Source organism: Tetrao urogallus (genome assembly GCF_951394365.1).
Source record: "Tetrao urogallus genome assembly, chromosome: 18".
In the NCBI taxonomy this organism is placed as follows: domain Eukaryota; kingdom Metazoa; phylum Chordata; class Aves; order Galliformes; family Phasianidae; genus Tetrao; species Tetrao urogallus.
In genome coordinates, this window is record NC_136831.1 from 10,396,783 (window position 1) to 10,458,806 (window position 62,024).

Genomic DNA, 62,024 nt, shown 5'->3' on the forward strand with positions numbered 1-62,024 from the left:
GAGAAGGGAGATACTGTATAAAAGCAAACCATAATTAATCTTTTAAAGCCACTTCTACTTCTATAAATTCCAAGTATATTTCTCTTCAGGACAAAAATTCCTGTTTGGCATACTACTATTTTGTCACCTCACTTGTTTGCTTTTACACACTGTTTCTGAGCATGTTGAAAAGTACAGACTGATAACAAATATCTGCAGGATTCTACTACTGAGATACTTTTATTACAAGAGTTTTTACCCATATGAGGATCTTTTCTTTCTCTATAGGTGTTCACAGCAGGATACAGTCCTATCTTCAGGCTAGGCAGGGACAGCCTGGACAGACAGAGATATGAACAAACGGAATCAGTGCAACCAGATAATGCACCCAAGAAGAAAAAATCTATACAGAATGAAGTGACATTATCCATATTACTTAGCAATTGGACCAGGTCCCACCTTCATAGCTATTCTATAGGCCTGTGTGCCTATTCCTCCCACACAGAGCATATGACCACCCTAAAACACCAAGACAGAGTCTATATACTGCATGCAAAGAAACTGTCCCTGAAGTATTCATTCTAATAGCAGACCTTCTACTGCACCTCAGTTTGCAGTTCTCACTGATCCAAATGATGCTACTGTTGTATCTGTGCCATACTGCTGTGTTTATACCTTCCCTATATTTTATTCAGAGTAGGACTAGATAAGGTTTCATCAGCAGCATGAATCTGAATGTAGGATAGACCTCCCCCTTAGACTCTGGGATCTCTACCATTTAATTACAGAAACTCAGGCTGATAGGTCAGGTCCATTGTATCAACCCAACATGGCAACTCATCCAGGAGTGGGAGTATGTGCACCTGCTGGCAGCAGCACATAGTGCCACTCCTCTGGGACAAAACCCACCTCATCACTATGGTGTGGTCCAAGCACTGTGCAGCACAGTTACAACAAACTTCCTCTGACTTGTCACAGGTCTTACGTACACTTCAACTGTGCCTGACAGGCTGAATATGAGTAGGCAAATCCTAAGAGAATAGGCTGGGTAATAGGTTTCCCCCTCCTTCCACACCGTGAGAATACCGAAAGCAGTGCTACCAAGGATCAATGAGTCTCTATACCCACATCATCCCAGTTCTGCCTTCTCTGTAACAGAGCTAGTCATAGGGAGATACTGTCTTAATATTACCTGAAGTGATTCCAGTATTGTGCTATGCCCGTTGCAAAGCCATGACATACTGCAACAAAGTATTAAAACACAGTGGCAATAAGGAAATACACCTCTGGTCTGATTAAACATTTCTGGCAACAAACATGGATCGGGTTGGAAGGGATCTTAAAGGTCATCCAGTTCCAATCTCCTGCCATGGGTAGTTGCCACTCATCAGCTTAGGTTGCCCAGGGCCCCATCCAGCCCCATCCAGCCTTGGCCTTGGGCACTTCCAAGGGACACTAGAGTACTCTGAGAGGGCTTAGAGGTACAAATGTAATCCTTACTTTCCTTAAAAATATTTTGTGCTTTTTTGCCCTTTCCCTACCTCCTTTATTTCTACACATTCTATTATAGTTCTTTATTTGGCATGAAAATTGTAGCTGTAAGTACTGTAAATGCTGGTATAATATACATGCAAATACTGCCAATAATGTACACAGTATAGCTATGTAATTCCCATACACTGTGAAAGTATGTTTTGTGTGTGTGTGCCTGCTGGGATACATCTGCAGCCTTTTTACTTTTTGTACCAAAGGGTGTGGAGCTCTATCAGCCTTAGCTGTGTTGGGCTACTGGATCCAGCATGTTAGTGGTCTTGCTGAATTGCTGTCAGAAAAGCATGCAGGAGCTCCTTCAAATGAATTCTGCTGAGACTAAGAAAGGAGCTAGAAAAAGAGCAAGATCTTTACTGTAAAAAACATAGGAAAAGGCCAGTAGAATAGAGAGCACAGTCCTTTTCAATAAAACAGATTCACAGGGGATGGAAGGGATCTCTGGAGATCATCCTGTCCAGCCCTCTGGCTAAAGATGCTCCCCCTTGTGACCTCAGTCCCACTCCCACCCCAATTCCCATTGCCTCCCAATCCAATTTGCCCCAGCACTGCCCTGTCCCAGACCAGGTATTCAGGTGCCACCTGGACGCCCTATGCCGGCAGAAGAGCACAGTGCCCTGCTTTGTCTGGCTCTGCATAGAGGTTGTTGAGCAGAAGAGGTAGGAGCTCATGGTGGCCCTGAAGCCCACTCCAGCTATCACAGATCCACTCACCATGATTCACCCACTCATTGTTCCCAGGCATGGAAGATGATGGGATCTATCAAATCAGTGGTTTGTAGATGACCAGGATGAGGGGACAAGGCGACACAAGATGGAGATGTGACATCAGGGCTGTGTTGGAGCACAGGCCTAGGGATGGGAGGAAGGTGGCTGTGATACCTGCTCCATCCCCACACAGCGAGCCACAACCTCAGATGGTTACCACATCTTCCACCAGCAGCTGTGCCAAGGTCATCTGGAACAGTGGAGCAGGCTGGCCCTGTACTGTCATGTACTGACTGAGCCCCTTGTTCACCCCAGACAAGAAGCTCAGCCTGTCAGACCTGAGTGGAGCAACATCCACAGGTTGATCAGTGCCCTCAAGCTCCTCCTCTGGGAAGAGCTCCTCTGATCCCTTCATTGAAGCCATCAGTAAGTACCTCTCTGCAGCACCCCTAGGCTATTGAATCTGTGGTCTGTGTGATCACTGCAGCTTCTCCAGAGCTGCCAGGCTCTCAGGAACAGGTGCAGCAGGTGGCTGAGCTGCTGCAGAGCCTGCCCCTCAATTACAGTCAGCACTAAAGAGATGGGGCTCAGGGTTGCCCTGCAGAGGATCAGGGTATGAGATATCTGAGGGGTTATGTGATATGGATCATCCTTGACAGGGGCTGTCCTACCTGTCCTTGGGGCAGCCCTGAGGAAATATGCAGCAGTCCTGGTACATGGGGTGGTTGGGGGCATTAGAACACAGCACCCCTTGCCTGACAGGAAGATGGAGCCTTGATACATGATCCCCATAGACAGTGGAGTGGGGAGAGCCTGATGGGTTGTATGAGTAATCATCCATCCCTGTGCATCCCCAGGGTGATGGAGAAGCTGGACATCAATGGTACACAGTATTTCTCAAGCAGAGTATTCTTGAAAAATAACTAATGCCACTGTTTTAAATATCGATCTTCCAAAGCATGGGCAATAATAAGGCAAAAAAGAAAAGCAATCTTGCCTGTGTGGGCTGTCAGAAGGCCACTTCTCCACTACATCATTACTGCTTACTTTGAATAAGAAAGAGCTCAAGTGATACACAGTGTTGATGTCCCAAATGTAGAAGATATTTTATCAAAACTGGTGGAGTTCTTGGCACTATGCAAGATACTTTTGACACTCTGCTGTCATTCCTGACTCACTTGCACATTTACATAGAAAACCCTGAGTTGGAAGGGACCTACAAGAACCATTGAGTCCTGGTTCCACACAGTACCACCCAAACCCTACAGCTGAGAGTGATGTCCCAGATCTCCCTGAGCTCTAGCATCAGGGCTGTGCCCACTGCCCTGGGCACACTGCTCCATGCCTACCACCCTCTGGGGCAGAACTTTTCCTGACCCCCCCGACCATACCCTGACGCAGCTCCATCTCGTTTCTCAGCTCCTGTCACTGTCACCAGAGAGCAAAGATCAGCACCTGCTCCTCTACAGTACATTAATATCTTAAAATAATGATTGCTGTTTCATAATCTAGCAGGCTCTAACAGGGAATGATAGCAAGGGTATAAGGGCGTTACTTAGGAATGGTGTGAAGTTAATTACATAGGGAATGTGAGGCCACAAGGCCTGCTGAGATACCTTGGGAGGGCTGTGCTGGGCTCTAATGCAGCCCCATCTGTACAGCCTATAAATAGAGCTGCTGGAGTGATCTTTCCTTCAAGCTGCTCCTGGGATTTGCTTCAGATCAAGCCACTTTGGACACTCAGAGACCATGCTCAGGGACGCTCATATTTCTGCAGTGATGGTTATCTGTCTATCCTCTTCCAGATCACTTCTCAGAACTATCATATAACAACACGGACTCACACTTAGCTCTGGTAAGAAAGGTGACGTACATTCTCACATGTCCTTTAGATATTCATTAGGAAAGTACCAGCTGTTTCTCTCCAGTCCACATATTTTTAATTCTCCCATATGCTGGTGGGATATGACTCTCATTCACAACACCTTTTTTCTCAGTGTACAGAATTTACCATTACCAGCTCCTATTGTTTTCCCAGTGCAACCACTACATGTACAGGACCACCTTTCCTTGAAACACTTCTTAAAAACTGGCATTCTGCTAGACAACACCCATACCTCCAATAGCACAGTAGTTTTAGTAATAGCTCACACAGTTCATAGTGAACAGAGGACGGACTCTTTAACAAGGGGTGTTGTGCTAGGACAAGGGGAAATGGTTTCAAACTAAAAGAGGGGAGATTTAGGTTGGATATAAGGAAGAAGTTTTTCACACTAAGGGTGGTGAGGCACTGGCACACGTTGCCCAGAGCGGTGGGGGTGCCCCATCCCCACAGACACCCAAGGTCAGCCCGTATGAGGCTCTGAGCAGTGATGGAGCTGTGGGTGTCTATTCATTGCAGGGGAGTTGCACTAAATGACATTTAGGGGTCCTTTCCAACTGAAACAATTCTCTGAGTCTCTGAAGTGTTTTCTAATTAGGCTGACTCAGGGAAGGCAGAAGGTGAAATAAGGCATTCAAGGTGAAATAGCCCCACGGCCCACAGGGTAATATTTAATTCCCGTCAGTAACTTACACAGAATATGGATGGCTGCCAACCTCACAACTGTAGAAACAACCTGAAGACATGATCATATCACTGCTTTAGGCTGGAAAAAGAATGATAAATTTAGGATAGAGCTCACCTTTCAGCCCAAGTACACAATGTATATCACTGACCATTTTGCAGTGCTCAGCAGTTAGCTGAAAGACATCTTCAGTGCCCATCCTCCATGAGTACAACAGAAGCTCCTTTCAGCTCCTTGACAGCTGTGAAAAAAGAAGCTAGCAAATATTTTTAAGATAGGAATCTCTCGGTGACTATAATTAATTCTACTGGCCTTGATGCGGTGTCAGACACTCAGTGGCACAGAAAATCTGCGTTTCAGTTTCACACACTTTTGAGAAGTTTACATTACCTTTAGCATTTACCTCTTAGCATAAATGATAATTTTTTAAAAGTGTCGTTGAAAGTCAGGCTGATGAAATATACTTTGAGTACATATTTTCAAGGTTCAGCAGATGGGTTTCTCTTAAGTGCAGGAACACTTGATGAGTTCAGAAATGTATCAGATGCACCTTTCCATTAATATACATTTACTCTGCCATCAATGGTCCTTTGAACTGAAAAATAGATGTCCAATATGTAAAAAATCTGTGAAGGGCTATGGAGGAATTTTCACTTATTTGCCCATGGAGTGGGGGATTTTTTATTTTTTGCCAAAAAGCTTCAATAAACAGAATGTTATGAAATGAAACTACAGAGTTACCACGGCATTAAGTTACAGTGAGAATCACATGCAAGTTCAGTATCCTGTGGAGGGAAATTGTTTTCCTCCTTTTCTCCAGAACCGGTCCCACTCAACTTTGCAATGTGCTTTACAATGCACAGAACAGGGTTTATTCCATAACCAACACTAATAATGTATATAATAGAGTCTTCTCTGTGGCTTTTAGAGTCTTTCATGAACAATTGCAGATACAATCCAAGTTTACTGAACTTGTATGGAATTTAAAAATAAGATATTTATGCTGGAGATTAACTACTGTAAAGACCAGGCAACTTTTCATCACTGAAGATGTAGCAGAAGAATGTGAAAGGTAATACAACAGAATATTGTATTTTTGGAAGCTGTATATATAAGGATGGGAGACAACAAGGAGTTAGTTGCCTCTCTTCCCCATTCATTCCTCCAGGTGTAGTGCAATAACATCAATGTGGTGACCTGTTAATATGCAGTGAGAAAAGGACAGGACAGTGGACAGTATGAAGAACAAGTATCTACACGCAGCTCTAGAAAAAGAGATTTTATGAAAGCTTAGAATATCTACCCTAGGTAAGACAAAATGTCTATCTAAACCATTGATGCCAGCTGCAGGTATATAAAGTTATTAAGTGTTCTGGGGACTTAGTATGGACAGCACAGGACTGCTTGCTCTAGGAAAAGTATATTTTCATGAGCCCAGTGGAACAGAAACTGTGTAACTGCAATATGATCAAATATATTTAGTTCTATGAACAGATGTGTCATGTGTCAACCTGCACTAACTGCAGAAAACAAACACACATCAAGAAAGAGTAAAACATTTCTAGGATAACAAAATGCACAAATTGTACAGGTTGTGGCTCACATAGCTAACCTGCCTGCAATGATGAGTAGCTTACATTTAAATCTTGCATACTGCTTGACAAAGCAAGAATGAGGAAAACTCATACAGATGCTGCTTGCTTGATGATGACTTGATTGATGAGCCCATGTAAGTAGCAAAATTTACAGAATTCTCAAAATAGTAGAATTTACAGTAACTGATGAATGAGCTGATACAGCACATACTGAAGAACTGTTGCAATAAATGTGTTCCATTTTTCTTGACAATTATATTGCATGAAACACTCCAGCCCTACTTACCCTTTCAACTTCTCATACAATGGGAAGTAAAGTAGACATCTATACCTCTGAATTATTTAGCTCCTCAGTGCCTTACAGGGGTGTTCCAAAAGGTCAGAATGCTCAAAATGCACACAGATAGCATTTCCATGTCATATATATATTCTCATTCCTTTGACACAATATCCCACAATCACCTGTTTGACAGTTATAAGTGGGGAATGTTCTCCTTTGTGGGTAGCACTGGTGTCAGTGTATAATTAGGAGGTGGGGAGCTCTCTTAAAGGACAATGATGTCTCATAAAACAAAAAGAAGCACCCTTCATGGGGCACACCCCATGCTATTCCTTTGCTGAACCTTGCAGTGCTACTCTCCAACTACTGCAGCCCACAGTGCCTCCAGACTACAGCTTACATTTTGTGGCCATTTTGTACAAATGGATTTGTCTAGCCTCTGCATTCTGGCTTCTTTATTTTTGCAGGATTCTTCTGGTTGACTGATTCTGGTTTCCTCACACAGATTTTCAGAGAAGACAATACCTGAGGCAAAGACAGAGGAGATGCAATGTGCCTTGAAGAGAATACAAACCCTTCCAGCCATTCCAATTTGTTGTTACCAATTCTTTATTTTCAGTGCTCCAGAAGCATAATAAACAGTGTGCAGGGGTACAGAGCTGCTTTTCGTATATTCACTACCTATAGAAAAATTGGAAATTAATGGTTTTTAAACCCAAGAGGCTCTGATTACAAGTTCCTTTTATCTGCCGTCAATAAGCAGATCTGGGATTGTCATCACCCACAAGTCTTGTTTCTTTTGGCTGTGGGAGATAAGCACAGTATGGGAGATGGTTAGGTAGTATTCCTAAAGTTCTTGCATACCTTTGTTTTTCATACATCCAAGTCCTCCTCTAGTAACTGACGAATTCCCAGCTGTGCTAGAGGATGATCCTTATTATTTCTCCTTCATTCTGTAGGTCTGCCTTTGAGATAATCATTGCAATTGGCCCGTGCTGTCAGACAGCCTGCACAGCTGAAACCCATCATGGCCTGTGCCAAAGAATCACACCTTTTCTGTTTTGTACCACCATCCTTCTTTTTTCTTTTGCTATTCTTGCATTAAAGAGACATTGAAGACCTTCCCTCTGTCTCCTCCTCTCTGGGCCGAACAAATAAAGGGATTCCAGCTGCTTCCCATAATTATTCCTTTCTAGATCCTTCACCACCTTTGTTGCCCTCCTTTGGACACTCTCTGATAGTTTCATGTTCTTTTTGTACTGTGGTGACAACAGTACTCAAGGTGAGGCCATAGGAATACAGTGCAGAGAAGGACAATCCCTTTCCTTGACCTGCTAGCAATGCTGTGCTTGATGCACCCCAGGGTTAAAAATGGTTCCATACATGCACAGTCACCAGTAGCTGACTGTGCATTCAGAAAGAATTGGTTCTTAGCCATATAATATTTTAACTAAAACATTACCCAGGAGAAAAGGCAAAATCATTTTCATTGCATAATAAATTGATAAGTAAGATATGAAAGAAAAGATGACGTCAGAGAGATAGTAATTTTTATTCCATTATTTCTATAGTTAAACCAAAGATACACACAATTAAAGTGCAAATGTATATGCACATAGCAAATCATAAAGAATGTTAGCTGGGAATACAGGTCAGAGAGGATCAAAACCAGACTTCAGACTGCTAAATGCAAAAAGTGTGTGTAATTTTGATGCTGCAAGAAGCACGGCTAATTTGAATCTAGCCCAAATTTGATATATAGCAATCAGTCATAGAAAAACACAGTAGTATTATTTTCACATCAGAGTATTATCACCATCATTTCATGCAGTGTTCATGCTTGTGCTTCAGGACAGATTTTGACAGACTGGAGAGAATTTTCATTATTAAAAAAAAAATACCAATGTAGTAAAAGTATTTAAAAGAATACTAACAACTCAAGAAATAAGAAAAAAATGTTAAAGAGAATACTTCCCAACTCTGCATGTTGCAATCCCAGACTTGAAGGAATTCCCTGTATTTTTTCTGTAGCAGTATCCAATTGGCCTTTCCTTCCTATTCAGTGACCCTAAATAGTAGGTATCTTGAACATGATCCAAAGCAAACAGCTAATGAGAACAGTGTAAATGCACCGAGGACATTCTCTAGATATTCCCTAGATGAAATGATGGCAATAATGCATCTGAAAATCCATTTCTTTCTGGATAGAGACATGAGCAACTTCTACAAAGACGTGATAAATGTCATGGTTAAAGTAAAATCCTTCTCTGACAAATGCTTTTTTTCCTTCTTTTTAAATTACAGACAAGATGAGATAATGTTGATAAATCTAGTTTGTCACTTCATCTCCTGTACAAAATAGTCTAATGGTAAGAGCATTTACCCAAGCTATGAGAGACCTGAAGTCAACAAATCAACTCCCGCTAACACTTCAAGAACTGAGATCCCCAGCTCTCATGCCCACAGTACATGGCTTTCAGCAAACTCACAGTGTGCACATGCCTATGTGGGAATGGATATGCGTTCTCAACTTTCCTTCTGAAGTTCTGCTGTCTGCCTGTGGGGAAAACGGACTACAAGATCAGTTGGAACACAAGGAGGAAAGAAGGGATTTCTTCCTAACCTAAGAGTTAAGAAATTCACCTGCAGAGGGAAGCTGTATATGCTAATCATTATCCTAGGCCTCTTGGTATGTGCCACCATCTAGAACATCTCCTCACTGCTGATCCTGCAGAACTCTGTATCTCTCTTATTTGTTCTAATTCAGAATAATTTGCTCTTTTTTTCTTTGTAAAAGATGAGTTTCAAAGGAAATGCTGGTGAGTTTCATTCTTTAATTTCATCATTTGACTATATTGTAACTGAGTGATTAAGATGCAGATGAAATTAATGTAGATAAATTTTATGCCCCCTAAAACAATGAAACCAGTGTTTACAAACGAAAGACAAATTCTAAGATGACCATCACCACTCAGTAGAGATCACTAAGATACAGTCATTATGTCTCAGAAAACGCCTGCTTTAGTGCTTGGAAAGGGGTTGTTTCTTTATTTATGTTTTGTACATGCTATCAGGATAAGAATAGAGCACCAAGAGAAAGTATTACATAACATGATTCCTAGAGTAATCTAGGGTAATAAAAATTTTAGATTAATTTGGACTGCAGACTGGAAACTACATAATGTTCGGAACATGAGGAACAACTGGGGTGGTATATGGACTTGAATACTTTGTCTAAAGGATAGGTTAGGGTGAAGTACCAGGGAAAACTAGAGACAGACTTCTACTAGGGAGCATGCAGGGACTAGAGGTGGACAAGGGCAGGGAGGTGAACAAAGAATGAGGCTGGAGATAGGTATGTGCAGCAGAATCCCCACCACGTCAGGGGAAATGTTCATTCACGACTGGAGAAGATAAAAAGCAGAGTGGAGAAGGACTCCATTCTTCCATAATATTCCACCTCTACATCTTTAAATAAATCAGTGTTGTTTTTATGATAAGTACTGCTGTGTGATACTTCTTTGTTTCCCCAGTTCACAGTATGTTATCACTGTCACCATTTCCTTCGTGATATGAGTTGGCTCTGCTGTTGTTACTCTGCTTCAGTCTGATTTGTCTCAGTGACATCCAATGATAGCACAATGGGTGCAAGCTGAAACATAGGAGGTTCCACATAAATATGAGAAAAAAACTTGGTGAGGGTGACAGAGCACTGGAACAGGCTGCCCAGAGCACTTGTGGGCTCTCCTTCTCTGGAGACACTCAAAACCAACCTGCACATGTTCCTGTATGACGTAATCTGGGTGTTCCTGCTCCAGAAGGCGGATTGGACTAGATGATCTTTCAAGGTCCCCTCCCGTCCCTGACATTCTTTGACTCTGTGATTCTGTGATTGTTTATTATATGCCTTATTAATCAGAATCATAGAGTCATAGAATTATAGAATGGCTAGGCTTGGAAAGTATCTTAAAGATCCTTCAGTTCCAAGCCCTTGCCTTGGACAGGATTGCCACCCCTTAGATCAAGATGACTGTGGCCCCATCCAGCCTGGACTTGAACATCTCCAGAGATGGGGCATCCACAGCTTCTCTAGACAGCCTCTGCCAGAGCCTCACCAACTTCTGAGAAAAAAAATTCCTTCTCATATTTAAGCTAAATCTCCTCTCTTTTAGTTTAAAACCATTCTCCCTTGTCCTCCCACTATCAGACCATGTAAAAAGTCGGTCTCTCTCCAGTTTTTTAAGCTATTTTTTTTTTAAGTTTTACATATTGGAAGTCCAAAATAAGGCATCCCTGAAGTCTTCTCTTCTCCAGGCTGAACAAACACAGCTCCCTCAACCTTTCTTCATAGTAGAGGTGCTCAAGCCTTCTGTGCATCTTTGCGGCCCTCCTCGGGACCCACTAAACAGCTTCACATATTCCTTGTGCTGCAGGCCCCAAGCCTTAACAGTGCTCCAGATGGGGTGTCACAAGGGCAGAGCAGAGGGGGGGAAATCATCTCCCTTCCCCCATCACCCTTCTGTTGATGCAGCCCAGGATACAGCTGGCTTTCTGGGCTGCACTTCTGGCTCATGTCCAGCTTTTCATCCACTAGAAAACCCAGGTACTTTTGTGGGACTGCCTCAACTCAAGTGCAACACTTTGCACTTGGCCTTGTTGAATCTCATTATGTTCCCGTAGGACAATTTTTCAAGTTTCTCCAGATCTTTCTGGATGACATCCCTTTCTTCTGTTGTATCAACATTCAATTTAGAGTCATCAGCAAAGTTGCTGAGGGTGCATTGAGTTCAACTGTCCAGGTCACTGATATAGTTGTTTAAGAGCACCTGTTCAAAGAAAGACCTCAGGGGAATGCCACTTGTCACTGGCCTTCACCTGCAAAAGCAATCCAGACTGTCCACATATCTTTGCAGGGCCTTTCTTCCCACCCAAGGCATATCAACACTTCCCTCCAACCTGGCATCATCTGCAAACTTAACTGAGGGTGCATTCAAGTCCCAAAGATATTAAACATGGGCCCCAATACCAACCCTTGGGGAATACCACTTCTGACTGACTGCAGCTGGATTTTACTCCATTCACTACTATTCTCTGGGCCCAGTGACCCAGATGGTTTTCTACCCAATGAAGAGTACATCTGTCCCAGCTGTGGGCTGCCAGCTTCTCCAGTAGAATGCTGAGGCACTCAGAATCAAAGGCTTTACTAAAGTCTAGGTAGACTGCATTCACAGTCTTTTCCTCATCAACCAGGGGGTCACTTGGTCGTAGAAGGAGATAAGGTTGGACAACCACGATCTGCCTTTCATGAACAGACCATGGCTTGGTCTGATCCCCCAGTTGTCCCACACATGACATATGATCACACTCAAGACAATCTACCCCATGACATTCCCTAGTACAGAGGTCAGGCTGACAAGCTTATAGTTTCCTGGATCCTCCTTCTGATTCGTCTTGTAGATGGGTTTTGCATTAGCAAATCTCCAGTTCTCTGGGACCTTCCTGTTTGATCAGAACAGCTGATAAATGGTATGAAGCAGCTTAGGAATCACTTCCACCAGTTCCCTCATACCCTCAAGAGGACCCCATCTGACCCCGTGGATTTGTGGCAGTCGAGATGGAGCAGCAGGTCACTAACTGCTTCCTCCTAAATTGTGGGAGGTTTATTTCTGTTGCCTATCCCTGTCTTCCAGCTCAGGGAACTGAGTAACCCATGGATAACTGTCCTGATTGTTAAAGACAGAAGTAAAGAAGGCACTTAGAATCTCAGTCTTGTCCTTGGTGATAATGCTCCTCACCACATCCAATAAAGGTGAGAGATTCTCCTTGGCCCTCCTCTTAGTCTTAATACATTTGTAAAAACATTTTAGATTATCTTTAACAATGGTGTCCAAATTAAATTCTTGCTGGGCTTTTGCCTTTCTCATTTCGCCTCTGCATACCCTACTGATATCCTTGCACTTTTCCTGAGTTGCCTGACTCTACTTCCAAAGACTGTAAACTCTCTTCTTTTTCTGGAGTCTCAGCAAAACCTCCCTGTTTGGCCAGGCCACTCTTCTTCCATGCTGGCTCATCTTATAGCACCAGGGGACAGCCTGTTCCTCTACTTTTAATATTTCCTTCTTGTATCCAATGGAGTTGCAGTAATGCCTTTTATTCCCCACACCTTCTCCCAAAACTACTGGACCTCTGCAATGAAGCAAGTCAAAAATATTCTGTTTCTGTGTTCAGCCTGCTCCATAACATCCTCTACATGGTAAGCCAATAGCACAGAAGCTTTCTTCCTACAGGTTGAGCTCTGAACCACACCTGCAAGCCTCAGATATTGTAAACCTACAGGTAAGGACTGCAAATCTTTCTTGTAGTCCATAAAATGTCTGTACACTGTCACAGAATCACAGAATCACAGAATCACAGAATCACCCGGGTTGGAAGGGACCTCAAGGATCATGTAGCTCCAACCCCCCTGCCTAGCAGGGCCACCGAACATACACATTTAGACCAGGTTGCCCAGGACCCCGTCCAACCTGGCCTTGAACACGTCCAAGGACGGGGCATCCACAACCTCCCTGGGCAACCCGTTCCAGGGCCTAACCACTCTCCTTGTAAAGAACTTCCCCCTAACGTCCAACCTAAATCTTCCCTCCTTCAACTTGGATCCATAGTCCCAAGATCAACTTGGATCCAACTGTCCCAAGTTTACACTGGCCTCAGACTTGCCAGCACTCTACACAGTGCTTTAAACAAAAATAATGAGAGAAAAAAGCAATCTTAGCAAATCTTCCCCCTTCTCTACCAGCATGTGCAGATAGATACAGAGGTGGATGGGATGGGATCTATTAAAATTTAATGTTGTTAAGAAATAATTATGCACAGTTAAAAAAGAAGAAAAAGAATTCTTGTAGTTTGTTTAAGTGTTAAAACTCCTGAAGTCAGAAACCAAGGGTTGCCTTATTTGGCATTATTAGTGCTATTTCTGAGTTCCCTAATCCTCCACCTTGGCATGGATCAACACGAAAAAAAGAAGGTCAGTGCAGCTGACTCCATACAACCTTCAGTCAATCCTGCCTCTAAGTAATTAGGAGACAGATCACAGCTTCAACACATTTGCAACTAGAGAGTAAATTATAATTGACCAAAAATAGAGCACTCAATTGCTGCGTGGGCAGGAAGTTGCATATAAAGAGCCACAGCTGAAGGTGGCTTTATTCCTTGTTACCTCCACATCTCACGGTAAGTCCCATCTCCTTGCTTCATGCTCTGACCATGACATCTCCACAACTACGGAAAGAACTGGAATATGTAGGTGCATGGTTTTTTTAGTCATCACTTCTACCATTCTCATTCATGTTTTACAAGCAGTGACAAGGTTAAATAATCCAACCCAGTCCAGTGTGGTGGCACAAGGAAAAGCAGAGAGCAGTTGTATGCTATTTCTTGAAGAGCCTTCTATTAACTTCGGTATCTCCAAGCCCTGTGAGAGGCACAAGAAAACCAACAACTCTGAAGGCAACTGAAACTGATTGAGATAATATGCAAAAATTGCTTAGTTTTTCCTGGACATGATATATGTTTCCAGCAGATCACAGCAATGTGGAGAGAAACACATCTTTCTCTGGGATTTGGCCCTACTTTAACAATTATAAGACTACACAAGAAATGTGAACATGTTTCATAGAGCATACGCTCTAGGCATATTGATTAAAAGCTAACAAATAACTCTTTTATTTAACTCTCTGTCCTTTCTTTAACCATTCTATACAGATACCGAAAGCAGATTTCCTCCTTGGCTCTCTGAAGGTAAGGGTTTAACAAACAATCTTCGTTGATCAGTTGAGTGGAGCTCATCTAAACAATGGCAAAGAATTGTTTTTTAGAACCGTTTTCACTGCAAAAGTTATATTTTGATCATTATGACCATATTCATAAGTCTTAGTAAGAAACACTCCAGTTATGGAGAAAGAAAAGTGACAAATACTAATGCTTAGCCAAGAAGACATGAAAGAAAGAAACAGTAATGTTTTTTTGTGGTATAAATTGGTACTTTGGAATTCATAGATTATCAAAATTCACCCTCTGCAATCTGCCCAGTTGCTGAAATTGAGGATGTGCTCAGAGAGGAGGCTCACAGTACAATTCAAGAATGGTCTATGTTTGTCCTCCCTCACGTTAATTTCCTTGGGGGTAAAGTCTAGAACATTGCATGCTGACTGTGGCTTACCTACAAGGTCCAGTATCCAGAACAAACTCAATATGTTCTTCTGTCCTGTCTGATAGGTATGACTGTTTACACAAAAAGAGGAACCTTCACAGAGAACTTTAGCATGAAACATTCCTGTCTAAGTGTTTTAGGGAAAGTTAGTGGTTGAGTGACTGGGAGAAATATTTCTAGTACAAATATTTCTACTAGAATAATCCCTAACATAAAATTATTGTTACAATCAAGTCATCTTTTAATGACTCATAACTGATATCACCCTGCAAAATATGGTCCTTTGAAAATATTTGAAATCTAATATCAAGTACTTATCTAGCTAAATACCATTATGCTTTGAATGATATCCTTTACTACATTATATGCCTTCATTTATTAATTTTGTCACTAAGATGTAAAGATGTTTTATGTTTAGTTGATAAAATAAACAGGTTTGGCTCTAGATGGATGATGACTGCCATTCACAGTTTGTTCCAGTACTTGATACATAAAGAAACTAGTTGAACCTTTCCTGCTTAATATTAAAACAGAAAACAGAATGGCACAAAAAACACCTCCACTTTGAAATCAGGTGTGAAAGCAAGCCTTCCTAACTTACAAATCTTGCTTTTGTATACAAGGAACTCTATTAAGATTTGTTCAGTGTTCAGTGTATACTTAAAATTATGGCAGAGGTTAGGCTCCTGAGGTTGATTAGCTCTCCTTTTCCTTTTAGTCACTGAACAAAATTACTTTCTGGATAAGTTTCAATTATTAAATTATATATAATAAGTTATTAAATGTATAATATTCAATATATATATATTTAATTATGAAAAACTAAATGCACTGGATATCTAAAACTTTTCTGAATTGCTTCAGAAGAACTCCAGCCATGTCTTCAGATGCAGAGATGGCAATCTTTGGAGAAGCTGCTCCGTATTTAAGGAAGTCTGAGAAAGAACGAATTGAAGCCCAGAATCGCCCATTTGATGCTAAGGCAGCATGTTTTGTAGTGGATCAAAAGCGAATGTACGTGAAAGGTACCATACAAAGTAGAGAAGGTGGTAAAGTCACAGTTAAAACATACGATGATACAGTAAGTGTTGTTAACCATCATATTGTCACTCATCATACGTCACCTCTCCAGTCCAGAAAGTTCCCTAGCCAAAATTTATTCTCCTTTTGTTTCTTTTCATTTTCTACAGACTGTGACAGTAAAGGATGATGAAGTATTTCCAATGAACCCTCCCAAGTACGATAAAATTGAGGACATGGCCATGATGACCCACCTCCACGAACCCGCTGTGCTGTACAACCTCAAAGAGCGTTATGCAGCCTGGATGATCTACGTAAGTACCAGCAGCTCTCTTCCTTGGCTGGTAGCTGGGGAGGACTGCTGTGCCAGGCTGAGTGGAAGCCAACGTGCTGTGTCTCTTCCTCGCAGACCTACTCGGGCCTCTTCTGTGTCACTGTCAACCCCTACAAGTGGCTGCCGGTGTACAACCCAGAGGTGGTGTCTGGCTACAGAGGCAAAAAGCGCCAGGAGGCCCCTCCACACATCTTCTCCATCTCTGACAACGCCTATCAGTTCATGCTGACTGGTGAGTCATTTAACTGAACTGAAGAATGTAGGACTGACAGATTGTTCACAGAACACTTAGCAGTTCAGGCATCTTTTGTGCTCTTCTATTCAGTGCCTGAGGGAAACAACTCCCATAGTCCTGTGGCTGAACTCCATTAAGATGCCACGGGTTGTCCAAACTCAACCATGCCCTGTTAGATAATGAAGAAAAGGCTGTAGCTAGCCATTTGGCCTTGTGCACACTGAATCAGTAAGGAATTTGAAGAAACACGGTGGAACCGTCACAGAAGATAATCTAATTTCAATTAAATAATACTCAGGACATGCATGTGAAAGGAAATAGTAAGTGGGAAAGCATTATAAGCAACCACTGCTTAATTTTGGACAGCTTCATTTGGCTGTACCTATAAAATTGCACAAGAAGATTAATGCAGAATTTACTGATTACAAAGTGATAAATACAGTTTGACATTGATAACTTTTGAAGTCAGTTAACTATTTCTGAGGAATAAAAGTCCTCCACTACTCATTTGAAGAGCTCTTTCTGTGGCTTTGTTTTCAGATCGTGACAATCAGTCTATCCTTATCACGTGAGTATATTTTGATATGCATGACAAAGCCGACCACATAATCACAGAATCACAAAATGGCTTGGATTGGAAGGGAACCTCAAAGACCATCAAGTTCTAACCCTCTGCTCTGGGCTAGCTGTCCCCCTACCAGATCAGGCTACCCAGTGTCCCATCCAAACTGGCCCTGAGCATCTCCAGGGATGGGGCACGCACAGTTCTCTGGGTAGTTTGTGTCAGAGCCTCACCACCCTTTGAGTAAAAAAATTTCCTTCTAATATCTATTCTCATAAAGAAGTAAAAAAAGTTCCTGTTTCCTATAACAGTTTTTTCATTCCAACAGTGGAGAATCTGGTGCAGGGAAGACTGTGAACACAAAGCGCGTCATCCAGTATTTTGCAACAATTGCAGTTACTGGTGAAAAGAAGAAAGACCAACAGCCTAGTAAAATGCAGGTATGTGACTGGTACCCTCTTCTAATGTTTGGCTGAGAATGTGCTTGTAGAGCAGAAGCTATCAGTGCAGATTTCTACATTGCCAGACTATCAAAATAAAGTGTAGTGTGACTGGGCAGGATACGCTGTCCGAGCACATCTATGCTTGGGTACCCCTGCTACCCAGCTTCCATCCCCCTTCATCCACCATGAGTGAAACTCTACCTCAAGAAATAGAAACATAGAGTGGATTGGGTTAGAGGTGACCGTAAAGATCACTTAGTTCCAACCATCCTGTCATGGGCAAGAACACCGTGCACTAGACCCGGGTAGTCAAAGCCCCATCCAATCTGGCCTTGAACACTTCCACAGATGGGACATTCAAATCTTCTCTAAGCAGCCTGTGCCAGTGCCTCACAATTCTCATAATGAGGAATTTTTTCCTATTATCTACCATAAATCTACCCCTTTATTGTTTAAAAACATTATCCCTTCTCCCATCACAACACTCCCTGATGAAGATTCCCATTCCATTTTTCCTGTACCTCTTCCTTCAATTGCTAGAGGGCCCCTAAAAGATCTCCCTAGAGCCTTCTCTTCTCCAGGCTAAATAAACCCAACTCTTTCAGACTGACTTTTTAAAAGAGGTGCTCCAGCCTTTCTGATCCTTTACCAGTCCTGCTGTGATATGCCTATATCCTTCTAATGCTTGTGGCCTCAGAAATGAATGTAGTACAGTAGGTGGGGCCTCATGACAGCAGAGAAGATCAGCTCCCTCAAGCTGCTGGCTACACTTCTTTTGATGCTGCCCAGGATATGGTTGGCTTTCTGAGCTACAAGTGCACATTGCTGACCCATATTCTCTTAAAAAAAAGAAGAAAAAAAAAAAAGTACTCCTAGGTCATCCTCTGCAGGGTTGTTACCAATGCATTCATCACCCAGCCTGCAGCCGTGTTTGGGATTGTCCCAAGTGGAGGCACACAACTTTGTACTTGGCCTCATTGAACTCTGAGGTTCACACAAGCCCACTTCACAAGATTGCCAAGGTCCTTCTAGTAGCATTCCTTCCCTCCAGCATCTTGATCACAACATTTATCTTGGTGTCATCCATAAGCCTGTTGAGGATGTACTCCATCCAATTACTCATGTCACCAAAGATGTCAAATAATTCTGGTCACAATAGCAGCTCCTGAGGAACACTCCTTGTTCTTGGTCTCCACCTGGACATCAAGCCATTGACTGCAACACTTTGAGTGAGACTATATAGCCAATTCCCTATCCACCAAGTGATCTGTCAAATTCATGTATCTCAAATTTAGAGACAAGGATGTCATGCGGGACAGTGTCAAATGCTTTGCCCAAGTCCAGGCATATGACAACAGTTACTCTTCCCTCATCTATCATTGCTGTAACCTCATCATTGTAGGCCAACAAATTTGTCAGGCATGATTTGTCCTTAGTGAGGATGGCTCTCCTCCCCAGTCACCTCTTTGTTTTCACGTGCCTCAGCAGATTACAGGTGGATCTGCTTCCTGATCTTGCCAGGCACAGGGGTGACACTGATTGGCCTGAAGTTCCCCAGAACTCCTTTCTTTTTCTTTTTAAAATGGGGCTTACCCTTTTTCAGTCAGCAGGAACTTCACTGGACTGCCTCAACTTCTAACATATGATCGATAGCAGCTTAATGATTTCTTCTGCCAGTTTCCTCCAGACCCTCTACTGCACCTCACCAGGTCTCATGGACTTGTGCACATTTCAGGTTTCTTAAATGGTCTCTCTCTTGATCTTCTCCTACAGTGGGCAGTTCTTCATTCCCTTGTCTCTCCTTTTGGATTTTGTGAGTAGCGTGGTGTGGTTAGAGGACTTGCTGGTGAAGACTGAGGCAAAAATGTCACTGAGTACCTCAGCATTTTCCACACAGTCATTCATGCACCCCACCCCTCCAAGTGGGACGTGGGAGAGAATCAAGAAAAAAAAAAAAAAAAACAAATTTGAAATCATGGGTTGACATTAAAAAATATTTACTAAGTCAGAAAAGAGAAGAGAAAAAGAGGATAATAGTTACAAACAAAACAATAGTTACATACAAAACAAGTGATGCACAAGCAATTGCTCACCACCCACTGACCAATGCCCAAGATGTCCCCAAGCAGCAGCAGGTTGCCTGACATCATTTTCAAGCTTTTTCTACATGCAGTCATATGGTCTGGGATAGCCCTTTGCCCAGTTTAGCTGAGGTGTCCTGGTTCTGCCCTCTCCTACCTCCTTGTGCTCTGCAGCCACCCACTGGCAAGACAGTGCAAGCAGCTGAGAAACTGAAGTATCTTTGGCTCTGTGCAGCACTGCTCAGCAAAAGCTAAAACATCAGTGTGTTATCAACAATGTTTTTCTGCTAAAGACAAAGCAGAGCATCTTACCAGACATGATGCAGTTAAAAACGGTTCTATTTCAGCTGAAACCAGGACAACATCCCAAGTAACCAGATCTCCCATTTCCTTGTGGAGAGGGCCCATATTTTCTGTAGTCTTGCTTTTATCACATACATAATTTTAGAAGCCATTCTTGTTGTCCCTGACATCTTTTGCTAGATTCAATTCTATCAGAGCTTTCTAGCTTTACTGACCTGATCCCTGCCTGCTCAGACAACATCTCTGTATTCCTCCTAGGCTACCTGTCCTTGCTTCCATTCACTGGAAGCTTTCTTTCTGTGTCTAACTTTGTCCAGGAACTCCTTGTTCATCCCTACAGGCCTCTCAGCATTTTTTCTGGCTTCCTCTTTTTAGAATGCATCAACTCTTGGGCTTAGTGTAAGTGATTATTGAATATTATCCAGCTTTCCTTGCCTCCTCTTCTCTCCAGAGTTGTATCATACAACCTACCTCACAGATCCCTGAAGAGAACATTTCCATAATGTAGGAAATAACTAAATATAATTTCCTAGCCAGTCCTTATTTACACAGGGAAAGCTTCAACCATAGGCAGGAAGATAATATAAATCTGCACAAGTCTTCTCTGTCATGACAGTCTGCCTGTGTACTGAACCATTAGTATGCTCTGAGGGCTTTCCTGAGGGCTTTCAAGAGCCCTCAAATAAAAGTAGGGTATGTTAGGATTTCTTGCTCAGTGGTTGCCGTCTCCCCTTATGTGATGGAATTAATAGTCAGATCTACATATAAGGTATCATTCCCATGCACATTTGCTGCATTATCTGCAACAAAATATATTGCATTTGATTTTTCTCATCTACATTAAGTTTAAAACAGATTAATTAATTAAAGTGTCCTCATTTCTTTCCCAACATGTTTGCACTGAAATAGTTGGCTCCCACTGGCATGAAACTGTGTTTCGTTCCCAACAGGGAAAGTACAGTAACTATGGGCTCCAGAGAGGTCACACTGAAGTTAGAGTAATTTCAGGTGCACCACACAGTAATTTCTTCTGGCTCGTTCTTCTGTCTGTGATCTGTGTAACAGCCCTGAGAGGCAGCATAAGAAAAGGGTCCGATTTGGGACAGCTGGGACCACTTGCCTGACATTAACCCCAGAGAGGAACCTTCCAGGGAAGAAAACACACACCCCGACGCCCCTTTCTGCTGAGCATCCCAGCTGCTGCAATCTGAGCCCAGCAGTGCACTTACATGGAGCAGGCTTCATTCCCTAGCACACAGCAAGCAATAAACATCCTTGTGGCACAAGTGTCCCCAAAATCTGTGAGGAGGTATGTGCATCAAAGAGGGTGATGCCTGTCAGTGTGCTATTTGAGTTACCCGAGGGCACAGTGGATCCTAAGGAAATCCCAAGGCTGAATACTTTTTCTTACTGAGAGGCAGGTGTCTGTGATTGATGGGTTGTTATGGCAAAGACAATTTCAGTACATGCACTCTTTCCATCAGCACCATTTCAGTATCTCTTGGGCTCAGTTTTCACCAGCTGCTCACTATGCTAGGAGCAACCTCAGCAAAACTTGGAGACAGCTGAAAGATGTACTGACTTCATACAAAAAAAAAAATCACCAGGTTCTCAGATGGACAACAACCTGTTCTGCCCTCTTCTGAGATTTTTCATATTTATTTGATATTCGCAACCTGTATAACAGTAGTATGTTTCTTTTCATAAGGCCACTAAATTAGCAATCTCTTCTTAAGACCACTAAATAAAACACTCAGTTATGGCTCCGTCTAGCCCAGCATCCAGTCTCAGACATAAGTGAAATCAGGTCTCAGGCAACACCATAAGAATAAAGGAAGTGACTTATGATATTTCCCAGGAATGCTTTCTCAGCCTTGAGAAATTTGTAACGCAGCCTGCAGACAGAACTCCAGATTGAACTTGCGTAAAGGATTTCAGATCTTCCATACTGTTCCCATTCACTGTGCTACCTATGCTCCCTGGTTGCAGCTATGCATTAAAATGAAGCTTTTTGGCGGTGGAATCAACTGCAGTGACACACACACACCTCTTAAAATGAGCAAGTTCATTTAGAAAGAGATACGTGAGAAGGCACTACCATAGATATTCGAGATTTCTTATGAGAGACAGAGACAGGGACACAGAGAGAGCTCTTCGGATACCGCTCAGTTTTGAAGGGCTCTTCACTTCCAAACTAACTTAAATCCTTTGCGCCGCCTGCAGACACTGTTGGGAAAGGCGCTGCCCCCCCGCCGCAAGATGCTGCGGGCTGCTGCACCATACCCGAATGATGTGCAGCACTTTCAGCTCTGCCGATGATCTTTCACCTAGATAAAACTGACGGTTTTTTTAAATGTCATTCTTTGCTTTGCTTGGAAACCATCCGTGCCAACACTTTCATTTTCTGACTGCTCAGGAATCAACCAGGTCTTTGCTAAGAGCCCTGAGAAAACCTTTCTCTATCATCCCAAAGCAGCACACTGTGACTCTGCCTTGTGTAACCTTCCTGCACCTGTACAGAAGAGACATAATGTCACAGAAAATTCTTTTCTTGCCCATTTTTTTTTCGTTTAAAAAGAGAGATACAATAGAGTACTGAAATTTTGCATGTTGATCTTTTCTTCTGTGTTCCATCCAGTTTTCATGCAGAAAAAAAAAAAAGAAAAAAAAAAAAAAGATAAACAAACAAATAAAGAGGAAAGAAAAGATAAGAAAAAGGAAAGAACTCCAACCTCCAAGTGTCACTGCTCCCTTTTTTCATTAGGTTTGGTATTTGAGTTTTAGGCTTCACCCATGTCCTACCCCTCTTATCAAAGTGTGTCTGGAGATACACTGCTGAAAGGCTGCTGCTTGTTTGAACGTAACTGAAAAATTTTATATTCTTCCTTGTTAGGTGGGTCCTACTTAAAGCTTTAAGACTGTACCATTTTCGCTGTTTTGTGTTTGAGTAACCTCCAGAAAAAAGAAAAAAAGAAAAAAAAACAACACTCATTTTTCATATTTTCTTTATCTGTTAGTGTCCTTTGTGAGCAGTAAATGGAAATGCGGAAATGCCTTTCTCAAGCAAATACCAACCTCTCTGAGCTCTGCCATAATGATTCTGTATGTAACACACAGCATATGGTAGAAAAAGGAAACAAAATACAGATTGATCTTCCCCTGAAACCAATGGCAACATTCTTGAGTGACAGATAATGAGTGCTTAAAAACTCTGTGAATTGGAGGTTAAAGTAATATGTGAGATGTAAAAATGACCAGTTTGTAATGTATCCCTTGCCATATTTGTGAGCAACTAGTAGTGATTACTAAGATTCCCTTTCTCCCTGAACTAGGGAACGCTTGAGGATCAAATCATCAGCGCCAACCCACTGCTGGAGGCCTTTGGCAATGCCAAGACTGTCAGGAATGACAACTCCTCGCGCTTCGTGAGTTCATTTCATTTCTGTTGAAATGCAGACATCTAACGTATGTCTCATCCACTGATCGCTCTGGCCAGTAGGTTGATCTCTACAACTTAACAGGGGAAGTTCATCCGGATCCACTTTGGAACAACAGGAAAGCTGGCCTCTGCAGATATTGAAACCTGTGAGTTGGAGCTAGTCAACACACACAGAATTCGTGCATTCCTGGTCTAAGGTGTCCCAGGAGCCTCACAGCATCTCTCTTTTGGTTAGATCTGCTGGAGAAATCCAGAGTGACTTTCCAGCTAGCCAGTGAAAGGAGCTATCATATTTTTTACCAGATCATGTCCAACAAGAAGCCGGAGCTCATTGGTGAGTGCCAGCACAGCTAGGCTCTGCTCAGTGAGCTCCGTTTGCACTCTGACCTGCTCCGTACCACCAACAGCACACTCTACACTTGCAGATCTCCTTCTCATCACGACCAACCCCTATGACTTCGCCTATGTGAGCCAAGGGGAAATCACCGTCGCCAGCATCGATGACAGCGAAGAGCTGCTGGCAACAGACGTGAGTACGGAACCCTGGACGGGCAGATCCGAGCTGCACGGCCTGGATGGATCCCAGCTTGTGCCACCCCGCAGCAGCCGCTTCCGGCGCTCACCTGGCCAAGGTCGCGGCTCCATCGCAGCGTGGTTCTGCAGGCCATGCTCCTCTGGCCCTGTCCAACCGGTCTGTTGTGTCCGCAGAATGCTGTGGACATCCTGGGCTTCAGTCCCGACGAGAAGGTGGGGATGTACAAGCTGACGGGAGCCGTCATGCACTATGGGAACATGAAGTTCAAGCAGAAGCAGCGGGAAGAGCAGGCGGAGCCGGACGGCACAGAAGGTGGGGAGGGTTGCTTGTAATTCTGGGACTGCTTTTACCTTTCCAGAAACTAAGCTTTAGCAGGCGGAGCAGGTGACACGAGGTTGCTGGTTCAGTTTATGGACACTGCTGTGCTGACGGGATGCACTCTCCATAGCGTTGAAGGGAGCTCCCATCACACCAGGCACATCTGAGCAGTGCCCAGCTAGGCTGCTTCTAACAAATGCTTCCTAGAGGATCGAGGCATGTTTGCCCATGCTGTACTCCCTTGCTGCATTCTTCCTAGTGGCTGACAAAGCTGCCTACCTGATGGGTCTGAATTCTGCAGAGTTGCTCAAGGCTTTATGCTATCCTAGGGTGAAAGTTGGGAATGAATACGTGACTAAAGGACAAAATGTCCAACAGGTACCTACAGAGCCGATTGGCTTTTCATTTTGTTGAGTTCTTTCAGTTTCAAAGTTAGCTCAATCTTCCTTACTGCCTTGGCTATGTTTCTCACAGGTATACAATTCAGTGGGAGCGTTGGCTAAATCAGTCTACGAGAAGATGTTCCTATGGATGGTTACTCGAATCAACCAGCAGCTCGATACGAAGCAACCCAGGCAGCATTTCATTGGTGTCCTGGACATTGCTGGCTTTGAGATATTTGATGTGAGTTACAGTAGGTATGTTTGCCCCTTGATAATTTTTCCAAACTAAATGGTATTTTTGTTTGTTTGTTTGTTTGTTTTGTTTTTTATTTTGAATTTGCAGTTCAACAGCCTGGAGCAGCTGTGCATCAACTTCACCAATGAGAAACTGCAACAGTTTTTCAACCATCACATGTTTGTCCTGGAACAGGAAGAGTACAAGAAGGAAGGCATTGATTGGGAGTTCATTGACTTTGGGATGGACCTGGCTGCCTGCATTGAGCTCATTGAAAAGGTAGAGGAAGCATTCTTCTTTTTAGGAAAGCACATTTATTTCCTGGTCATTTATCTTAGTGAATTTAATCTTAATAAATTCAAGTATTTATGTTGATTGATTCTCCTATAAAAACAGGCAATTTATAAAATCTAAAAGTGTATCTAAAATCTATTTTAAAACTACAAATTTATACAAAGTTCTGGAGCAGCAAACTGCCTCTGCACAAAGGGTGATTTTCTGATTGGGATGGAAAGCAGGGAGGCACATTAATTTTGCCTTTAGTAGTAGACAGTAAGGTGAAATTTCTAGTTTTGCTTCTTGCAGTAATTGACAGAATTCAGTTCCATGTTCTCTCAACATAATTCTTTCCAAGCCCTCTATCAGTGCCCTCTGACACTACAGTGGTAGTGATCTTAATGGGAATTAACTTCCCACTGCAGCAGAGACAGCGATCAGTGGCTGTGCACAGCACTTACATAGTGTCTGCAAATCGATGCATGCACATCCAAACATCTTCCCTTTCTGAAGCACATCAGTACCTATTCCTCGCCCGCTGCCCAGTGACTCCTTCAACCACCCCATAAGGACATTCACCACTTAATACTCATGGATGATGCCTTTGCACATATAAGCCTCACATTTCTTCCTAACCTTCCACTGTTTCCACCACACAGCAGCACCAGCACAACCATTCACAGGCGGTGCGTATTGCTATACTTATGCTTACTGCTCAGTGACCACAGTTTGTGTCCTGCATCTATGCAATACAGAATAGTTAAAGCCACAGGAATTACATCACATGCGTTAATATAGTGCTGTAGTCACTTTTGTAATGACAGGGAAGAGGTGGACACATCTAGGATGTAAACCACCGGATAAAATTTCCCATTAGTGATTCTGTGAAATGTCTGTATGCATGCACTGATGCTAGAACAATCAGGACAGCTAACTCAGATCTACATTTTACTTTAGAGACACCTACAGCTAAGTAAGATATGTCCTAACCCCAGAGCTCTCACAGAACAGCCCAAACCTACTAGGCAAAAGGTTCATTCAAAACACGGTGTTCCTGTCCAACACGCACTTCCTGGGATAGCTGATGCTCCGGAGCAATACTGATTATAGTTATGGCAGCTGTCTACCTGCTGTCAGCTGTAAGCATCTGATGGAATCTAATTAAATTATATGTTAGAAAAAGGCATATATTATAAAAAGAAGGAACTCCTAATCTCTAGTCCAATGAAATAGAAGTCAAATGAGTATCTCCAGCAAAACTAGAAAAAATATAACTGATCTGCACTATCAGAAGATTCCTAATTTGGCTCAGATGTAAGCTCTGATGTGTCTAAATGTATGCCTGCATTTCTGTATTGAAATATTTCCAATTTTAAATACATTCTATGATAAATCAGAAGGCTATGCGTATTCTACTGTGCCAGATAGATGCCAATTACATTCCAAGTAAGGTGAGAAAAATCTTATCGCTCATGTGCATCCATTATTTATGCACATTTTTGAGGAGCCATGAGACTAAGTTTACATTGGCAGTTGCAACCGGATCACTTGTAACAGACATACACAACAGCATCAGCAGTCCCATGAGCAGGGCACTGAAAGCTGTCTTCTGAATTCCTATTTTTATTTCACTGGTTTACATCCTGAAGAGTTTAGGGAAAAGATTATTGAAGCAATTGAATATAACATGAATTTTACAAGCCTCTCACTCAGAAGATCGCTGAGATGTATCTAAGCAATAACTATATCATGTTTGATTATTACAGTAACTAATGATGTCTTCAGAACCTGTGCCTCACAAATTACAGTCATGGACACAAGCTACAAATCATATGCAAGATGAAATTTTATTCACTTTCTTCTCCTCACTGCTTTCTTTCTTCATGTATTCATATTTCTCCCAGCCCATGGGCATCTTCTCCATCCTGGAAGAGGAGTGCATGTTCCCCAAGGCAACTGACACCTCTTTCAAGAACAAGCTCTATGACCAGCATCTGGGCAAGTCCAGCAACTTCCAGAAGCCCAAGCCTGCCAAAGGCAAGGCTGAGGCCCACTTCTCCTTGGTGCACTACGCTGGCACAGTGGACTACAACATCTCTGGATGGCTTGAGAAGAACAAGGATCCCTTGAATGAAACTGTTGTGGGGCTCTATCAGAAATCATCCCTGAAGCTGCTGTCCTTCCTTTTCTCTAACTATGCTGGGGCAGAAACAAGTAAGTGCTCATCGATGAGGCAGGAAAAAACTAAAGTCTTTTCTGTTTCTGTCTTTTTCTGTTTTTCCTCTTTGTGGTATTGTCTAGGTTCTTCATCATCCTTTAACCCAATCCTAATCTTGTGTGCACAAGGCTAAGATACAAACATATATAACTGCAGAAAGCTCTCTATTCTCCCTATTCATGCTGCAGAGAAACAACACTCAGCAAGTCCAAAACAAAGTGACAGGAGTTGAATGTTTCCTGACTTACTGAGTTGTGATTCATGTGCATGCTAGCCGTCATCTAGATGGGTGTCAAATATATTTGGAAAATGCAAGCACTTTATATTCTTTGAAGACTATATTTTGTTTCTTACCTTTGGGCTGCCATAACACAGAACAGATCCCTATTCTTCAACTGAAGCATTAGAATAACATTTTTTTTCTAGAGACACTTCACTGCACTCATAAGCAAATGTCCATTGCTGAGCCATTCCTGTGGCCTATCACCAAACTACATACAAATACAAAAATAAGTTGAGGGTGTATCTTTGAGTCAAAGTAATGTCAAATGGCACAGAGTAAAATGTAAAATGTCAGGTCACAGGGTTCCATACCCCCAAAGCTGCATGCATTATGATGTAAACTAAGTCATATATCTGAGACCTAAATATACCACACTGATTAATAACCAGCTACCTATAGTTCACATAAAACTACCATGCAGCAGTGATTTGCTATTTCACTTTAATGTCTCCGTTGACATACTGCTTACACCAGCCTTTCAGCTCTTATGTACTTCTCCCAAGGTGACAGTGGCAAGAAAGGTTCTAAGAAGAAGGGGGGATCTTTCCAGACAGTATCTGCTGTATTCAGGGTAAGTGAAGTCCTCCTTAAAATTAACCAATAAAAATGCAAAAGCTTTGTAACTCATAGCTCGGTCTTTGTGTTGTTCTGTCACAGGAAAATCTAAACAAGCTGATGACTAACCTGAGAAGTACCCACCCTCATTTTGTGCGTTGCTTGATTCCAAACGAGACCAAGACACCAGGTAAGTCTGTCATTATACATTGAACTGACTAGAATTGAACTGTTCAGCTTCCACACAAACTTCTTCTGATGCTCAAATGAGCTTTCTAGTCTTGTCTGTAAAATTTTGAGCACTACGTGATCCTTCACACTTAGCTGTCTTTGCTTAACGAGTGTGCAGAGCTGAAGATAATAAAGATGAGATTTATTAGAGTTGATGAATTTTAGAATGAATATCAAATGATGAATATTAGAGTGAATGTTGAGTTGATGAATATTAGCACTGACACTTACAGGTGTCTGTCGGGAGTAACAGCACTACCATGTTCCTAAAAATGCCTGTTTTTAAGGCAGTGAGTCTTTCAAAACTGCTGGGTTCAGACCAAGGCAATTTAACAGCTTCTAAATATTTAGTGTTAGAATCTAATTCTAGCTGGAAGACTGTCAAAGAAATCATGCATCACTTGTAGAACTCATTGTATAAGCTGCTGGGTGCTGCTTGCACCTGAAAAGCGTTTTGATGTAAAGTTAGTTTTGTTCCTTTCTTGAATTAAGTATTAAACTCTTGCAAGGAGTTCAGTCTCCAAGAACAGTTCAGTTTGAGGCCATTAAGTACCCTGTGTAAGTCTCAGGAGTATAATCATTACAAAGCCTGATATTGGTGGAATGATAAGGTGTAGTAGATGCAAAAGGAATACAAGGGATAAGAAGTTTAGCATCAGTTTGCTCTGCTCCAGAATTTCCAAGCATTTCTTACCCTTCTTTTTGTCTCTCTTGGTAACCTTGAAGAACACAAATATGCTATGAGAAACATGCATATGTATGACATTCAGATCTCAGCTATTCATAGAATCATAGAATCATAAAGGTTGGAAAAGACCTCTGAGATCATGCAGTCCAATCATCCTATTCATCTAAACTACTTTTATATTTAATTGAGAGAAGCTGGTATTTTAAGGTATGACTCATCTGACCCTTTTTAAATGTCTTAGGATGAAATGAATCACACCCTAGAAAACATTGTTTCACTCCAATGACTATAAATGAAGCCAGTATGGAAAGTCCACATTCCTGAAGTAATGAGAGAGTACCCTGCTAGGGTCTTGACAGTAGAGTAGCCATAAGGGAATTGAGGAAATCTACTGAAATATACATGAATGAACGACTCTGCCAGATATAGCTATCATTTTAATATTCGGAGAGAGGTGACTCAGAGGAAATATCATATCTGCCTTTTAAGAAAAAGAGTGGTGATGAGTGAACAGAATTAAGAATTGTGAAGGAAGAGAAACTGGACATTTTCTGATTTTTAGCTGTTCTTAGGCTAATTATGCTCAACTTTCCTAACTATGCCTTTGGGTACACATTATTTATAGATTACGATGAAAAGGTAAGGGTGAATGATATGGGCCATTCTGCATTAATTAATCTCTGTAGCAGCTGACAGAAATTTCTTCATCACGAAGTGATTCCAAAAGTATTTTAGTCTACCAATTGTACTTTGTTTGCAATACATGGGAATAAGATTAAGAAATTTAATTGATTATTATATCTGATAGAGATCATTCTTCCAATTTCAGTCATCCACCTTCTACAGGCAGTTAAAATGACTGAGAGCTTTAAGGATTAAAGCTTTAAGGATTGTTATCCCTTCAATTGCTGGAATCTATCTTTCAAATCTAAGCAAGGTTGAGTGTAGTGAATATTTCCACAGCAGATTCGAGGTAGAATCATCTCTGAAATGAAGAGCTGTGGCACACATTGTGCCGCCTCTACCTGCATCCTGTTGCTGTCGCAGATTTTTTCATTCCATCTTCTGCAGTACTTCTCTACCATTTTTGAGAAATGCAGCCCTATGCCTTTTACCACTGGTGATTTATAAGCACTGCCAGTCCTAATATTCTGAGCTGCAAAGCTCAGTTGGTCAAAGCAACTTTCTGCAACTTCTATGAATTGAAGGCATGTTCTGTCTTTATTTCCTTCATCTTTAATCAAGGCTGGTTGAATTTTATTAAAAATAGAAGTTACTCTGTCATTCTAGTAAATATCGAGATGCTTTGGAAAAAAATTGAGTTATTATATACATGTCTTTTTTAAGGTGAAATGGACCATTACTTGGTGATGCATCAGCTGCGATGCAATGGGGTTCTAGAAGGCATCCGAATTTGCAGGAAAGGTTTTCCAAGCAGAATCCTTTATGCAGACTTTAAACAACGGTACGTCTTCAGTTATTACTGTCTGTTAACATAAAAATTCGGTAAACCCACAACTCAGGTGACAAATATGGTAACACCATGGAGAAACACCCTCTGAAACAGACTAGTTTGGTGACATTTGAGGGAACTTTACCATAAATATTATCATTAGTCACTCCAGTCTTTTCCCTCTTTGATTAGACCAGAGGTGTGTTGATTTGTCAGAACCTGTATCATTTCTGAACTGTGGTCACTGCCTATTGCTTCAAAGAGTCACAAAATGCTTGTTGGATGAGTTAAGTGGCATTATAGAATACTCTTTATGAGTCTATGGGAGTCTTAGAAAACAATACTAAAATAATACATTGATACAGTCTCCTTAGATTGCATTTACTAAGCATTTAAAACTCCAAGGCTTTGTTGGTGCTTTGTCACTGGCCTGCATCCTGTAACTACCACTGGCCTGTATCCTGTTAAAATGGAGACAATGAAACTGGCTTAAGAGTGCTCAGTTGCTAAATCAGAACTGGGTACTATTGCTATTAAACGTACCAGTAGCATCTTCCATGCTGACTTGGTGTAAAAAGCTCTTTCCCAGAAAAAAACATAGCCTGTTTGCTTCTTCCTTCCCTTCCTGGCCTCTTTGGCAAGAAATTGATAATACTCGTTTTGCAGCAAGAATATTAAGACTTTGAAGAAGTGAAGACTGGAATGCAGGACCCCTTTGAATATGCCCTGCAACCTGATGTTTAATTCAGTAAGATATTAGCTGATCTCAGTTGTCAAACCATAACTTGACGTGACAGGTAAAGGGGACACTCCAAAATAGCAATGGTCCAGAAACAAAAATTGCTGTACAGTGCAAAGGAGATGTGCTGAGGTTCAGAGGGAACTACAGCAGAAGCCTAAAATACAAAATAAATGGATTGTTCCACTTTCACTATCTTGATTTTATATTTTCTCTTACTTGACTGCTAGAAGTGCCCCAGTGTACAGTCACCCTTCATCATTTCTTAATTGGAGGAAACCCCTTTAGAAGAGCTAGGCAATCCTGTCCACGACATGGCATTACCTTAATCATTAAGCTATCTTGCAACATGCTAAGACTGTTGCTAGCAGTTAAAAAATAATACCATGTCATTTTTAGTCCAAACTGAAGGATTCAGTGGTGGGACTTGTAGAGACAGTGAGTTCTGTATTCCTTTTCAAGGTTTGTATTCCTTTTGGAATACAGTTGATTTTTGTTAGCAGCTTTAATTCATCTTCCCCTTTAATTTAAATAGCCTTATTCTGGTAAATGAAACAAGTTGAGATGACACAGTTGACATGTTCTCACTGTGTTCTTCATAATTCCTGGACATACAAATACTGTTAAGTATGCACATTAATTTTGTATGTCACAACATACTATATTGTTACACAGCCAACAGATTCCACTGCAGAGTAATCATATCCCCTTGTCATCATATTTTGTTCAGCCAAGTCTATCTAGGTTTCACATGGTGTACTCAGCTGCTTTCAGACACCTCAGCTTCCAATCACATTATCTTATTATGCACAGTAGCCCCAGTTCTCCTCATGCTGTTTGCAACCAGCGCTTTGCAACCGGTCTTACAGGTACAAGATTCTTAATGCCTCAGCCATTCCAGAAGGCCAGTTCATTGACAGCAAAAAGGCTTCAGAAAGGCTTCTTTCTTCCATCGATGTGGACCACAACCAATACAGATTTGGCCACACCAAGGTAAAGTTCTTGTGGAAGAGTGGGTATATTAATGGCAAAAAATTACACTTCTTTAAAGTTTTTCTTGCATATAAAATCAGCCTTCATGGTGATTAGGAAACAACTGTGTACACTATTAAATGAAGTTTATCATGTATGGTTCTCAAGCCACCTGAAAGTTACTTAACAGAGCCTTGACCATTGAGATACAAAAGGGTACAGTGAAAAGACAGAATTGAATGGCATGCTCAGTTAACTCTTTGTTTTATTAATTAGGTCTTCCCCAGCTTACTCTGGAGCTAGCCTTGGATGACTTCACAACAGCATGATTAGATCATGCAAAGGGTGATTTGTCACGAAACATAGGAGCACTGAAAATATCTACAGTGACCCAAAATTTCTCTACCTATTTAACAGTTACTCCATACTTTCTTCCAAAACTGCCTTGCTTACCCTACATCACATGCCAATCATTGTGTCTCTGCCTAATCCTCAAACTGCTTAGCCCTCTCTTATGTTCTAGGTGTTCTTCAAGGCAGGTCTCCTGGGACTCCTAGAAGAAATGAGAGATGAGAAGCTTGCGAGCCTCATCACTCATATGCAAGCTATGTGTAGAGGGTATCTCATGAGAATTGAATTTAAAAAGATGAATGCAAGAAGGTAATAAATGAACACAGCACAAGTCATATTGTGCAACATCCAATTCAGGGACAAACCTGTTCTCGGTGAAGACATTTAGAAAGATTAGGGGAAACAGAAAAAGCAGAAACTAACACTTCCCTTGTTGTAACATTCCAAATTCTGGCAATGGCAGTTTAGTAGCTGGACTGAGCATCTGGAGCATGATAGTTAACAGTGAGCCCTTCCTCCAGGAATGTAATAACCTTTAGAATCATTTTCAACCTCTGAAGAACCCTGTGATAGAGATAGACAAACCTTAGTACATGTTCATTTGGCTGTTTGGAATATGCTGTCTGACAATTTAATTAAATCACATCAGTTTGTAATGAATGGATTCACATTCTACTCTACTCTCACATTCTACTCTCACATTCTACTCTACTTGTTTTATTTCGTTGCTTCATTTCTGTCTAAGATGAGGAATTCTGACTTGTACAGAAAATATATGTTATGTGGAACAGTCGAGAAAATACCCTTTTCATTTCTGTCCTTTTGAGTGGAACAATTCATGCGAAATTTGGAGTGTAGGGGTGGCAGCACTGCACACACCAAGCAAATAGTCTCAAGTATTTTTGACAAGTGAAAGCTGTTCATGGGGAGCAAAGATAACATAAACCCATAGGACGCTATCTGCCAACTAGTAGCCTTTATCTGTAATACCTTATCATATATGTTTAGCTCAGCAGCTTCCCAAAACAGGGGTAGTTTCTAAGAATTCGATAACCTGTACTGGATTTCTCTGCAATGAACTGTCAAAGCTGCCTTGAACAAAATCCTGTGGCATTCAATAGAAACAATGAGCATCTGGAGTTCTTGTGGGGACCTACAAGAACCACTGAGTCCAACATCTGGCTCCACACTCTGGTCCTCCTGCTGCAACCCTCTCCCAGTGACCTCTGCACCATGGGAGGCACTGCTGGCTCTGCAGGTGGAGCACAGCACGCTGGGCCCATGGTGGTTCCATGTGCCCTGTCCTTAGGATCATGGTTGGAGAGCCAGAGACAGTGTTGTTGTGCAGATGGGGGCTGGAGCTGCCATACTAAGGTTTCATTGTTGTTTTCATTTTGTGTGTCAGTAATTTCTAATATTATAGTTGGTTTTTTTTCAGACCCAAAAGCATCAAGCTGCCATTTCCACAATTTACAGTAAAACCCATGTTTATAATCTCAACATGAATGTCAGTTTTCACTCTGGTCTTCACCCGAGCGCTTGTGCTTTGAGATTCAGGAAAGTTTCAGAGGTTATCAGACAGCATAACAGAGAATTTTAGTCCTCCCTCTTATGCCCAGACATAGCTATTGTTCATTTTACAGAGCCAGGTATTCAGCAGTCCGGTGTCCAGAAATGACTTTAATAAGCACAAGCAAAGTGAGATAAAACTTCCCTGAACAAAATGCTGATGCTGTGTTACCAATAAGAGTCTGCTTCTAGCCCAAGTCTCTCCAGTCTCATAACCTGTATTATTTTCATGCATTTTCAGAGAATCCATTTATATAATCCAATACAATGTTAGAGCATTCATGAATGTCAAGCACTGGCCCTGGATGAAGTTGTACTTCAAGATGAAGCCCATGTTGAAGAGTGTAGAATCTGAGAAGGAGATGGCCAACATGAAGGAAGAGTTTGAGAAAACCAAGGAAGAGCTTGCAAAGTCTGAGGCAAAGAGGAAGGAGCTGGAGGAGAAAATGGTGACCCTATTGCAGGAGAAAAACGACTTGCAGCTGCAGGTTCAGTCTGTGAGTAACCTCCATTTTCAAATTCACCTCCACTTTCTCTTTTTCTACAGCTATTTCCATTCTCTTTTCCAGTGTCATACATAAACAGACAGGTAACAGGGCCACGTTCTCCTCTACCTTTTATCTGGTCTTGTCATCTATGCCTAAGCAAAGTGGGTACAAAGCAGATATATAGTATTACCACTGTTATGAAAAAGGGAAATTCTGACAGGGATCAAGTGTAAAGCCACTTTGCCATGGATCTGCAATGTGTCTCTGGCTGCATTCTCAGGATCTGTATGAAATACAGCTTGTTTCCTGAGTTGCTGACCATTCTAATATGGAGCCAGGGATGAGGCTACTTTTCTACCAGAGACACAAGTGATAGCATGGAACAAAGACTGATGTTTTTCAGCTGCAACAATACTAAGCAGAGACTGAATCTGCATAAGACAGGAATACTATCAGCTGTTACAAGGTAGTAAGATACTTTATGGCCAAGGACTGTCTGGTGCGAGTGGAACTGTCACTTGATTCCATCTGCTCTTGAAGTAGCTGGTCTTTGGACAGTTCTGTGTTATTTCAAGCCCTAAGATGGTCATTGTGCATGTCAAAGGATAGATTCCTTCCCTAAATCCTTCTTTAGCACTTCAACTTAACATCATTCAGTTTTCTGAGTTCATTTGCATCCTTTTTGGTACTTAGTGTCCTGTTCTCCAGTGCCAACCTATTCTATAAATATTTTAGGCTTCACCATAACCCCTTCACATAGAATGTAAGTGAAAAAAAGCAAAAAGCTCAGGTTTAGCTTCCAAGTTAGGATTCCATCAATGTACTCCATGGTTTCAGATTTCAGAGCATAAAAAAGGTCTTAAGATATGATTATTTCCCTTAGAGTGTTGTCTGCCTCTTTCCTGACTCAGTTTCTCAGTGTTTCATCACTGGAAGAGCTGTTTGTGTCTGCTTTTTAAGTCCTATTGCTGTGTGAATTTCAATCAACTCTAATTGAAACGATCCTCATAAGCCCTTTTCTCCATGTTTGTCCTCAGAAAACGCTCAGTAGCACACACAGTAGCTGTAATTTTGAGTGCCCCATGAGTTTCAGTATGAATTTGAGAGATAACATCCTTTGTTACTGCAGTGATGTCTTTCCTCCATGACTTTTCTGGGAAACAGCATATACCTTTTATGGTATTCTGCCTAGAATACATCACAGTAGCATTAATTTGAGTAACATTTAATCTGTCAATCGTGTTGCTCAAAATGTTATAGTAGAAATTGCAGGCTAAACTGTAGGTTAAGCAATGCTTTTTTGCCATAAGCCCAACCCCATTTTGGCTGAAAGAGGTTAAACAATGTGAGAGCCAGGTAATCTCAAGTGAATTATGGGACAGAAGGAGTTAGGGGAGAGACAGTCAGACCTGTGTCATTAGAGCTGGAGGAGCTTATTAAAGATAGAATAATCCAACATTATGAAAGATGACTTTCAAATGCCTTATGTTTTACAAATACTCATGTAGGTTCATGCTTCCATGACATCCAGTTTGCTGATCCAGATTGTTGCAGATCCAGTTTGTATTACTGATATCAAACCACCTGGCCAGCTTAAAGAAAGGGCTCTATTGTGGGATTATGGTTCACTTTCCTAAACCACGACCAAGCAGGGTTATCTCCAAATGACTGGATAATGTGCATTACTTCCTAACTGCATAGGAAATTTTACCATGACTTGTGCAGTTCATTTCCTGGAGGTGGCGCTTGAGCAGCGTGAGTTGCGTTTCATCATGTGTATGGTAAATGTAACACACCTTCAATGTGTTCTGACAGGAGAGTGAAAATCTAGCTGACGCTGAGGAGAGATGTGAAGGTCTCATCAAAAGTAAAATTCAGCTGGAAGCTAGAATTAAAGAACTTAATGAAAGAATGGAGGATGAAGAGGAGATGAATGCTGAATTGACAGCAAAGAAGAGGAAACTTGAGGATGAGTGCTCTGAGCTGAAGAAAGATATTGATGATCTTGAACTGACTCTGGCCAAAGTGGAAAAGGAGAAGCATGCGACAGAGAATAAGGTGATAGACAAATCAGGAAATTATTCTTCCCCAGACAGTTTTCCCAGACAGGTTTCAGTTTTGTGGGATGTTGCAGAGTTTCCTAAGTGCTCTCAATGGAAGGGATACGTGCCCTAGGCACAAAGAGATATTGCCACTTAATTGCCTGTAACAGAAGAAATTTTGCTAAAATTATAACTTCCCGTTAGGAAAAATATTTTTTTCATGGCATTTCAAAAAAAGTTAACAGCTTGTTGAGGTGTTTGATGGAGAATTTCCATACGCTGCTATTTTCAGGCATAAGGAACCAGCGTCTCTCCTGTGGATGGAGAACTAGTATGCTTGTGGGTGGCTCAATAGAGGATGGCTTTGTAGATCCTTTCTCCTCAATGAATGAGGAGAACTGATCTTCCAAATGCAGAATGTTTTCTTATAATCCTCTTGTGTTTAAGAAGCCCAGATCTCAGCTAGGATGGCTATCCTTTGCTTTCTTGACTTGACTACACGACGAGAATTCCTGAATTCGAAGGATCAGGTTGTCATTAGCTCATTTATCTCCCAGTAAAAGCACTGATCTCTTTATATACATCTCAACGATTAATGTGACAAATCAGAACTGAAATCTTAGAATTCAAAAGCCCACACCTGTGGTGACAGCATTCAGTCCTGCCATAGAAACAATACTAACAGAGATGTATTTACAGGTTAAGGTTTCCTTTACTGACGACACTGAAAACACTTCTGGATCCTAAGTTTGCAATTTTAGACATGTTGGACATTTCTATGCTAATGTTTAGAGGAAATCTAGATGGTGCTGGGTAGTAAGATAAGGACCACATAGCTAAAGCACCCAGCAGAGTGGACTTTCCTTATGGATACTGTCAGTCTTTCCCATCTGAATGAGACAAGTGGGAAGCAAACATCAGGCAGACTCATGCAGTGAGGCTGATATGTTTGAGATAAGGTTGTTGGTAGTACAGTGGTTCATGAAGAGCAGGGAATAATTTTCCAAAATAAAGCCACCAGAGCTGGTATGTCAACAGATGTGTCAAGGGCTCTAGACCTCAATTCATGATAATCTCTTAAAAGGCAGAAGATTCTTTGTGTATTGCCAAGTTACTTAAACTTTTATGGAAAATTTGACATACTGTGATTTGCTGTGATTTGTATTTGGTAGTATCTTCTAAACAACCTCAGTTGCTGAGAAATTACAGCTGTGTGCCTACCAAATATATCACACGCAGAAAATGCATTTTTTGAACAAGAGCAACTCAGAGGCCTTCAGTAAATCCAAGCAGAGTACAGCTTGCAGGTACAAGTGAATGTCTAGCACACGTTACACTATAAAAACTGGCTGGGAGTCAAGACCAACTAAAGCAAGCATTTTTTACCACTTCAGGACCACAGTGGTATGACAGGCACGATACTGGTTACTACTCTCATCATAAAAAATGTAGACCTTCTGTGGAAATCACTTGACTCAGTCCATGCAAGATTTTGCAGAAGTGCTTTCACTGTGTTCTCAATCTGTCTGCTCTTATTACACCCCCTCATAGTATGGATGCTTGATGCCTAATAGGTTAAGAATCTGACTGAAGAGATGGCAGCTCTGGATGAAAATATTTCTAAACTCACCAAAGAGAAAAAGGCCCTCCAGGAGGCACACCAGCAGACACTGGATGACCTACAGGCTGAGGAGGACAAAGTCAGTAAACTCACCAAAATCAAGACCAAACTGGAGCAGCAAGTAGATGATGTAAGACAAAAAAAAAAAAAAAAGAAGTTGTACGGGTGGATGCTCTGACAGATCAGGAAAGAAATCTGATGTTGGGAGAGTAAACAACATTTAGAACAGCCAAGCCAGCTCTAACAATTTTACCTAATAACTTACAGGCAGTTGATAGGGTGTTGTGGAATCCAGTATATTTTCCATCTTTTCTTGGCTGTTTAATCTGTGCTTATCAATAGATATTTCAGCATTGTAGACTTTTGTACTACATATTTTAACCAATTAGCTTTAGCAGCTATCTGAGGCAGTTTGAGGGATTGTTGCAGATCTGTGTACTTTATGGGTCTAATCCAGAAAGCTATGGACTCTGGGAAATTGTCAGTGTTTTGCAGTCTGTATGGTAGGAACTACAGTCACTGGAAATCTTTAATTTCTTTATTTTTGAATAGCTTGCATTTCATGTGTGCACGCCCAAGTTGTGATCAGCTTAACATCAAAAACCAAACCCTGATCATGTAGTAAGAGTGGGAGGAGATGAGAATATGTATAGGATCTGGTTGCTTCCCCTAGTTTTGATTTGCAACTCTATTTAAGATTTTTACATCAAGAATATTTACTATTGAAGCATATTTTATGTGTTTCAAAGTATGTTTTATGTGTTCTAGCTTGAAGGATCTCTGGAACAAGAGAGGAAACAGCGAATGGACCTTGAGAGAGCAAAGAGAAAACTGGACGGGGATCTGAAAATGTCTCAAGATTCCATCATGGATTTGGAAAATGATAAGCAACAGATGGATGAAAGGCTAAAAAAGTATTGCACTGACTTATCCTCTAAATTCCAAAATTAATATTGTGTCTTAACTATCTTGAATTCACATTCTTGTTCTTTAACAGAAAAGATTTTGAAATTAGCCACCTACAAAGTAAAATTGAGGATGAGCAGGCTCAAAGTTCTCAGCTGCAGAAGAAAATCAAGGAGCTTCAGGTAAAGTCTAAAGATATCTAAAGATGGTTTTAGAAGCTGAGTCCTGGTTTCTTGGGATTATCTGATATTTTCTTAGAATTTCATAGAGAAATATTATTCTGCACATAAAAAAACAATGAACATAGACTCGCAGTGCTGTTCCTGTCTGACAGCACTTTACAGAGGCTCTGATCTATAATCAGAGGTGAGTATGTAAGAATTTCTTAAGCAGAGCTTATGGCAGGCTTCAAAAATGGCTAACATACTGAGTTAAAATAGTAGTGAAGCCATGAAGAATTACCTTTGTAAATAAATTAAAGAAAGTTACATAATCAGCATAGAGATCACCATCTCAATGCAGAGCCAAGAAAAACAGTTCCTTTCAGTGATATCACCCCATGGTTACTTGTCCCAACATTCATTACACTGTGTTTGCTGATGGAGACGACCTGACCTTCTGCAAATTCCTAAACAGCTCACATCATTTTACATTTTTTAGAGGCTCATCCATTATGCCTTTAGAAAAGTGCAGTTCTATGCCTGTCATTACATTAAAAAAATCCATTCTGAGCTATAATATTTAGTGAAATTTCAGATTTTCACAGAATCACAGAATCAAACAGATTGGAAGGGACCTCTGCAGATCATCTAGTCCAGCCGCCCCTAAAGCAGGTTCCCTACAGCAGGTTGCACAGGAAAGCGTCCAGGCAAGCTTGAATATTTTCAGAGGAGACTCCACCACCTCTCTGGGCAGCTTATTCTAGTGCTCTGTAATCCCCACTGCAAAGAAGTTTTTCCTCATGTTCAAATGGAAATTCCTGTTTTCTAGTTTGTACCCACTGCCCTTTATTCTGTCACTGGACACCACTGAAAAGAACCTGGCACATCTGCTTGGCTCCTGCTCTTTAGATAGTTATAAGCACAGATAAGATCCTCTCCTCTAGGTTGAAGACCCCCAGCCTTTCCTCATAAGGGATATGATCCAGTCCCTGACCATCTTTGTAGATCTCCACTGGACTCTCTCCAGCAGTTCCCTGTCTTGGACTGAGGGACCCAGAACTGGACACAGTACTCCAGATGTGGCCTTACAGGGGCAGAGCAGAGGTGATAACCTCCTTCATGCTGCTAGCCACAGTCTTTGTAATGCACCCCAGGGTCCCATGGGCCTTCTTTGCCACGATGGCCAACCTCTTCTTCACCCAGATCCTTCTTTACAGACCTCCTTTCCAGCAGGCCAGCCCCTGACCTGTACTGATGCATGTGGTTATTCCTCCCCAGGTGCAAGACTCCACACTTGCTCTTGTTGATCAGGTTCCTCTGCACACAAATCTCAGTCTGTCCAGGCCTCGCTGAATGGCACACGGTCTTCTGCTGTGTCAGATCCACCTCCCAGCTTTGTCTCATCACCAAATTTGCTAAGGGTGCACTCCATCCCTTAACCCAGGTCACTGATGAAGATCAACAAGAGCAGATCCAGTACTGACTCTTGGGGGAACACTGCTAGTTAAAGACCTCCAATTAGACCATGAGCCACTAATCACAACTCTCTGAGCACTGCAAGTCGGCTGTTTCTCAGTCCAACTCACAGTCCACTCATCTATCCCACAGTTCCTAAGTTTACGTTCACTGTATTGAATGTCCTAGGACACAATTCAGTGAAATTTCTTGCAGTGCTTTACTCTCCTTGTTGATATAACAAAAGTGAGTATTTGTTCTTTATTCCTTAAAGCTTACTTTAGGTCTATTCAGACATTCTCATTTAAGCAATTAACTTTGCTAGGCTCGTACAGAAGAATTGGAGGAGGAAATTGAGGCTGAACGTGCAATCCGTGCAAAGACTGAAAAGCAGCGAGCTGACCTCTCCAGGGAGCTGGAGGAGATCAGTGAGCGCCTGGAGGAAGCAGGAGGGGCTACGGCAGCTCAGATCGATATGAACAAGAAGCGTGAGGCAGAATTTCAGAAGATGCGCCGCGACCTGGAAGAGGCCACGCTGCAGCACGAAGCCACGGCTGCCGCCCTGCGGAAGAAGCATGCGGACAGCACAGCGGAGCTTGGGGAGCAGATCGACAACCTGCAACGAGTCAAGCAGAAGCTGGAGAAGGAGAAGAGTGAGCTAAAGATGGAGATTGATGACTTGGCCAGCAACATGGAGTCTGTCTCCAAAGCTAAGGTTGGATTAAATATTTCTCGCCACTGCAGTTGTTTTTCTGAACAATTAAATGAGCTGATAGATATGCTCTCTATGTCTTAACAGAGCAATCTGGAAAAGATGTGCAGAGCTTTCGAAGACCAGTACAGTGAAGTCAGAACTAAAGATGAAGAGCATATGCGGCTAATTAATGATATGAACACCCAGAAAACACATCTACAGACTGAGAATGGTGTGTCCTTAGATTAAATATAATTGTGCACTGCCAAGTATTTAAGTATGCTGCCTATATATTTTCTAACACATTCATTACTGGGTGGTCTGAACAGAATTCAGACTGTAGAATTTCTTCCTGTGGGTAGTCAAGAAAACTCTGCCCAAAGGAACAAAGCAAGCCAAAAGAAGTGCTCTCAATCAAAATGAATGTGTGGGCCTGTGGTCAGTTCATTCCGTTTCTTTTGATGCTAGCATATGCTATCTCTGACAGCTTTTTCCTATCTGGTGAGAATGAAATTATAGAATCACAGAATCCACAGAGTTGGATGGAACCTTTAAAGGTCATCTAGTCCAACTCCCCAGCAGTGAACAGAGACATCCACAGTTCAATCAGGTTGTTCAGAGCCTGTCCCTGAGTTTTACTTTAAATCTTGTAATCTTTTTGTGTATGGCTAGCCTTTCTCATTTGTATGAATTTTCTATGTCTCATGTTTCTGTCTAAAAAAAAACATTTTCTTGTTAGGTGAACTAACTAGGCAACTGGAGGAGAAGGAGTCCTTGATTTCCCAGCTGACTAGAGGCAAACAGGCTATCACACAGCAGACAGAAGAGCTGAAGAGGCAACTAGAGGAAGAAAATAAGGTGATTTGTTTTAATTTGGTCCTTAAAATTGTAAAATAAATCAATGTGATAAAAGAATAAATGAGAGCTCCTCTGAGAAAAAGACATTAACAGTGAAACTTCAGAACTTTGCCTTGGAGTATAATGCAAGAAGAGACATTAGAAATTAAGTAAGACAATTTAAGCTCTTCTTACCATGCTTTCTGAAGTTCAAATACAGGAGAGAAGTGAATGTCTGTGTACATGCCTTACTGCTGTGGAAAACCCCTGATTCAAAGAATACAGCTGCAGCCAAAAAATAAGAAAAAGATCAGGAGTGAACTATCCAGGATTAGAAATGACAACATAGTGTCAAGTCTTCTCCATCTTCAGACAAACACTAAATTCTACCTGAAAAGCTTACAGGGAGACCTTTGGAGAGATTATTCCCACCTTTCCCACTGCAGCATTTACTGTATCTTGTCCTGAAGCACGTGGTGCTGCTGTGTTTGAGAGGCAGCGTCCCAAACAAACTGAACAAAATGGCCTGATCTTGATTAACATTATCAAGTCTGAAACACAGAGTCCCAAATACTGTTGACTTTTCTCCTTCAGCTACCCTAGCAAAATGGTCAGTGAGATGTGAAATTTTTCTCAAAATGCAATAAAAAGGTTCAGTCACAAATTGTCAATTTTTTGTCTGTTTTGACAGTTTGTATAATTCTGATTGTGCAGGCCAAGAACGCCCTGGCCCATGCCTTGCAGTCTGCCCGCCACGACTGTGACTTGCTCCGGGAACAATACGAGGAGGAGCAGGAAGCCAAGGGTGAGCTGCAGCGTGCCCTGTCCAAGGCCAACAGCGAAGTGGCCCAGTGGAGAACCAAATATGAGACGGACGCTATTCAGTGCATGGAGGAGCTGGAGGATGCCAAGTATGTGGAGGAATGGTCTTGAGCAAAAGATAATTATGTAAAAATATGAGAAGGAATTGGAGGACACCAGAATATGCTTATGGTGGGAATATGCACAGCATTGCGCTTTGTAATGTGTTGAGAGTGAAAAGGTGAGGGAGAAAAAAAGAGTTAAAGGAGGAAGAGTAGATGTTTGGAAGAATCTCTGTAGAATGCAGAATTCCAGTGTATTAGTTATGGAGTTTAACATAATTGTTGAAAAATCATATTCTTCACACTGCCAATACAGAAATTGTTTCTGCTTCCTCCCCATCTTGGTGTAGTTTACCCCTTAGATGCTCTTTTTTTCTGCACTGATTCCATCACACATATCACCTTTCTCCTAGATTTCTGGGGAATCCTCTTCCCATGTTACTTGCGTGTTCATATCTCTTTCTTTGTGTTCTCCCAGCCTATGCACCACTCCAGCATTCTTTGTGATCCGAGGCTCCTACTCAATGCTTTGTCCATAATATCACAGCTTTCTATGCTGGCTCTCTACTGTGCCAAACTCCCTTCCTGTCCATTTCCTCAGAATGACAGAATTTTCCTTTTCTTAGCACTGCTTGTCTCATCCTGCAGAAAGAAGCTTGCTCAGCGCCTGCAGGATTCAGAAGAGCAGACTGAGGCAGTCAATTCAAAGTGTGCTTCCCTGGAGAAGACAAAGCAGAGGCTGCAGGGAGAAGTGGATGATCTCATGATTGCTGTGGAGAGGTCGAATGCAGCCTGTGCAGCATTTGATAAAAAGCAGAAGAATTTTGACAAGGTTCATTCAGAAAGGCTACTAGATATGAACATCATAAAAATTTGATAGGCCAGACCAAATTCTGAAAGTATGAGAGTTCTGCACTCAACCTAAGATAAATTACATTTTATCTAAAGCAAAACTGTGGTAAGAAGCACGTAACACAACAAATAGTAATGAAAATGTCACAGTGTGAGTAACCCCAGGTAACCACATCAAAAAATAAAATAGCTTCTGATAGTTTTAAAAAGCACAGTTTTCACGAGGGGGATTGGGAAGCTCTGTATCGAGTGGAAGACCAAGCAGAACGAGAAAGTTTTCAAATGCATACCAACGAGCCCTGACTTCCAGAAACTAAAGGGGGCTATAAGAAGGAAGGATACAGACTCTTAAGCAGGGTTTGTTGTGACAGGACAAGGGGAAGTGGTTTCAAACTGAAATGCGGAATTTAGGTTGCTTGTAAGAAAAAATATATACAATAAGGGTAGTGAAGCATTAGAACTGATTGCCCAAAGAGATGACGGATGCCCCTCCCTGGAGACATTCAAGATCAGGCTGGACCAGGCTCTCACCACTTGATCAAGCTGTAGATGTCCATGTTTTCTGTCCATTGAACTAAATAACCTTTAGAGATCTCTTCCAAGGCAAATGATTCTGTGATAATAATTTTATGACTTTTAGCTGATGCTTGTCTGTCAGCTTTGAGGGAAATTCAAGTAGTTATCATTGAAACAGCCACAGTACGTGTATCAGTTAATAGATTGCCACAGGCAAAGATTACTGCAAAGCAAAAGATTGCAAGACAAACCACGTCTCTTAGGTTCTTATATTATAAATGTGCAGGGACAGGCGTACTGCAAAATGGACCACTCCTGTGCACTGATAGTTCTTGTCACTCTAGGTCATGGCTGAATGGAAGCAGAAGTACCAGGAGTGTCAAGCTGAGCTGGAAGCTGCCCAGAAGGAGTCTCGCACCCTTAGCACTGAGATCTTCCGTATGAAGAATGCCTATGAAGAAGTGCTTGACCAGGTTGAGACTGTCAGACGGGAGAACAAGAACCTTCAGCGTAAGTTCAGATCTCTGTCAGCTGGGATCCACAATTAAATGTTTCTGTCAGTAAACAGGGGAACCTCAATTTCAGGCCGTTAGGTTGCTGTATTCCTTTGTCCCACCACTGTGATAATGTGGTCAAAAAAGGAAGGATGAGTTGCTGCATTCTCCAGTAACACCACTTTGTGCTGTACCAGACAAGGAAAGACCTTGCTGTAATGCTAAATCAAAACATCCCTTTGAAAAGAGAAGTCAAGAAAGGGAGTGAAATAAGTATTAGAACCATTAGAGAAATTCATAGATTCAGAAAGCAATAAGGGAGCAAATGCGTTCCCTTGGGAGAAATTTGACATAGTCTTACAAAACACAAAGGAGGAAACTAGGAATTGGGCTTGATGACCCTTATGGGTCCCTTCGGTTGGAAATATCTAAGTCATTTTGTCAGGACGGTATCTCTGATAAAAGCAGATTTTATTTGCAATTGCAATGGCAGGCATCCTGCAAGCAGGAGCGCCTGTGGACACAACATGACAGCCTTGTTATCTGGTGTCAGTCAGCAGCCATCCTGTTGTTTCCAAGAAGTCTCGGTGCTCTCCTTGCCGTATTGATACGGTGATTTTCTTTAAAGTCATCATCGTTAAACAAAGAGCACTGGGGGATGATGCCAGGCCTTCCAATGTCTCTTCAGGTGCTTCCTCGGGCAGGCCATGGCTTGTTCTCTGGTTTGATCTCGTGCAGGATATTCTTGCAGTGTGTATAACAAAATATACGTCTATACACCTATATACAGAGTGTGCGTTCCTGGGAAGGTTCGTCTATAAGATAAGTGATGTAAACTTATCAGAGATCTTCCCCAAGTTAAGTAGAAGGACTCCCAGAAAGAACTATGATAGCGGAGACCATGAAATAAAAATAATATTATCCAATTCTAATGCAGAAACAACATTTGATTCCCACACTTCCAACTCAGGATATTATATTGTTTTCTGATTCTACGAAAATGAGAACACGTGATGTACATCTCAGGTAGCCCACTCAAATAGTTGAGGGTTCAGCAGCTTGAATGTCTGGAAGTTATGGAGGCTACTGTTCTGGGTTCCTAGTTGCAGGGAATTTCTGCTACTTCTAGCATCCTTGCTCTTTTTCAGATATATCAAAGACAAGGGAATTAGTGTTTTCAGGAACCTGTTCTGTCAGAAAATTCAGTCTGGTTTCAGGGCAAATGCTCTGAAGGCTAGAACATTCCCACTGAATGTCAACAGTAATTTCTGATGAAATTCACTTGGAATTATCTGTTGTTTAGCCATTAGCAAGAGAAACAAAAGAAGGAGCATGTACCTGTGACAATGATTAAGAAAACTATAGTAAAGCATCTTAATTCATTCAGCTTTAAAAAAATATATATCTTGAGTTCACATTGTACCTTCACAATGTCCAGCCAATTTTGACCTAGTCCAGATCATTAAATTCCTTGCTTTTAAGCCAGTCACTTACTGTAGAGCACTGTATGCAGATTCCTAGAATATCTATTTTCACCAAAGCTGTTTTAATCAATTTATATGCAAACCAGAAACACTGGGTTTCTCATTACAAGTTCATAGAACTGAAACTCTGCTGAGAAGGGCAATGCAATACAGTGGATTCAAATTGGTCTGTCAGACAAGGTCTGGAGCCCCCAGTCCAAAAAAGACAGGGAGCTGTTGGAGAGGGTCCAGAGGAGGGCCACTAGGATGATCAGGGGACTGGAGCATCCCCCCTATAAAGACAGGCTGAGGGAGCTGGGCTTGTTCAGCCTAGAGAAGAGAAGGCTGTGGGATGACCTCATTGCAGCATTTCAGTACCTAAAGGGAGCCTACAGAGGGGAGGGAAATCAACTCTTTGAAAGGGGAGATAACAGCAGAACAAGGGGAATGGCTTTAAGTTGAGGGACAGGAGATTGAGGCTGGATATCAGGGGGAAGTTCTTTACAGAGAGAGTGGTGAGGAGCTGGAACAGCTGCCCAGAGAGGCTGTGGATGCCCCGTCCATCCCTGGAGGTGTTCAAGGCCAGCTTGGATGGGGGGGGGCCTGGGCAGCCTGGTCTGGTATTGAATGTGGAGATTGGTGGCCCTGCATGTGGCAGGGGGGTTGGAGATTCATGATCCTTGAGGTCACTTCCAACCCTGGCCATTCTGTGATTCTGTGATTAACTCAGAGGTGCGTCTATGTTTCTGGTACACTGAAGCTTTGCCTCTTCCCAAGCTTTTATTTCTTATGGTTTTCCCACAAAACTCAGGCTGTGTAACTTTCTTTTCTGTTCAGATGATCACAAGGTCACCTATGAGCACATGCCTACAGCTCATGACAATATTCTACTTCTTGATGGTTTCTAGTGCTATCACTGTACTTCCCCTGCTCCACACCATTATAATCCCATTCGTGGATAGGCACCAAATTAACTGAATCTGCAGAAACAATGATGAAAACAGATACTCGTTTTTTTCAGACCACTTCAATCACTGCCATTAGAAAAAAACTTGGAGGGTTGTTTTCTATTTCCTGATTGGAGCATTGAGCAGCTGTGGCACAACAGACTGGCATTTAGTAAGTGAATTAACTGTGTAAAGCAAACGGAATTTAGTTCTTTTATGTGGAGCTGAATGTTCCCTGGGGAGTATTTTAGAATAAAATCAAACTGGACTGTCTCTGGAGACTTAATTTCCGAATCCAGAAGTAACTGATTGCTCTCTGAGCTCTCTCCACTTGGTTCTCCTCATTTTTAAAATTGCACACTGAATTGGAAATAGCAGCTAATCAGAAATAAAGACTGCACATGATACAAGACCTGTTATTTCTTCTCACTGTCACTTCCTAGTATATTATTATCTCTTCCATCAATCCCACTGCCAAAAAGCAATTGCAGGTGCCAATGACAACATTATTTAAGATGAACTCAGTGTGCATTTTCTGTGTTTCAGAGGAAATTTCTGATCTTACTGAACAGCTTGCTGAAACTGGAAAAGCTAATCATGGACTGGAGAAAGCAAAGAAGCAAACTGAGCAAGAAAAATACGACCTTCAAGCAGCGTTAGAAGAAGCGGAGGCAAGTGTCTCAGTAAGAGGGCTTGTTTTCAGAGAGATCATGGATGGAGAAAATATGGAGATTGTACACCCATTTTTATCCTGATAATGCCACGAAGGTGCAGTATGAGATCACAAACAGAACAACTAACAGGGCCTGTCCCTCTCCTGCACCAATGTGGCACAGCTTGTTGTGCTGTCATGAGCAAAAAACTCAGTCTAAAACTGAGCTCATTTTGCACTACTAGTTTGGTCTGCTCTTCTGAAAAGCTACAGAAAGGTCGTTTGTGTTTTGAGAATCTGACTATTTAGTCAAATTGCTCTAGGTTATTCAGAGCCTTGTTTAACTGTTCCCTGCAATTTCCAAGGAAGGAGATTTCATAGTAGGACAACCTTTGCCCTTGCTGCGTAGAATCATAAGATCATTAGGGTTGGAGAAGATCTCTAAGATCATGTAGTCCATCTGCTCCCCTACCACCAGCATTGCCCACTCAACCATGCCCCTAGGTACTATAACGACCTTTTCCTAAAACACCTGTAGGGCTGTGACTTAACCACTACCGTAGGTATCCTGTGACAATGCTGGACCACTCTTTCTGACATAAAATTCTTCCTGGTATTTGTTGCAAGAGGGCATCAAGCTCCTTTGCAGGTGTGGCGAAAGAGGTGCGGACTCCTTCGCTGGTGAAGAACAAAGGACTTTTATTGTAGGTGCTTAGAGTCCTCAATATCCTGCAACTCAACAGGGTACATGTAAGGCCTGGGCGCCTCGTGGGTGGGTGTTTACGTCGGGCTCAAGTTATTGTTGAGCTTTATCACTCATTAGTAATACAACGGTCATCTTTATGCCACATCTCCTCCTTTTCTGATAATAAAATAAGAAGAAAAAATATCAGAAACAATTCTAGAGTTAGCAAACTCAAATTAACACACTGGACAAACAATGGGCTCTTTAGAATACCAACAGTAGTTCATGTTGACCAATTCCCAATGATTCCAGTCCTTATGATTTCTTGGTGAGACCGCTTGACAAACAAGGTGTGACTTGATGATGAGCGTTCAAACCGCTGCTGGCAGTGCAGTGATCACGTTACAGCCGGCGCTGAGACGGCTGGCTCACCCTGCATGCAGGCACCCATCTCGGACCTGTTAAGACACAAGCACAGCCTTGGCCCCACGTTATCAACCCCCTGTTTGCTGATTAGAATTCAGACTTTTTTACCATAACCTATGTAAGCTCTTTCCTTGACATGAGTTAAAGCATTTTGACCAAAATGCCTGTAAATTGGGGGGCCCTCAGTTGTCCACCCACTTAGAAAATTAAGAACATAACATGCTTCAGCTATTCTTTCCCAAGGGGTCATAACCACACTCCCCCTTTTTTGTTTATTAGCAAACTATTACCACACTATAAAATAATAGCACCAATTATATTAATAACATAGTCATCATAACTCAATCAAAGCCTCAATTGATTACACACTAAACATAAGAGTTTCATAGAAGGTCACGATTTGTTGAGTCGATATATGCACACTCACTCAGGCGTTTATTTTAGACAATTCCGTAAGTGGGAAATGGAAACTTTCTAAGATAATGTATTGCTACTTATTGACCCCTGCGAGATGGCAAACCACCGAAAGGAGAGGGAAGAAACACTGACAGTGGATGTGATAGGCAGTGCCAGCAGGGCGTCCCCTACTTCAAAGTGTGCTTTTCTCACCCATTGCAGACTCTCTCCTGCTTTTGTTCTTCTCAGGGTCTGCAGGGTTTTTTCCACTTGTGCTCCACATCTACAGGCCAGTGCATGATATGGAGCCCAGGTGGAACACCTGCTTGCAAAACAGAACAAACCACTAAATTAGATTTCTCTACAAAACGAAATACAGAAAGTTTTTTACAGCTATAATCTTATGCTGGGTCCTTTCAGGTCCTGAATAATTCTTGATGTAGCACAGAGTAAGAGGCACCCTTATCAGAAAACAAAACTCTTTACCCTGCTTCCCCAACTGCTTTCAGTCCAGTGGAAGTGAAACTTTCCCTGAACCCAGGCTCTCCCTTACCTCAAGTGCAGTGTCCATAAACAGAATTCAGCATGAAGATGCAAGTGAAGGCAAACTTCTACTGAGCATAATGCTTGGCTTTCCTGTCAATTTAGTGTTTTCACATTTTGTTATCTCCGCAGTGTGAACATAACTCTCAGTGTCCAGACTTTGTGGTATTGGAGGCATTTTTCTAAGCTGTCTTGTTATCAAATTACTGATTACTATGCAGAAAAGGTATAACTCCTGTATATAAAAAGAGCAGTCTGCTTTTTAAGAGCTAGGCCTTTTCTAAAGTTGTACAATAAGACAAGCACATCTGTGTTACTAACTGTGAAGTGACAAAATTCTGCATGGGCATTTCTCAGCAATGAACATTTCAGAGACAAATAATATTATTTCAACACTACCAGGGCTCTTTAGAACACGAAGAAGGAAAAATCTTGCGTGTTCAGCTGGAGCTGAACCAAGTGAAGTCAGATGTTGACAGAAGGAGTGCAGAGAAAGATGAGGAAATTCAACAGCTGAAGAAGAATCATCAGCGGGTATTAGAGTCTATGCAAACCACGCTGGATGCTGAGATTAGAAGCAGAAATGATGCTTTGAGGCTGAAAAAGAAGATGGAGGGAGATCTGAATGACATGGAGATACAGCTGAGCCGTGCCAACTGTCAGGTAGCAGAGACACAAAAGCATCTCAAAGGCGTGCAAGGGCAACTCAAGGTAGGGACCGCAAGGGCATCTGTCCAACAAGGTCTTTGACACTATTTCTACTTTCCTCTGAGTCTTATCATGCTTTCAACTTCAAAGGATTCCCAGCTCCATCTAGATGATGCTTTGAGAGAGAATGATGACCTGAAGGAGCAGCTTGCTGTGGTAGAGCGCAGGAATAATCTGATGATGACAGAACTTGAGCAGATGCGAGCTGCCCTCGAGCAGACAGAGCGAGCCCGCAAAGTTTCCGAGCAGGAGCTGACAGATGCCAGTGAGCGAGTGCAGATTCTCCATTCTCAGGTATTTGTTTTATAATATGCATGTTGGACTGGTATGAAATGGGATGGGAACGACCTGTCCTTGGACTGTCCCAACAGAACACAAGCCTCCTAAACACCAAGAAGAAACTAGAAGTGGACATTACTCATCTACAGAATGAAGTTGAAGATAGCATTCAGGAAGCCAGAAATGCAGAGGAAAAGGCAAAGAAAGCAATCACAGATGTAAGTACTTTTGCTTGTCTCACTCTATTTTATACTACTGCATTGACATTTACACCTTAGAGAGACAGCAGTGAGGTGAGAGAGAATTGATTCTTCAGCTTAGGAACAGAAAATATCAGTGACACACAAGCCCTCCCACCTGCACCTTTTGCACAGCCTCTGCTCTACTGCTTGCTGTGGAAGAACCTTTCAGTCAAGTTAATCTACTCATGTCCTGCAGCAGTCTATACTGAAAAAGCATCCTGTCTCCTCTTTCTGATACTCACATTCACTTTTGCAATGGATGTAATAGACAGCAAAAGCCAGATGGTGGCAAAATTGAAACAGGAAGAGAGTATTTTGGACTAAGTCCTATCTAAATATTGCAGAAAAACAGGATTTGAGACTAAAATCATACATGCTTCTCTATGTAAGAAATATAAAAAAAATAAAAAGGCATAATAGAAATGTTTAATTTAAACAAGGAAATTGTTCATGGCATCAAAAGAACCAAGTCTTAGAACTATCTAGAAAAGGTATATGAAAATAAAACAGAAAATGCTTATTCTTTTGCATCACATTGTGGCACACCTGAAGCAATGTGTGTAGCTGTGGTTCCTTCACAGTAAGAGTGCTCTAGGTTCTCCTTTGGCCTCCGTATCCTTTTCGTGAAACAGTGGTGACAGCTATCCACCCCATAGTCTGAAGAGCCCAACAGACACAAACTCTTCATTGATGTTCAGGAGAACCTCAGAGTCATTCCACTGGTAAAAGCTGCTTAGGAGTCTGGATGTCAGGCAGACTTAGGTACCAAACAGTGATGTATTCACAGTCAGCAGAGCACTTGCTGGTGATACTTCAAGATGCCACTAACTTCCACTTTCATTTAAAAACTTTGACTCCTTTGTCATTTGGCTGCCTTATTTTTATTCTTGTTATCAAACCCTGCCCAATTCCCAAGTCAGAGTAGCTTTTGAAATACAGATATCAAGAAATTGTGATTCTTTATATGACAGACCCTTAACACAATCATAGGCAGCTGACTGAGAATGTGGAGAGTCATTTGTCACTGGGAGCATTTCTCCCAAAGAAGGCACAGAACCGCCAGTGATATGGAGATGTATTCATAACATAACTCTGCATTACAACCAGGCAGCCATGATGGCAGAAGAGCTGAAGAAGGAGCAGGACACCAGTGCTCACTTGGAGAGAATGAAGAGGAATCTGGAACAAATGGTGAAGGATCTGCAGCACCGTCTGGATGAAGCTGAGCAGCTGGCATTGAAGGGTGGAAAGAAGCAACTCCAGAAACTAGAGGCTAGGGTATGGTGGAGATGGGGGTAGACTAAGGTCAATGTCTTTAGCTGGACCTTGGCTGCTAGAATATCTTGGAAAGGCAGGGATCTCCATCAGATTTGATGAGGGTTACACTTAGTGAAGTGTCGCACTGCAAGTAAGGACCTTGAGAACGACCTCATAAAACCTGAATGAAATGGTAAAAATGGTGGCAGACAAACACCAGTATAGGCATACATCTAGAGAAAAACAATTTAAAACATGTTCATGTGGGGATGAACTTGGAACTGGCACTACAGCTCAGCAAGGAGAGGTCTCAGTACATGATGGGCCTTAGAAACTGTGTTCTCAGTGTACAGAGAAAACAGAATGCTAAATTAAAAAAAAAAATAAAAAGAGAGATGGGCTTTATTAGGAAATGCACTGAGACCACAGGTGGAGAGTATCACTTGCCACTGTGTGTACATTGTGCAGTTCTGGTGTCTGCATCTCAAGAAGGACCTACAGCTTAGAGAAGGACACATACTTAGAGAAGTATCCAGGGGTGAGAAATTTTGATAAGAAACACACAAGGCTAAGACTCTTCAGTTTGGAGAGGAGATGGCTGAGAAGAATGTGATCAAAGTTTACAGAATCATGAAAACAGTAAAGAAGATGAATTTGGGATGGTTAGGAATCAAAATACAGTCTATGATTAGACAAATATTATAAGTAAGGAAATGTAATGTAGACCATGTGACCCTTACTCAGAAGTCAGTTTAAAACAAATAAAATACTTTACAGACTGGGCAGTGAAATTCTGGAACCTGTTGCCATAGGATGCTGCAGAGGCAGCTGATGGAAGGTTCAAAGAGGAATTAGAAATCAGCAGGTTTATAAACTCAGGGGAACAGGTACAGATGTGCCACCTGAAACCTGTAATCTAATGTCTGGAAGCTGGGCAGGTGTGAGGGGGTAGACAGCAGCCAGTTTTCCCTGCTGTCCCCAAATAGCAGCTACTCTAGACACTCAGAGACAGAGCACTGGGCTAGATGGAACATTTGCCTGACCCACTGAATCAGTCTAAAACTATTTATCTTCCAAGATACAGCACAGCTGATGGGGAGTTGGGTGTTCTTGTTTGTGAAATGAAATACACACAGAAAAGGAAAATAATTGGCATCTAGATTTGACTTACATACACTGCAGAACAGGAATAGAGCTGTGGGAGCCCTCATCAAATGGGTAGTTGCAGGCAATTTACAAGGTAATTTTGAAAATTACAAATGAAACATTTCTATTTCCCTAAACTATGCGAACGAAACCCTCCCTCCCCTGTTTCAGTTTCTTCTTCCCTGACAGATTTAAGCCTAATTTTGGTTAAGGCAGCCCCAGGTATACAAAGCTAAGTTCCCTGTAAAAATAACTGTGGACTCACACACTATATCACTGCTCATGTAGTGTGGTAAGCAGATGTTAGCTACTCTAAGCCCAGTAAGCAGCTGCAGGAAGCTACTCTGCACTGCCACTTTCTCTGCAGGCTTTAGTCCACAGAACCCTGGGTCCTGCAGCAAGATCAGCAGCCACTCCTGTCTTTATTGACACTTCCTGTCTTTATTGTGGTATTGTGTTTCAGATTCATGAGTTAGAAAATGAACTTGACATTGAGCAGAAGCGAGGAACAGAGTCACTGAAAGGTGCTCGCAAATATGAACGAAGGCTGAAGGAGCTCACTTACCAGGTATTACAAATCCTCCGTGTTCTTCTTTATCTTTCTTGTATTCTACGTGCATCACCTTGGTATTAATTTTCACTTCCCACAGTCTGAAGAGGATAAGAAAAATATTCTCCGGCTCCAGAGCCTGGTGGACAAGCTGCAGTTAAAAGTGAAAGCATACAAGAAACAGGCTGAGGAAGCTGTGAGTACAGGACTCTTTAAGTCCTTTTGGCCCTGGGTGAAGGTTTCCAAAAAGTCTAGGCTACCACATTTGTTAAAATAATTGAATACTCAGTTTGATAGAGCAGTGGTGGTCATTGCCTTTGAACAGTGCTTATTTTTAAAGAGTTCTGAAACACAACAGAGTGGACACAGTTGTAGTTATCCTGGCATTTTCACACTTTTGGAGCCACACCAGGCAGTTTTCCCAGTGCTCAAGTTGTTTGTGGTACTAGATGAAATGTACTGTGTGCTGGTAATGCATGGATGGAGCTGTGAGGTTAATTGCAGTAGGTGCCATTGGAATGGAATGGAATGGGTGCATAGTGTTAATGGGAACAGGGCAGTGCTAGGTTGTGTGCATGCCACTGATGGAACTGTGACTTCCAGGAGGAACAGGCAAGCACTAATCTCTCCCGATGCCGCAAGACCCAGCACGAGCTGGAAGAGGCTGAAGAACGAGCCGATATTGCTGAATGTCAGGTTAACAAACTGCGAGCCAAGAGTCGTGACATTGGAAGACAGGTGAGTTGGAGTGCTGCAGAGAAGGACCCTTCCTGTGCATCGGGGGCTGCAAAGATCTCTGCTCAAACACCTGGCAGCCACAGCTGTATTCCAACTCTTGTATTGGAGTGTCATCATGAAGGAAGGCCAGAGTTGGCATTTATTCAGAACCAGTGCTTTTTGAAAATCCTGTTAGTGCCTCCCAAGATACATACCAACTATAATCTACTGTAAGAATCCAGGGCTCTCATCAGAACTGGGAGATAATACTTTTTTGCCAGTAATATGGCATAACATGTGCAACATCCACAGACCTGAAACAATCCCACAAGTAATTCTTTTACACCAGTAACTTGTACATTATCTTCCTTCTTTTTTTTTCACATGTAGAAATCAGAAGAATGAGGTCCCTGAGAAGCACTGCAGCAAGCTCTGTGACACTGTACACTTCTATTCATGTAACAGATATTCATTACTTGCTTCAAATCTCTTGTTGTGCATGTGACTTGGCTCTGATTGCTTCATTCTCAGCCAACCCTAAGTAGAAGCTGTCAGAAATAAAAATAAACCTGCATGATGGTAAGGACTATCACTTTGTAAGGAGGTTGACAGTGTTTGTGAATGGATGGAGTAGACAGGCAACAGTTATGAAGTACGGGTCACATCCCATGCAGGGAAAGGATACCTGAGGTAATGGGACACATCCACTGTTTCAACTTTGATACTTTAAAGAAATTAATAGTTGAACAGGAAAAAAATAAAGCAAAAATCTCTCTGTAAGGTTGTAGCAATGCAACTAGCACTCTCTTGTTTGCCTTAGCAAGTCACCCAAACAGTCCTGTGGGAAAGCATCTGCTTCATGCAGTGCCTGTACATGGCTATCTGCTGCACATATGTGGAGTACAGACTCCTGTGGGGTACAGGCTTGTGCACTGTGGAAGAGGAAAAGGAGAGTGGCTGCACACAGAATGGGGATGCAGAAGGGTGGAACTGCCACGTGCATGAAGCATGCTCACGGCTGTGAGCAGCCCAGGGCAGAAGCAGGGGCAGGCGGGCATGCAGTAGGACTTTACTTCTCCTTCCTTTGCAGGACTACTTAGTTGTCACTGCTCCTCCATCCTCATTTCACTCCCAGAGATGATGGGCTGCATCCTTCAGATTTTTCTGTATAAAATGCCTCCATGTTCAGTGAGAGCTTTGATTTTGTGGTATTCAGCAGGGTGGTTCATCTGAGTGCCACTCAGTGTCCTTGATCAGTGTTGTCTTTCATTTTTGTTGTCACAAGTGCCACCACCACACCCAACGAGGTTCCTATCTCTCCTCATTTGAATTCAGTAATTACTAGCCTGCTGTTCTCCTTTGTGTCCCTTCCTTCTATGCCATTCCTTTTTCCTTTAGCTAGTTCATCCATGGCAATTGTTCTTGTACCATTGTGTTTAGTTTGGGCCTCTGCCATCCTCCTGTGTTTTGTACCCTGTCATCACTGTTGGCTGTCACCCATCTGCCTCCTGACTACTCGTGGGCCCGATTGCACACTGGCCTGTTGTGCCAGTTTCAGCTCTAGGGTGTTTTGTCTCTTAATGCCCCATCAGATGATGATCTGTGATTACTGTCTGTCAAGCTGATCAAAACTATCTCACTGTTCCTCTGCTCCATGGCTACCTGCAGTCAATGGCTCTGGCTTGGATGCTCTTCAGCACAGTGTTCTCTGTTGTTAGGGATGTATGTGGACAGTCTCATCACAAATACAGCAGTCTATGACTTGAATCATTATTGAGTCCAGCCCCCTCTACAACGGCAGTCCTGCCCATGCTCGCACACGACATGATGCGGTTCCATTGTACAGCTAGATGTGGACATCAGGGCCACATCCACCCCAGCCAACAAATTGCTGTGGCAAGCACAGTGCTGGCAGACAAATCATTAGCAGATTAGCAGAGTTTGCTCTTTTCTTAAGAACAAACCTGTTCTCATACTCTCATTTGTATATAAAGGAAGAAAAACGCAAAGAGGAGAAATAGCATCTGCACTGGAATTTTGTTCTGCAGAAGTGCTTTTAAATGCTATTTTCTCTTTATCGTGATGAGAGCTACAGGCATGTTTGTAAAGCTGAAAATGTCTTTCCAATCCCAGAAGCTTCTAAACGTGCAGTGTTGCCATGAGATCTGTAAAGCCCCCTGTGTTCTTTGCTTGTCCCAGTATAGCAGGGAGGGAGAGGTGACAGGATGAGCAGACGTGCATTACCATGAGACAGCACCAGCTTTTTCTTGGTGTGCTGGCCAGCAGTAAGAAGGATCATTTTATGTGATCAGCTGTGTCTCTGTGTGGCTGTACTTCAGTAATCAGCCTCTTTGGCGTTTTGATCCTACATTAGCATCAGTAATCAAAGAGTTTCATTCCCTGACTTTCTTTTGTGAGCAAATTTTATTTATTTATTTCAAAGCAAGAAGCCTACTATTATTCTTTGGACAATAGTAGTGTTGTTTTGCCCTGTGGAGAAGGACTTGGGGGTCTTGATAGATGAAAAACTTAACATGAGCCAGCAGTGTGCCCTTGTGGCTTGGAAGGCAAATGGTATCCTGGGCTCCATCAGAAGAGAGGTGGCCAGCAGGGACAGGGAGGTGTCCCCCTCTACTCTGCTCTTGTGAGACTCCATCTGGAATATTGTGTCCGGGTCTGGAGCCCCCAGTCCAAAAAAGACAGGGAGCTGTTGGAGAGGGTCCAGAGGAGAGCCACGAAGATGATCAGGGGACTGGAGCATCCCCCCTATAAAGACAGGCTGAGGGAGCTGGGCTTGTTCAGCCTAGAGAAGAGAAGGCTGTGGGGTGGGCTAACTGCAGCCTTTCAATACCTAAAGGGAGCCTACAGAGGGGAGGGGAAATCAACTCTTTGAAATGGTTGATATGTGTAGGATGAGGGGAAATGGTTTTAAGTTGAGGGAGGGGAGATTGAGGCTGGATGTCAGGGGAAAATTCTTTACAGAGAGAGTGGTGAGGTGCTGGAACAGCTGCCCAGAGAGGCTGTGGATGCCCCTGGAGTTGTTCAAGACCAGGTTGGATGGGGCCCTGGGCAGCCTGGTCTAGTATTGAATGTGGAGGTTGGTGGCCCTGCATGTGGCAGGGGGGTTGGAGATTCATGATCCTTGAGGTCCCTTCCAACCTTAGCCATTCTGTGATTCTGTGATTCTTTCAGTTAAACCACAGGTAGTGATGGTTCACAGGTAGTGTGAGACATACTTAGCAAGTAAGGAGAGACTCTTTATTTTAGAATAGTAACAGAAAAACTTAGTAAGGGAGCTGGAGTTTTGTCATATCCCAAGGTATACTAGAGGTAAACTACTACTACTATTGCTACTTCGCCTATATGTGAAGTCAGAAGGAGGATTAAAAACATAACGTGAGCACACGAAACTTACTCCTCCTAGGCATGGTGCCTGCTCCTCCTCTGAGGTCCTGGGGGAACTGATGGCAGTGGTGTTCATTCCAATGGCCTCCAGGATTCTTTCAAGCCTGCAAGGACTTCTGTGATAAAAAAGAGTAAATTGTGAGAGTTACAGCCTATTTGCTTACATCTGTGACAGACATCAGACCTTATGCAGCTCTAAAAAATGGGGATTTTCCGGGCGTGAAACAGTACTACCATGTGCCACCATTTCTCCTTACATGTATTATCAGACAAAGCAGAAGGAGGCCTTTTCACCTCATAAGTTTGGTCTAACTGACTTCATATGATTGCTCTAGTTCTATGAAATAATCCTGTTATATATTTTCTACCTGGGATAGAACAGCTCCTGTATCAGTGCAGGCTGACTATTGACTGACTAGAGTGCAGCTCTGCAGAAAAGACTTTGGGATCCTCATGGAAAACCAGCTGGCTATGTGTTAGCAGTGCACTCCTGCAGTGATAAAGCTAACCAGTCAGATTGCACTGAAGTAGTAAGTACTCAATAAGCATGCAGGTGGCGGAGGGATATGATTATTCCCCCAAACTTGACACTGATGAGGCTGCATCTGCAGCACTGTGTTCAGTTTTGTGTCCTCCCATTATGAGAGATGTCGACATACTGGAAGGAATCCAGCGAAAGCACTTAGTATTATCAGTCAGCTGGAACAGATGCCTCATCAGGAGATGAAAAGGGAATTAAATTTCTTTGGCCTGGACAAGAGGAGGCTTAGAGACTATCTGACTCAAAACTAATACTGCTGCAAAAGAGAATGCAAATTAGATACATCCAAGCTTTTCCTGCAAGTGCACACTGAAAGGCCAAGTGGTAATGGTCTCATGTTGTAAATCAAAGTTGTTTTTTGACAAAAGGAACACATTATTTACCATAAGAGTGATGCTCTCTTGATCATGATGAATCTCTGAGTGATGCTCAGAGATTATGGAATCTCTGTCCCGAGGAATTTCAAGGATTTGCATGGGCAAGGCACTGAGTTTTGAAATTAGCTCTGCTTGGAGAAGGAAACTGGGTTGAAGACCTCCCATATCTCTTCTAAAATATGTTTCTTACTGATTCACTGAACTTGCTAACCCAGCAGTAGCTTTCTGCTGTTTGAAGACTGATCGATTCAGTGAAAAGACAGGGAAATACAGGACAGTCAAAACAATGCAGGTAGCAGGAAGGGTCATGACTGAGAAAGAATAGCAGAGATGGGCTCTCAGACACCATCTGAGTGAGCCATGAAATCACCCCCTGCAGCCTGTAAGTGTCCAAGGCGATGACTCTGGGTAAAAGAGTTGCCCTTTTTTCCTTCTGGTATTCTTACAGTATAGATTTGTAACGTCAATCTTTGAAGATATTCCAAAGCCATCTGGACATCATCCTGGACATCTGGTCAAACAGATCTAGGCAGCCCTGCTTTTGGAGTAGATGACCTCCAGAAGTCCCTTCCAGTCTGAACCATTCTGCAATTCAGTGAAGATGATGTTATGTCTTGATTTTAACATCTGGCCAACTCTGGCCACCAAGGTTCACTCACATGCACAGGAGAATTCTTCCTTTTCCATGTTAGCATCTCTGACCCTTACTTATCACCTACAATCTTGAAGAATTTTTAAAATCTAAGATTAAAACTTGTAATTAAAAATATAATCTCACTACACATTTTAATGTTGCATGCAGGTATCCTGGATGTGGTCTATGTATCTAGTTTGACAGTGTGCCACAAAGCAGAAATTTACCCACTAGCCAGAGAAGCTCATTTGATTTTCAGAAACTCTGCTTTCTTCTCTTCCACACGCAAGACACTTTCTGAGAAAATTTCCTAGTATTTCTTTCTTTCACCTATTTCCAAAGTCCCCAGACTTGCTAGGTATGGGAAATGAAGGCCATGGTTATTAGAATCATAGAATGTTATGAGTTGGAAGGGATGGTAAAGACCGCTTTCCTCTGGACCAGGTTGCCCAAAGCCCCATCTAGCCTGGCCTTGAACATCTGCAGGAATGGGGCATCCACAGAATCTCTGGGCAGTCTATGCCTCATTACACTCTTGGTGAACTATTTCTTCATTATATGTATTCCATATCTCCCCTCTTTTAGTTTAAGGTCGTTTCTTGTCCTGTCGTTATAATCCCTGAGTGCTTTTAGTTTGAAGCCATTTCTCTTCTCCCATCACAACACTCCCTTATATAGAGCCCTTCTCCATCTTTCTTGTAGGCTGCCTTTAAATGCTGGAAGGCCACTATAAGATTTCCCCCAAGCCTTCTCTTCTCCAGGCTGAACAACCCCAGCTCACTCAGACTATCTCTATAGGAGAGGTGCTCTATCCCTCTGAGCATTCTTGTGGCCTCCACTGGACCCACACCAACAGGTCCCTGTCCTTTCTACACTGAGAAACCCCACAGCTGACAGCAGGATTGCAGGTGGGATCTCACAAGAGTGGAGTGGATGAGGAGAATCTCCTCCCTTGACCTGCTGGCCACTCTTCTTTTGATGCTGCACAGGATATGATTGGCTTTCTGGGCTTCAAGCGCACAGTGCTGGCTCATGTTGACTTTTTCATCCACCAATACCACCAAATCCTTCCCTGCAGGGCTGCTTTCTATCTAATTGTTGATGAGTCCTTATCCATGTTTGGGATTACCCTGACTTGGGTGCAAGGCCATGCACTTGGCCTTATTCTTTGATACCAGTATGAATCATTCCTTCAGATAGTCCCAATGGCCATCTTCACAATCTTTTGAGCAGCCCCAGGTCTAAGTATAGCTTGTTGATCGCAAAGAACAGTCACCCTAGCTTTTTCCTGCTCACCCACTGCAGTTTGCAGACATGTACAGTAGTCTGGAAATATAAGAGAAAGGGCTGGAGAGAGCAATGTGTGAGGGTTAAGAAAGATTTGTGAGATGAAAGAGTTGCTAGGTGGATCTGCACTGGAAAACAGGGCAAAGAAAATGTTGGTTACAATAAGCAGTGCAGTACTGGATCTTTGTTAGAAGGTTTATTAAGAAGGGCAAGGAGTGGACTTGCAGTGCTGATGTGCACTGTTTACTGCCAATCTGTTGTTTGTAAATGTGTGTCAGCAACAGCATATTTTAAAGATTAAAGCCGTCAAGGGAAAACTAATGCTGAGTTTTCAGGAGTTTATGGGATTGAATTTTCATGTTCTACTCAGGATGAACAGTTTTGTGCCTAATTCTTAGAGACTTTCCTGTATGAGTCATTGTTCATGAGAGAATAGCAGCTTTATATACAGATGGTTGCAGAACAGAGTCACCATTGAGAGGAAAACTCTAAGACATCTATGTCCTGCACATACAGGCACACATATATTTATAGATCAACAACTTTATCCACAGAAAGCAGACAGTCAGTCCTGCTCAGCATGTTCAGGCAAAACCTCTGCTCTTTCAAGACATGGGAAATCCCTGATAGGATTCAAGTCATGAGCAATACATGGTGAAAAGGGAAGTTTAGTGTCAGTGAAATATCAATGTTCAGGCTTGCACATCCAGAAGGATTTGGGCTGGAGGACCG

The 62,024-nt window shown here is 42.2% G+C and overlaps 1 protein-coding gene across 1 annotated transcript; it reads left to right on the forward strand.

Moving 5' to 3' along the window:
- Positions 1-15,762: 15,762 nt before the first annotated feature.
- LOC306953399 (myosin heavy chain, skeletal muscle, adult-like) lies at positions 15,763-59,900 on the forward strand (the record flags this gene model as incomplete). The annotated part of the gene is made up of 39 exons (XM_079544294.1): positions 15,763-15,966; positions 16,076-16,219; positions 16,315-16,471; positions 17,015-17,042; positions 17,365-17,476; positions 23,196-23,288; positions 23,385-23,448; positions 23,538-23,636; positions 23,728-23,831; positions 24,011-24,149; positions 24,415-24,533; positions 24,630-24,779; positions 24,882-25,052; positions 26,954-27,263; positions 28,054-28,121; positions 28,208-28,295; positions 30,372-30,489; positions 32,086-32,209; positions 32,712-32,848; positions 34,350-34,605; positions 36,412-36,654; positions 38,213-38,389; positions 39,028-39,173; positions 39,257-39,347; positions 41,107-41,496; positions 41,581-41,707; positions 42,215-42,333; positions 43,027-43,223; positions 43,824-44,007; positions 44,888-45,053; positions 47,994-48,118; positions 50,552-50,860; positions 50,948-51,151; positions 51,229-51,354; positions 52,486-52,656; positions 54,245-54,349; positions 54,432-54,527; positions 54,935-55,069; positions 59,820-59,900. The coding sequence occupies 39 exons, from the start codon at positions 15,763-15,765 to the stop codon at positions 59,898-59,900; spliced, it is 5,877 nt and encodes a 1,958-aa protein (XP_079400420.1).
- Positions 59,901-62,024: the final 2,124 nt, after the last annotated feature.